This window comes from Engraulis encrasicolus, chromosome 18 (genome assembly GCF_034702125.1).
Source record: "Engraulis encrasicolus isolate BLACKSEA-1 chromosome 18, IST_EnEncr_1.0, whole genome shotgun sequence".
In the NCBI taxonomy this organism is placed as follows: Eukaryota; Metazoa; Chordata; class Actinopteri; order Clupeiformes; family Engraulidae; genus Engraulis; species Engraulis encrasicolus.
The window spans coordinates 8,568,743-8,640,831 of NC_085874.1; the positions used below are offsets into that span (position 1 = coordinate 8,568,743).

The 72,089-nt window shown below is 42.2% G+C and overlaps 2 protein-coding genes and 2 pseudogenes across 2 annotated transcripts; 1 reads left to right on the top strand and 3 right to left on the bottom strand.

The window, feature by feature from the left end:
- Nucleotides 1-6,561: 6,561 nt before the first annotated feature.
- Nucleotides 6,562-16,728, bottom strand: LOC134468406 (G2/M phase-specific E3 ubiquitin-protein ligase-like). The gene is made up of 8 exons (XM_063222326.1): nt 16,682-16,728; nt 12,217-12,355; nt 11,556-11,645; nt 10,789-11,075; nt 10,281-10,504; nt 8,677-8,874; nt 8,373-8,559; nt 6,562-7,248 (listed from the first exon to the last, which is right to left on the bottom strand). The coding sequence occupies exons 2-8, from the start codon at nt 12,252-12,254 to the stop codon at nt 6,938-6,940; spliced, it is 1,335 nt and encodes a 444-aa protein (XP_063078396.1). The 5' UTR covers nt 12,255-12,355; nt 16,682-16,728; the 3' UTR covers nt 6,562-6,937.
- Nucleotides 16,729-21,747: 5,019 nt separating this feature from the next.
- Nucleotides 21,748-28,750, top strand: LOC134468767 (adenosine 5'-monophosphoramidase HINT3-like). The gene is made up of 5 exons (XM_063222641.1): nt 21,748-22,001; nt 26,126-26,243; nt 26,926-26,995; nt 27,420-27,549; nt 28,616-28,750. The coding sequence occupies exons 1-5, from the start codon at nt 21,834-21,836 to the stop codon at nt 28,748-28,750; spliced, it is 621 nt and encodes a 206-aa protein (XP_063078711.1). The 5' UTR covers nt 21,748-21,833.
- A 4,034-nt stretch (nt 28,751-32,784) lies between these two features.
- On the bottom strand, nt 32,785-37,001 carry LOC134468768 (GTPase IMAP family member 8-like; annotated as a pseudogene).
- Nucleotides 37,002-55,894: 18,893 nt separating this feature from the next.
- Nucleotides 55,895-61,814, bottom strand: LOC134468769 (GTPase IMAP family member 8-like; annotated as a pseudogene).
- Between the last annotated feature and the right edge of the window lie 10,275 nt (nt 61,815-72,089).

Here is a 72,089-nt window from a genome sequence, read left to right on the forward strand (position 1 = left end):
CAAATAACCTGTCTGTTGCAGACATGAACTGAGCACAGCAAAATACCACAATATAGGCCTAATAACTTTGAGGGCCGTTTGTAGGATCATGTAGTGCAAACATGAACATTTTGCAGCAGAGTACAAACAGTAGCCCCTATCAGCACATGCCTAGTGCATGCTGTAGGCATACAGCGGTAGAGTAGAGAGAGAGAGAGAGAGAGAGAGAGAGAGAGAGAGAGAGAGTGGAGTAGTTTATTTGGCACATACAAGGCTATAGCCTAGATTACAGCCTGTAGTGAAATGAAATGACTGGTAAAACTCCACGTGCAGAAAAGATAAAAAAAACTAATATACACATTAAATAAATACAGAATAGAAAATGTCCATACATGTCAAATTGTCCCTAGAGGTGTCGCTTTAAACTGGAAGCAGACAGCTGCGGAGTGACCGGTAAACTCCTCGATGGATGAGGGTCTAGATGAGACGGAGAATACATCGCAGGGAGCAAAACTGCAGGCTCTCACCCTACAATGTTCTTTGTGATGGTTCATTCATCTGGTGTCGGTGGACCACTTGTAGTCCTTCCACTGTATGCCTAGGCCAAGTGGAACAGGGCGGGCTGATATTCCTTCTCTGCCCGACCGGTTGGTATGCGCATTCTGATCTCCATGGAGTTCTGTTCCACTACTGTTGCTTATCCGATCCGACAACATCGATTTCGATGAACAAATAAAAAACAAAAATGAAGACGGCAATAAATGGCACTTAAAAGTGCTTTCTAGAAATATGCCATCATATCTGGTCAACCTCGGGTCTTAATGTGGACTAAAAAAGTTTAAAAGATGAAAAAAATGGCACGGTTTTGACGGAGTTACCAGAAAGGCAGCCAAACAATGCAGGGCCATGGCAACTGTATGGTCATATGTAATTTCGCTAGAGAGAAAAAAAGAAAAAAATTAAAAAAAAAAAAAGTTATTTCCAAATGTAAGCCTACCCAGCCCCCTCTACCAACTGCATGAAAAAAAGAAGCCCAGAACATCATACAAAAAGCTGTTGATTGCTGTAGACTATCTGTCTTGTTTACTCACTAGTAAGGCTTTCACTCTGGCAATTAGCGTCCTTCACGCAGTTACACAGACAGAGCAATGTCATATCGTGTCTGGCGGGCTGAGCATCTTAAACTTGCTGCCAGCCAGAGGCTAATAGTTGAGGTGGCTACGTAAACACGGCAACCCATATGGATCAGAGACATTGTATTATTGGGTTCTGTTGTTGAGGTTGGGCTAAATTGCTTTCACAAGCCTGTTTTAGGATGTTTCACCTAAGACCGCTTTCGTGTGCACTTGTGCAGAGAGACCAAACTTTGCTGTGAAGTTCAGGAGGTGAAATGCATGCTTTGATTGGCCGAGTTAGAGGAAGTTTAAACACACAACATTCTGAAACAGCACAGGTTTCACAAATACTTAAATATCTACACGTCTTGCTGAATTCGATGGATAACCGCAACCGCCTCCGTTTAACTTAGGTTAGCTTTGCAATAAAAGCTTGTAGAGACAAGGTTTTCATTCACTAAGAGGGTAAAGTCTCCACGTTCAAATAAGCCATACCATGTTCCAGTCGCCCTATCACATAATATGCTGTTCCTCTACAAAAAGACAATGTCCATTTGAACCTTTTCATTTCCCTTGCCTGAGGCATTATAATAGCACACTACATTTCAAGGAAGATATACCTTACATGGAGTACTAGTCGGTCAAGTCAAGTTAATTCACACCAGACCGTCATCTATTTTGTCTTAAGAACCTTGTTTTGTGCACTGGTGGTCATACTGGAAGGGGAAGAGGCCCACTCCAAACTGTACAATAATGTTGGGAGCATAGAATTGTCTAATAAGCTACACTGGTTGCAAAAAGTGGAGCTGCAGCATGTTGAACCGTATGGATTAGGAATGGGATGGTGCTGGAAGTGCACTGTGTAATAGTTTTAGTTGTTTATTTCCAGAATTCATGCTGCCCGTTACAAACGTTGCCTTTTCCGTGAATACTTTCCACCATCATCAAATTCTAAGTATTGACTATGACAGGGAAAAGTGTGCTTTTCATATATGAAAAGGGGGATCTTCTCCAAGACATTTTAGCTGGTAGAATTACTGTACTTAACTTATATACTTTACTTATGTAAATATTCATAAAAACCTCATATTTGGCAATAGGCAGCACAGTTTCAATGAGCTGCATAGTTGCAGTAAGCTTACCTACTCTGGCCATAATCTTACACAGTGCACCTTTTTGAGATCATATGTGGGTCAAGGCAGGTGAGCAAACACTTTTGATAATATGGTGCAAGTGCTTGCTAAGTGTCATACATTGTGAAACGTTATCAATAATAATTATCTTCTCTTTCTCTCCCAACCAGGATCGGTCTGGTGGCTGAATGAGTATTGTTGGGGAATCTTGAGAGGAACGGGTACATAGTCCTGACCCACGTCAACTCGCACTCTTCTCTCCTCTGTTGTCATTCTGGCCTCCTGGATACCCTGTTTTTTACTCACCCTCTTCCCTGTTGTCACCAAAAAACGACTGTGTGCAAACCTGCAGGGCCCAATTTCCCAGTTATTGGAAGATGGCTTTACAACAGACAGTCATGTCCAACGTTTATGTTGGGATGTATTGTTTTTTTTAAATTTTTTTTTTTTATTATTATTATAATTTCCTCAACACGTTTGCTGTTGCATGTTCAATGTAGGCCTATAATATGTGTGGGGAATCATTACCAAGAGGGTGGTAGTGTTTTTCTTTTTTTTTTTTTTTTTAAATGTCATTAAGATCCTAGAGAATTCCAGACGAGTGTATTAATACTGTAACAAGCATTTGGACCATTCAAAATCTCTTGTACACTTTAGTCTTTATGCTGACAGATATTTGATTCAACAGATTGATGTGCTAATATTGACTGGTATTTAAGCACAACTCCTAATTAGCTTTGTGTCAGTAGTAGTGAAGAGTTATTACCAGACCATACAACAAGAGCTGGCTCTGCATACACAACACCGGTCAGAGCAGCATAGGGCCCATGATAGCCTGGAGATACAATCTGCTTTGGAAAGTGAAATTCTGCTCTACAAAGATTAAAGAGCTCACAAAGAAGCCATTTATTTGTTGTTAGTTTTTATCCCCCCTCTCTGGTTGCAATGCAAATTCCCATAGGGAACCAAATAAGATGCTAACTCAGCAACGAATTTGTGGCCGATTCAGCAGCAACTGAGAACTGGTCGACTCGGCGGTCAATGGTGGTACTGCAGCAGAGGTGTCCAAAGTAAAAGTATCTTTGTGGTGTAATTACAACACTAGCACATGGCATTACATAGCTGTTACACCATTTACTCCATTGTGCATGCAGAAAAGCTCATTCTAGATGGACCTAGGAGACATGTGAAACTGTCCTCTGACTACAGAATGGAAAATATTTCAGCCTTTTTAAAAATCTTGGAGCCATGCACTCTCCAGGTTATATAGAAAATGAATATTTCAGCTTATTTTAGTGGTCAGTCTAAAAGACAACATATATGATGGTAGGGGTTGCAGAGGTGCCTTGGTTATGGTCTTCTTGCTCATGTAGAGCATTAAAATGTTGAATGATATATACAGACTTTAAAACAGCATACAAAGCTATCAAGGCATTATATTTTGGAGCACCGCCTTTAGATATTGCCCCATAACGGTGGCAAATTTCAATCTCTTCTATGTTCCAACAGTGTGATTCCATCATAAAGGTTAAAAGGTCACAAAATTGTTTTCTTGCAGTCAGGATATACCACATATTAAGCATAACAAAAAGGGAAACAAGTTGAAGAACACACCTATCAGTTGAGCTGCTGAAAATATATAAAAAAATGTTTTTTATACAATTATGCCATCAGTCAAAATATTTAACTGTTCAGTCTCATCCTTGCGTTGTGTTTAGTCTTATCCAATATAAAAAACATTTTATTGGCCCTGTCCCAACTTTTTTGGGATTTGTTGCAAGGGTGAAATTTTAAATGACCACATAATTACCTCAAAACAATAATTCTGTTTGACTTTAACAACTGATATGTTATCTGTATATGATGTTCTACCTTATTAACATATTGAATGTTTTGAAAATGCCACAATTTTGATTTTATTCACAAAATACAAAGTGTCCCAACTTTTTTGGAATCCGCTTTGTAGTAACCGGACATTTGTAAGTCATATTGAACATGACTCAATATGTCTACAAAAGTTGACACAATTTTCTATGATTTCGGTTGGAAGACTTAACATCAAATGGGCCATATCACAAATGTTGCATATGTTGTATAACCTCTTGATGCATTGCATCACAACACTGATATTAGGACAAGTAGTCAGGATTCACGTATCATAACACAATGGAATCGCTGAGAAACTGTATCATTGATGCTGGTTGGTAAGGAAAATGCTTTACCTGCGCTGCTAGGCAAATAGGTACAGCAAATATATCATATCCCATACACTGCAAACTCCAAGCTTTTATATGGTGTATAATGAGCTATGAACCAATTGCAGAATGGCCCTAGAAGCCTTGCCAGTTTACTACTACATGGACCTGACAGAGTAGTGTGGGGCCATGTACAATGTGGTGTAAAAAAGAAAAGTGGAGTGGGAGTCAATCATATTGCGGTTACCACTCAAATTCATCTTCAAGGTTGAAACGTCTTGAGGTATTTTGGACATATACCATAATTAAGTTTCAGTCATAACAACACCTTGGCAACCGTTGCCAATAGGTACACCAAATACATAGTCATATTTGTATACTATACAATCCAAGCTTTCATATGATATACAGGGCCGCTGACAGCCTTGGCTGGGCCCGGGACAAAGACATCTGAAAGGGCCCCAAATTCAATACATACAATGTAATGAGGATCCAATTCTGGTTCCCCTCTCTCCCTGGGCCCGGGACAAGACATCCCTTTGTCAATCCCAACCCCCTGTCGGCTGCCTTGATGTCTCAAAAAAGGCCTTACCTCCTGACTAATACGAGACATTAGATGGAAAACTGGCATAACAGAGATTCCTCATCCAAAATGTTATGACCATTACAGCCTCCTCCAGTGCTCTCCCATCAAGAGGATCCAGCAACACTGTTTCTAGCATTAAACTTATTAAGGTAGTGACACTAATATCATGCATAACCAGTTCCTCTCCAACTGGGCACTTCCTGTCACCAACCACCTATAAGCAAAATTATTAGGTTATAACTCCAATACTCCCAACTCAGAATTTTCCACCTAAAAATGACTTTACAATAGTACATCTTCATGATGGCCAGGTGCCAACCCGTGTCCCGTCTTCAGGCACGTCCCCTCCAAACTCCAAACAACAGTGTTCTACAACAGACCCTCTAAGCCAAACTCTCACACCCCCGCATCTGTTGGAAAAGCATGAGTCAGAACAGTCAATATGAAATGAATCAGCATTGTACATTCAGCAAAACACCCATTTAATTTCTTCTGGTACCTTCTGGTTTGGCCTCGTGGCCAGCTCATCTTTGCTGACCTGAACTGAAAGAGAGCCCGTAAGACAAAACATAATTCAGGCTGTACTAAGAAATTGACCCAGAGCTAACATAAAAATGAATACAAAATTTATTAAAAAACATTCATACATCATTTGTCTCTGATTCTAAACTTGAGTAATCAGCTAATTAGTTATTAGGTGAGGTCACGATCACTTGCCCCCACAGCACCACCAACATGAAATCGACAAGTCATTTTTACTGAAGTCTCATTTGTTGTTGAAATGGGAGAAGTTACTGAAGTTGGGGATATCCATTATTCGTATAAGTGTTGAATGTTCAATGTCTTTTTTTTTTTTTTTTTTTTGGTATATATCTGTCGCTTATTGTACCTCATGTGAAGACACCTTTTAAAGTCATCTCTTCACTGTAATGATGTAAACCCACTGGTTACCAATAAAAAATATAATTACAAAAGGTTTAATAACACAAATATCATTTGCTTTACCATGCTGTGGCCAAGCCCATCTATCGTGCTTGGGTCTTGAGTTGATAATCCCCCATGATTTATTTTTTAAAATATATTTTTTGGGGGGTTTCAACTTTATTTAGACAGAACAGTGAAGAGTGGGACAGGAAACAAGTGGGAGAGAGAGACAGGGGAGAATTGGGAAATGACCTCGGGTCGGGAATCGAACCCGGGTCGCCGGCATAGTAAGCCAGTGCCCCACCGTTAGGCCACAGCAGGGCCTCATTATTTTTTTTTTTTAAAAGGCACATTTAGATAACATGTCATCACTTGATTTTTCAAAACTAAACGATGCATATGTAATACCAGTCATATTTTATGATATGTTTGCAATATCGTGTGACGGGGTATTTCTGTTCTTGGATGAGGATTACCAAGAACTGCACAGCGAGAATACATGCCATCTTGCACAATGTAATAGTCACTTTCACCAGTCAGCCTAAGTGGATATGAAAACAATTAAACACTGTCAAGTAGAAACCTACCACCTTCTCATATGAACTTTTAAACAAAGGATGAGTCTCAAAGATGTTTACATTGCTTTATTTGGTGTTGACTCGAGCAACATACACCAAAAGGCAATTTCTCTTTCATGTGTAACAGACAGTCATTCTCAGACATTAGCCATGAAGACATGACAAAACAAAACATACATGCATCTAGGGCATCTTTGTCCATCTACAACAGTAGGCCTACCAGAAGGAACATTATCAGATCAGAACACCCTTCTGCATCTTGAGAAAATAATTCTTACTTCTACTTCTACTGTCCACTTAAGATGACATTTGAACATAACAATGAACCTGACAGGAGTAGGTATTGTAACTTAACTATGATGTTGAAGAATTCTGGAAACACACAACTAAAATACTACTACGTTCTCGGAACATAATTGGTGTGTGTTTAAATGGTGCTGAATACAGCACCATTCATCAGTGCTGTGAGGAAATGGTAATTAAACTCATCATTAGCAGCAATCATTTTGGTGTTAACGAAAAGTAGCAGCTCATTCGCACAAGTGTGTGCAACAGGCAGATTTTTTCCACCATCATGAACGAAAACTAATTTTGGGGAGGGACGAAACCCAATGGCTGGGACTCTGCTGCTTCCTGTGGCATAGGCCAGGATATGACCAGGGCTCAGCGCCCCCAGGAAGTCCTCTTCTTCCACTGTTATTTTTCTGCCTTCATCAAAAGTTTCTCTCAGGTTTTTGTCTGAAAGCAAAGGGACAATGATGTTGACCCATGAAAATGAATTATTATTTGTGTTAAAAAACAATCGATTGATTTCAGGAATCTAATTGTTCTTTCCCCAAATACAGTATACAATAATCCATTCACTCAGCCAAACAGATTTTTTGGTGGCGTGGGCGGCACACATTATATCGGTTCAGCTTTATGACATGTAAAGGAATCAAGCTACGTTCACATACAACTCTACTATGTAACTCCACTGCGTCGATGTGTTCATGTGTTGAAGTCATGCGAGGTCTGGACATGTGAGGAGAGTACAAGCGATGTGATATGGACAGATTCAGAGTTTAAAAATATGTTAACTTCAAGCAATACGAGTAAACAATTGGAATCCAGAGTTTGGATTATTGACCGCTACCTTCGCGCTTTTGCAGTGACAGTTTAACCTGTTGGAACGTGAACAAACGTTTCACGACTGAGTGCCTAACAAGCAAGTGAGCTGGAAGCAATCTATGTGAACATAGCTTATAAGTTCCCAGGGCTTATAATATGCATTAATGACTTCTCCCCTTTAGTTCAGCAAAATTGTGAATGGTATTTCAATGAACTAAAAATACACAGAGACAAAGCATATCTTTAAACTTTCAACATAAAAGTAAGGTTCATAATATGGCAAAACTGTTTTACATATATTCTGTTTTAGGCAAATTAAGGTGGTGCAGAAATTAGTGCATCTCAATGAAAGTCTGAGAGAAAGGATTCATTTTATTAATTGAATTAGAGCCGCAAGCGCAGAGGGTCTGAGTACCTACGGCTCGAGGCAGGGCATCAATGGGAAGATTTGAAGAGACAAATTGGGCATCACTTTTGTGTGGTGTAATCACTTTTGCTCCACCATAATATCACAAAAATAATATCTGACGTTATTTTATTAAATTTATTTTATTAACCATACAGTAGTTTTAAAAACTTCAGATGTTGCATTAAATTTCGTCGATTCACATTTTGAAAATGAATTAGAGAAATATTGTTCCTCTAATCCCAGGCTCCACCTCTTAAACTTTGGATTAATAAAGTCTCTCTCTCTCTCTCGCTCTCGCTCTCTCTCTACATGCCTTAATTGAAATGCGCAAATATGTACTTACTTTCAACACAGTTGAGAAACTCCCGAAATTTGACAACTAGCAGCTCCTCCAAACGCCGTCTGTTGCTTCCGGGCACCGAGTAGCTGGGTTTCATAATACCCGAAACGGCAGCAGCTGTCAAATCATTCTCCTGTCCTTTCTGAAGTAGGACACACATGCTGGGGTTCTCTCTGACGAGTTTTAAAACCTGGGGTGAAATTCAATACCAAAGAGAAGACATGGTCAGTACTACGGTCTAAAGTGGCTTTGTGAGAGTAATTTCATTGCACAACTATAAAACGAAGAGCTTTGATGCAAATCTTACGCCATAGTGGGACAATCCATCAGTAAGCTGATCGATGCAGCTCTGCCTTCGTAACACGGTATGGTACAACACTGCGTTGCGCACAAACGCATCTCTGTTGTCCATTGTGACTTGAGCTGGAAGGCCTTCCATTTGGAATCGCCAGTCACAGGAACTGATGGCTTCCTCCAGCTCATCATGTGAAGTTGCATGTAGCACCTAAATATTACAAATCAAATCTTGAACATCCTATTTTCTGCAAATTGCATTTAAAAGGGATACAATGTAGGATAACGTAGTTTACGCGGTCTTCGTGGCATGCCTGTTTCAAAATCTACACAGTCATGTGATTTCACGTTCAAGAAGCAACTGAAATCACATCTATTCACAGAGGCATATGGACTTTCACTTCACTGCCCCTTCCCCTGCCCCTTCAACCCCCCCCCACCCCCCAATGTAAAGCGACCTTGGGCTCCTTGAAAGGCACTATATAAAACCAAGTTATTATTCTTATTCTTATTCTTATTATTAGTATTATTATTTTTATTATTATAACATTCTGTTCAAATGGGCACAATGTAGGATTAGGTTGTTTGCAAGGTGATCGTGGCATGCCCATCTCAAAATCTACATAGCAGGGCCGGCCCGAGACATAGGCGAACTATGCTCGCTTGGCGTTGGTATCTTGGTCCTGCCTTTTAATTGGGGTGGCCCAGGAGTGTCAAAAACAGTGATGAACCAAGGATCTGGGTGTCTGTAGGGGGGGTGGCAATGGGGTGGCCAGCATCTGATCAATGGGGGCCGCGCCCCCCCTTGCCCACCCCCTGGCTACACCCCTGCCTACCCCTCACTCGTGCAAGTAAATTAATACTTATAATAGCCCTTATAAAGCAACTGATGCTGAGTAGGAGGTAGTATTGGGGGCCCAAGGATGACATTTTGCTTAGGGCCCCATAAAGGCTTGGGCCGGCCCTGCTACACAGTCGTGCTGCTGCTGTTCAACTAAGCTCGCTGTGAGAATGTTTGCCAGCAGTCAATTCAGATGTAATTGTAAATTGTAAAATTGTAATTGTAGTAATGTTTTCCCACGAAGCAAAAAAAAAAAAAAAAAAACACATTCGGGGTTAATTGACAGCAGACCGCAAAAGTGGTCGAGAGAGTCCTCCTTCACTCACTAATGACTCAAATAAGTATAGGCTGATTGGGGACAGTAATGAATTCCACTTCTAATCCTACATAGTGCCTCTTTAAGCTTGCTGAGAGAACGTTATTCATCCCAGAGTGCCAGCAGGTGATACAAATGTGAATGTCTGGTGGTACGTTAAATTGAGTTTTTCGTTTGAGAATTTTGTCCCATTGTGATCGTTCAGGTCGGTCTGTCAAAAGGCTCAAATAAGCATTGGCTGACTGTTTTGCCCAGTCATAATGAATATTTACAATTAGAAATAGAATATACAATTAGAAATAGAAAACATTTGTGAATGGGCAAAATAATCTCTGTAAGTAAACTACTAAAAAATACCATACTCTTCTTTCCAGATATTTATTTGGTGACATTAAACTAAAATCTTAGTCCAACAAGCAAAAGTGTACAATAACATTTAGATAAGAAAATTGCACATTACCTTATTCAGGTTCTCCCTTATAACAAAGTCACTGATGTCATCTGGTGTCACTCTAAGTTGAAGGATGTCCCCATGCACAATGTAGTCCACTACACTTGGAGAAAGGAATGCAGGTGGTTCTCCTCCTTGTACTATTATTGTGGACATCATCCTACCAATGATTTTATACACTCCATTTTGCAAGTGGAGAATGTTCAGTCTTGGCATGCATCCATTTGGTGTACCTGAAACATTAAATAGACAAATAGTGCATTCTGTACTACTAATACAAAACTTGTCACAGCCCTCCATCATTCTACCCTTTTCATATTATGCCCAAAATGCAGGCAGCACCTGATGGACATATAACCCCCCTGGCATCCCTTCAGGGCCCCCCAGTGGTCCCCGGCCCCCACTTTGAAAACCACTGGTTTAGTTTATGTACCGGTAATTCACAGGTATACACTGTATACCACCTGAAAAACTACCCCCCAGGTAGCCAAAAAGTATACATTAAAAGTAAACAAACCTTCAAAGGCTCCACTGTCTTGCAAGATGGCCTTCACCAGTAGCCGAAAGAATTCCCGCCTGGGACCTCCAAGATCAGCAGCATCTTCAGCATGCTCATCGCTGGCAAAGGTCACACTCAGCATGTCACAGCCTTCAGCGAAAGAGGGCCTCTTAAAAGCCTGTAAGGCTGTGGTCCACACACTTGCCCGACTGATGTTTATATGTCTTTTTCCTGGTGTGATCACCCTGTCGCTGTGGGCTGCAAGGCGGCCTTGAATTTCTTCAGCAGTGAGCATTTCTGAAGACCTTTATTTAAAAAGACCATTTACAATTAAAAAAAAAAAAAGTCTGATTGTTGCATCTACTCCATTACCTTTACTCCATTACTATTTTCAAAATGTTTACATTGGTGTTAAGAGATAGCCTAGTAAACTAGCCCCACCCGCCAGCGGCCAAAATTATTTTTTGCCTGCAAGTGGGTCTAACATCGCTCCACAAGCCTGCCACCGTGCCCTGAATGGGGCAAAACCGAATCAAAACGGGCGGCGGTTTGCAGGATTTGTTTGAATCAAAGCGGGCGGGGTTTTGGGGAGTGGCGAGTTAATTGAACATCCAAATCTCACATTTGATCATGGTTTTGGCCCATTCAGGGCATGGTGGCAGGCTTATGGAGCGATGCTAGACCCACTCACAGGCAAAAATTATTTTGGCCGCTGGCAGGTGGGGCTAGNTTACTAGGCTAGTTAAGAGATGTATCATTATAACTAATTATTAGCCAACTCATACCTTAATATATCAACATCAGGACCATCGTCTTCCTGCAGGCTACGCTGAATTGCTTCTTGCAGCGCATCGTCTTCCTCCATGTAAAAAGGGCTGAGCAAATAGAAGCAAAGACAACAGAAGGCATACACAGGCAGACAAACTTACAAACTTAGAGGTTCATCACAGGCGATTTCTTTAAAGGTCTCTTTCTGCTAAAAACACTTTTACAATGCTAAAAGCCTTAGTCCTTCACAGGACAAGGTGCAGTAAGCCTATAAAAAACTTTAATCTCAGCCTCCGAAGAACATAAAATTACTAAATAAATTGCATTAAAAGCCCAAACCCTAATCTTGCACGAGGACATGGTCATTCAGCTCTAACATTTTCTATATCATGGTATACCCCTTTAAAGGTGCACTGTGTCACTGGTGTGGGCCACCATTTTGGATTTTCTGAAATAAGCATTTTTGAAGCAAAACTTAGTATACTTTGGTCATACTAGTAAATATTTGTTTATTACTTAGTAAAAATTCATAAAAAGATCAAATGTGACAATGGGCAGCACAGTTTAAATGAGCAGCATAGTTGCCATACCTACTCTGGCCACAATCTCACACAGAACACCTTTAAAGAGACCACTCTCTTCACTGCTGTACTTTTAGAACCCAAAACAATATCTTACACAAATTCTGCCACATTGTACGTGAATAGCTGTGCCATGTCTGGTGTCTGGTCCTGATTGGCACTGTCTTCGATGCTGCTCTCTGTGCTGTCTGTCTCTTCTCGGGACTCACTGTCTGTGAAAGGCACTGCACGTGGCGCTGTTTGAAGAAAAGGTTGTCAAAAGTCATCAGTCTCAGGTGAAACTACTAGAAAATGATTACCCTGCAGTGTTATAATATTCCAGAGCGGAAACCTACATCGGCTCTGCAGAAGAACAGGGGTTTGAGCACTCAGAGACATGGCCATGGTAAGAAAGGATGACACCAGACAACCTTTCAACAAGTTGATTAAATCAAGAAAGACTGGGTCAAGAAATACCTAAGGACACAGTTTTAAAGGGTATTATGGACTGGTGAAAGTGACTCTTGACAGACTGGGTGGACGAGCCTATGGCTAGATCTTTGAGAGGGGAAAATTAGCATCTTTCAAGAAGACAATGGTATTTGTTCAGTATTCTGCTTAACTCAGGAACTCATTAAGTATGCTTGCGGGTTTATTATTATTATTATTATTGTTATTATTATTATTATTAAGTATGCTTGCGGGCAAGCAGAGGCCGTGGCAAGCATACTTATTGTTTTTCAACAGTTTATTCTTAATCTCTACATTTTTCCATTTACCTCGGTCTATGGGATTTGCCATTTATTCATACGCCGGCTTTGAATCGCGTTCGAGATAGAGACGCGTTTGAACGCCAAAACGACCGTCTCGAAAAGCGCTCAGGGTGTTTTTTTGTTGCCCTACCCCCTGTCATTCGTTCACCAGACTCGTTTTTTCCTCTTTTTTCCCTCTGTTTTTCCCCTCATTGAAATGAATGGTAGAATGTTCAAAATGATGATGTCACAAGCTGTGGCAGTTAGAGTGAGGGGTGACCTGCCCTCGAAATGGGGAGGGACGAAGCCATCTTTTTCTGCTTTTAAAAACGAACTGAAATTTTATTTTAATTCATTAGAAGGAAGGTGGCAAGACATATTATTCATCTATTCACTAGTAAACTGTCACCTTTACAATCTTCAGTCATACACACACATAGCCCGTAGAACTTTAGAACTCTGCTGTCACCTGGGCAACCGTGGCCTAATATCAGAGAGTGTTTTCTAAGAGCAAGAGTTGCATGTTCGTATCCCACCCTGTGTTTGTGTGTGCATGCATGAGCTGCAAGCATACTAATAGGGTTTTCTCTGCGGAAATGCAGTCTAGTTGGAGTTTGCACATCGCCGATCTAGCCATGGGCTCATCTACCTGGTCCATTATCAGTCACTTTCACTAATTCATATGACCATCGAAAAATCTGTCTAAAGACATTTCTTGACCCAGTCTTGACTTACGTTTCCTGTCGAGTGATCTTCAGGTTTCAGCCTGTTTTACCTTGGCCATGTCTGAGTGCTGAATACAATGTTCTTCTGGACACTCAATGTAGGTTTCAGTTCTGGAATAACAGCACTGCAGGATAATAGTTTTCTGGTAGTTTCAACTTCATTTCTACTCAATCTGGCAGGTACTTTGTGAGAAAATTTCATGTGACACTGAAGGCTTTGTAACGGTGTGTTAGATGGATGTGACCAATATTTTGAAAATTTCAAGACAGCCACATCCCTCTGGAAGACTTGTTTCCAGTCTTTTTTCAGAGTTTGTTAGATCTCTTTTGTGGCCCATTTCCCCAGAGGACAACAAAGTTGCCTAATAATTATGCACACCTGATATAGGGTATTGGGATCCTTCGATCACACCATCTCTTAAAATACAAATTTGCATCACCTGGAATGCTTAAATCCAATTGGTGTTCATGTTCCTGGAGGTTGGTGGCGGGAAAATGTGCATTTTCAAAAAACATGTTTGCCTAATAATTGTGCACACGGTGTATACTATACGAGACCCCTATGTGTGTAGTACAGGGATTGTAGCAGGGCAATGTAGTGAAATGGATAAAGTAGGGAGAGTTGTTGGGGCAATTTGGGAAGCTACGAGAAGGGTTTCTCCCATTAGCTCCTATTGTTACCCTTGTCCTATTGTTCCCTCAAAAACATGACCGCGGGCAAGTAAAGAATGGGGAACCTGAATGGAGTCAATTCGGCTAAATGCAAAAATGTATTGTTATATACAATGGATCTCAAAAGTCTACACACCCCTCTTCAAATCTCAGGTTTTTGTGATGTAAAAAAATGACAGAAAGACAATAAATTCACAGCTTTTCAACCTTTAATCTAAACTATTAACCTGTACAATGCAATTGAGAAACAATCTTAAAGCTGTAGCCCTATAACGCACGCCGTACCATCTGAGGCAAGCTGTAATAGTCATTGAAAGGCTAATTACCATAGTACTACTCTACGACAACACAGGGCCTTTAGTAATCCACAACGACTCGGTCGTTGCCATTCTGGTAACAACAAACTTATAAAACGATGTTTTTAGGGGTTAAAGGGAAAAATAGGTGTTGTTCTTGGGATCATAGGCAGCAATGCTCTTCTGCCAAACACATTGAGTTGTGTTAATGCCAAACAGATTGATTTTGGTGTCATCTGATTCCAGCACCTCCCAATCATATCCTAATCCAGTTTGATGTTCATTGGCAAACCTCAGGTGAGCCTGAACAGGTTCCTTCTGAAGCCGGGGTACCATACATGCACTGCAGGATTTTAATCCGCTGTGGTATCAAGTGTTTCCAATAGTTTTCTTAGTGATTTAGGTCCCAGCTGCCTTGAGATCATTTCCTAGCTCCTCCCATACAGTTTTAAGGTGCTTTATCTCCTTTTTTTCTGGTTATTAAATTCCCACAAGGTCAAATCTAGTATGGAACCAGAGACAGGCCTAAGATTGATGATCATTTTGTATGTCCTAAAATTGGGAAGAAATACACCAACAGTTTGCTCTTTAATATCCAGGAGCCCATTTCAGCCTTGTTGAGTTCTAAAATCTTTTCCCTGACATCCTTTGACAGCTTTTTGGTCTGTCCCATGTTGGCGAGTTTAGTTTGATTAATTGACTGATTCTATGGACTGATTCTGCAGATTCGATGTGTCTTTTGTGTAGGTTACTATTAACAGGTGTGTTCAATTCAGATAACAAGTTGATTGGAAGTGCCATTTGATCTGCGGGATCAGAACTCTTAATGGTTGGCAGGGGATCAAATACTTATTTCCCTCAATTAAATATAAATCAATTATTATATATTCTTTAGAGTTAATTTCTGCATTTTCTTTTTGATATTCTGTCTCTCCATATTAGAATACATATTATCATTAACATTAAATACTGATCATGTCTTTATTAGTGGGCAAACCAACAAAATCAGCAAGAGAACAAATACTTATTCTCCTCACTGTACATTCCCAATTTGTCAGATGGAATGCTTATACACCGAGAAGTGGAAAAATAGTGTTACGTCAACGTGTGTCATACAGATAGACTATTAAACAAAAAAGACTGATGCTGTAATAGAAGCCAAAGGTGCTGCAACAAAGTATTAGTTTAAGGGTGTGCATATTTGTTTTTCAATTGCATTGTGCAGGATAATAGTTTAGATTTAAGTGGGAAAAGTTGTGAAATTATTTGTCTTTGCTTTTTTTTACAAAACAAAAACCTGGCATTTGAACAAGGATGTGTAGACTTTTGAGAGGCACTGTACACACACACACAGAGACACAGACACACACAGACACACACTTCTACTTCCAGTCATCAGGCTCATAAATACAAATTCCCTGTTAAAAACTGTGGTTGGTATTATATAAGAGCAGGTATTGTCAAGTTATTTGGGTGTTAAGTTCTCTCTTGAGACCAAGATAAATAAATTTGCTTTAGATGGTGTTAAGCATGTGTGGTGGTAAACAAGTGAGTTTTACAAAAAAAAAAAGTGTATCATCTGGAAAGTCGAGCATGGTAGTGGGACTGAGATGGTTTGGGGATAAATGAATGCCGTCAACATTGAAAATCTGAATTTCACCAAAAGGAATATGCATGCCAATATGTACTGCGACTACTGAAGCACATCATGATACTCTTTACAGGATTTCAGTCAAATATCACACGTATCTCTTTGAGCCAGGTGCAGACTCAAAATTCAAAAGTTCAATGTAAAGAAAGGTTGTAACGCACACCAATGACCTCCATTTTAATCTCTTTTCACTTCGAGATGTTTCGGGCCAACACGGCCCCTTCTCAGACACTCTTTAAGGGATTTTAACCTGGGGTTGACTCACTTTTGTGACATGTTGTAAACACACTAATGGCTGTATTTTGATTGTTTGTGAGTGCACAACAAATCTAAGCGCTTATATATGTTATTAACAGGTTACTAATCTTTGTGTCGAAGTGAAATGTCTTTAATGTTGTCCTATCAAAAGATATGCTAACAAGTCTGCAAAAATGTGAGGGGTGTTCTCACTTCTGTTACATACTGTACATTCAATGGACAGCCTTACCTCTTCTTCGGCAAGGGGTCTCAGCCTCGCTTTCTGACTCGCTAGGTTGCTCCAAGGGAAAAGGTAATTTAGTGAGAAATCATAACTTGGTACCCGATCGGACAAGGTAGAACTACAGCACGGCCTTCACCTGAATTTGGCATTTGATATTAAAAGAAGTACAGACTAAGAAAGTCTGATTTAGGTGGGCAGTATGCCATGCATTCATCCTCTACAGTATACAATATTAACATAAAGAAGCAGAAAAAGGGAACACTACATTACAAAAGAGTTAAAGTTATGGATAACATCACAGGTCAAGATAGTGTTTACCTGTTCAGGGGTAGGTATCAATGCCATTATATAAAGGCATGTTGCTGAACTGATGGACGCAACCTCTTTCCCTCCCCACATGAAAGAGCTGGACACATTTGGCTTCATTAGCCGTTTGCACCCTTTCACTGTGTTGAGATATTGATACTGGAACGATTGGCCCATGGGCAGAGCAAAGGTTCTACGGAATATTGCAGTCACCTCCTCCCTCAGCTCAGCCTCTGATGACTCGGAGGTAAATGATATTTTGTCCATCAGGCCCTTTTGGGCCAAACTGACTCGGGACTCTCCTCTTGGTATGCGGAAGACTGATGCAAGGGAGAACGGCAAGCACACTACGTCCTTCGTGTAGTTTTTGCATGGTGGTCTTCGACGCACAAAGCGGGAGGGAGGCCTTTGAACTGATGGATAAGGAGCCTGAAATAATTGAAAACATGTGCATTACACAAGAGCATCAGTAATATGGTTAGTGTTGTGTATCGTGTATAACGATACTGAAAAACCGGGTTCAGGATTCCGTGTGTAATAAATGTAGACTTTACTTGATTAAGATCAGAGGAGCATCACATACAGACAGCATCACTGTAGCAGTACTATAACCAACTGACATGTAACTGATTTGGAATATAGAATGTAACTTCCATTATGTGCGTGCGCACGCTAGATCTTATGGCACTCACATGAATCATATTATAGAAACAATACACACATTTTCTACAGTTAGTATACACACTGTACATGTAAACCAACTAATAAATGAATCAGCAAACCAGCTGGATCATCAACCTTTTTCACTTCAATGGCAATTTAAAAGAAAAAGTAATTAACCAAATGTACAGCGGTGATGTAGAACATGTCCCACCATGATCGGACAAATATTAAATTTTTTAAAATGTAAACAGCATGCAGTGTGATTTTGAAGGGGTATTTTCAATGCTAATGAGGCTGTAATTTTCGCAGATATCACTTCTTTCCATGGTCCGACAACTTATTGTCATGTTTATTCATTGCCACTTCAAACAATTTAACACAACACTATTCAAATTGTGTTCAAATAAGATACCCAACCTACATGATTCAATGACTATTCTCCTGCGCTTTCCCCAAATCAATATGACGGGCTTTATTTTGGTGAAAAAGTGAGAAATGTCTGAATGTCTGACTTGTTGGATAGGAGACACGAGACATACATTCAAAAACAAGGGGGAAAAAAGGAAAATATGTATAGATTTGTTTAGTACCGATGCAGTGGTCACTGGGCGTGTTGCTGGAGATGAAGGCAAAACACTGCTCGGGCCCTGGGAAATTTTAAAACATAAACAAAACGTGAAAGATGTTAGCTTGTCACATGTTACTTTTTTTCAATGAAATATCCCACCATGGAGAGAATGGGGACGTTCGTGTAGTATCTTAGTTTGGAGACCAGATATTTGGTGGCAGTTTCTAAAATTCGAAAGATAGCAGAAAACTAAAGTAGGCAGTAAAACGCCTGTGCAGTGGCGAATTAGGCTACTCCATGTGTGATCCGCTCGAAATTAAACATAGGCCTACCCATCATTGAAAAGCATGAGCACATTCTTCAAAGTCCCAAAGCCTGGATGCTGTCGCCACAATCTCTTTAGGATTGGGGACTGGACTCTGAGCAGGCCATTGCAGTAGCCTTTGGTAGGCCTATCCTTCATGCATCTGCCTCGTTTCCAAACTGACACCCTGACACATTTAGCATTAACCTTTTGTTTTTAACTGTCTAACAGCGCTTAACATTATCATTAAATCAATGGAACCTAAAGCGACCGTTTCAATCTTCTCCTTTACTAGGAAAGAGAAAGTAAGGTCAAGGACAAATTATTCTATGTAAATGGAAATAAACACTCATGCAATTGGAACGTGGAAAATGAAAATTAAATATATTTAGTAGGCTAAATATATTTAATTAGCACTCCAAACGACGAGACATGATACAAGCTGTGTGCATAGAATACAGTGTAGCCAACTACGCGCATTCACTAATGATGAATGATTCTATGTCCAGTGTTTAGTAAATGTTAACACTCCAAACGACGAGACACGATACAATCTGCGTAGAATACGCATTCGCTATTGATGAATGATTCTATGTCCAGTGTTTAGTAGGTCTAAATATATTTACTTAACACTTCAAACGACGAGACACGATAACAAGCTGTGTGCATAGAATAAGCCTACTGCATTCGCCAGATAATTTGGGTCCATTTCTCAAATATGGTGCGCTATTATGATTGACGAATGATTCTATGTCCAGTGTTTAGTAAATATATTTAGTACTATTTAATACTACTAGAATAGGAAAAATAGGAGGGGCGAGATCCAAAATGGGAGGGGCGGGATCTCAGAAATCCAGACCTGCCCACTTCTGCAAACTGCAGTTGGATGCTACTCCGTTGCTCCGGACCGCTTCCAGGCGGAACGAAAATAAACCAGTTTTTGTTCCTAGACGGCATTATTTGTGAAGCGAGGGGTGCATCGTCAGTATGCAGCGGTGAAAAACGCAAAATGTCAGTAATAAACGCTTATTAGTGTCACTGTATGCACTTATAAAAACAGCCGTAACTTTATAAACACACTAAACTCACATTTCGAAGCGGTTTCCAATAATTGGGAAACGCATCACGGCCGGTTTAATCTCGCTGGTTCTATGGGACAAAGATGGCTGACAAAAAGCGTCACGGGCGGACGGACGGACCAACAGACAGATGCGTGGGACGCATCTAAAAAACCCAATCGTCCCCCTTTCCCCAGACAAAGTTCTGTTCACGTGTAGTTCTATGTTTTAGTAGAACATAACTTCTACAACACGTGCAGTGAAATGAAGCCGCAAATAGTGTTCCACCAGATAAGCAATTAACAGATGCTAAACACGACACGTGCACAACCTGCAATGCCAAGTCTACGATACAAACCAACCCACCATCGTTATCTATAAACAAACATATACACGCCACACAACTAAATTCACATTGTTGAGGGAGAGATGAGCGATGAAAACTAGAACTGTACAGTTCCAACCTTTTGTTGAAGTTAGTGGTCTTAAAAGAATTATCCTGTGTGACTGACTAGTTTTGGAAAGACGTGGTGCTACTGCTAGCAGTTAGCCCAAGGAGTTAGCCACTTACCGAGCAGGCTTGCCCTGATGGTAGGCCTACAGCAACCTGTTGTTGTTGTGTGCCTTGAAGCGCCGTTAAAATGGCCCTGCCGAGCGTCTCAGCCAAAGAGGCGTCTGCCATATTGGCAATGCATGCAGCGTCTTGTCGTATTTTTTTTTCAAATTGTCTTCAGGCTTGACCGTCCACAGACCTGTATTAACCCGTCAACGTCGGCGCGGGCAAGTTAAGGGGATCCAACGTCATTGGGGGGATCTGTTGAAGAGGTTGTAGACAGCGCGCCCCCTAGTGGGCACTGGTGTCGCACCACCCAACACAGGACAAAGACAAACTTTTTAAAGTCATTATATTACGGGTTTAAACCCCCAAAACGGCACTAATAACAAAATTCCTATATAATGTTATTATTATAAAACAGCCAGTGGACACACGATGACCACCATGTGTGCACACGAGTCAATAGTTGAGTGGCAAGTCATCTAGAGATGCTGGATTGGTGAGAGAGATACAGAACTCTTGTGCCCCCTTGTGGCTAGTTGGTGTGGTCGGCTGGAAATTTGCATGTTAGTTAAATATTTATTTTAAGCCGAAACATTTCGATCCAACATTTATATTTAACATTTAGATATAACATTTAGATTTGACATATAGATTTGACATTTAGATTAAGATTAATATTTAGATTTAACGTTTACATTTAGCATTTAGATTTAACATTAAGATTTCTATTTAACATTTAGATTTAAGTTTAGATTGAATTTTCAGATTTAGATATAACATGTACATTTGGATATCACATTTAGATATAGAATTTAGATTTAGATTTAACATTTAGATTTGACATTTAGATTAAGATTTAACATTTAGATGTAACATTTAGATTTAACATGACGATTTCTATTTAACATTTAGATTTAACATTTATACTTAACATTTATAGATTTAGATATAACATTTAGATTTAACATTTAAATTTAATAGTTAGATATAACGTTTAGATTTAGATGTAACATTTAGATTTATCATTTAGATTTAACATTTAGATGTAACATTTAGATGTAACATTTAGATTTATCATTTAGATTTAACATTTAGATTTGGCATTTAGATTTATATTTAACATTTATATTTAAGATTAGATTTAAATTTAGATATAACAGTTAGATTTAAAATTTATATTTAATATTTATATTTAACATTAAGATTTATGATTTAGGTTTTGACATTTAGACGTAATGTTTAGATCTATCATTTAGATTTATTTTTTAACATTTAGATATATTATTTGGGTTTAGCATTTAGATATAACATTAAGATTTATTTTTGATATTTAGATTTATTTTTTAACATTTATTTGTATCATTTAACATTTAGAAATAACTATTTAAAATATATCTAAGATGACAAATATTGGTGTAAATGTACAGAAAGGGGAGTCTAAAAAAATTCATACGGTTTTTGAAACACAGTTTCAAGCTAAATGTGAGAAAATGATGATGACATTTTCGGCACAGTCAGCTTTACAAACAGCGCCCCATACGTAGCCTAACACGGGTGCAGTTAAAAAAAAATAAGTTGGGTTAAAGTGCGCCGTGAGCCCGGACGTGTGTGTCAAACGCCGCAATAAGTTGTCCCACACAACTGAAGTGTGTTGGAGTACATAGCTCCGATGTGAGGGTGTGTGGAAAAGTCAACTTGCTATGACGGCTGTCAGTGGCAGGAGGAGTCTGCGAATTTTCTGGGCACGGGCTCACCGGTGGCTATTCCAGTCGCCGCTACGGACACGCGCGAGAATGGAAGAAGATGACGACTGTATCTTCTGCTGTATCGCGAGCGGCTCTGATCCCACCACGGAGATCCTTTGGAAGGTAATAATCTGTAGCCTACTATAGGTCATATAGTGTGCCTCGATGTCCCAGGTCATGACATAAAGTGTGTGTGTTGTAATCGAGGGGACGACGCACGTGACGCGCTTCAACTTTTAACATGAATGTTAACGTTCAAAACTGCGTTCACGTTAGGTTACTCGTATAGTGAACTCATTCTACTGTGAGTGGTTAGCGGTAGTAGCACAGGTCCAGGGGGTAAAGCGGCGGGGGTGGTAGGCTAGGATCAGTCTCTCTGCCAGGAAACAAACTCATCCTGGATGGGAGTGGTACTTACAGTAGGCTGTACAGCATACCCAGCCTGGAAGTGAGTGATACTTAGATATAGTAAATCTAGCCGTGCGTTATTGACATGTTTAGATTTGAAATGATTGGTGTTTTACTTATAATTGAGCACTGCAGAAGTCACTGCAGTTACAGCGCCCAGTTAGTCATCACAGTATAGAAGTGGGTCTCTGTGTCTTGGTAACATGAGCTGATCATACAGTATGTCCTACTTGGAAAGCCCCTGTCATGGGAACACCACAGCCCACAGTTCACCACAACATTGCATTACGTGTCACCTGTGCAAGGGAGGCAGCCCAACATGCACCACAGAGCAGTGTGGTGGAAGGTTTCAGAGAGAATACATCTGAGAATGTGAGAATCTTACTGTGAGAATGTGGCTGTGAGAATCTTACTGTCTCTGACAGTACCCTGCCCTCACACCAGGGATGTCAAACTCAGGCCCGGGAGCCAAATCTGGCCCGCAGAGGCGTTTTATTCGGCCTGCGAGATCATTTAAAATCTGTATTACAGCTGGCCTGCATGCACCATTAATGTATAGCGTAACAAGACTTAGACATGAAATATGGTGCGTCACAGGATGTGTAGACACATTTGAACTACCATACATGATGGGAAAAAAGTGTGAGAAATGTAACTATGAGTATGAAGCTCATGTTCACACAATTTTAGTCAGTTCGGCCCGCAACTTCGTTCCAGATTTTTATTTTGGCCCTCTGTCAATTTCAGTTTGACACCCCTGCCTTACACAGTGTGATTTATGTGATGATATATGGCGGGCGGGGGAGTCTGTTGGAGCTGATTGTACATAGGGCCCAGAATTTGCTGCTACGCCCCTGCCTCACATGCCCAGGGTACCTCAGGGTGCCACATGCCCAGGGTACCTCAGGGTGCCACATGCCCAGGGTACCTCAGGGTGCCACATGCCCAGGGTACCTCAGGGTGCCACACAGTGTTAATTTCGTCAACCACGACGATGACGAAAATATTTCGTCAACGCCCCTTTTTCCCTTGACGATGACGAGACGATGACGCACTAAAAATTGCCTCAAGCAAAATAAAAAAATATTTTCGTCAAGGAGACTAAGACGAGACGAAATTTACAAGCCATGGACGAATGGACATTAAAAATATATAATTATTTAAAATTAATTTGTAATTTGTAATTGTAATATAGGCCTAAGTGTCTTGAACTTCATAGGTGATTGCCGCTCACGCTGTGTTGCCTCGCTTGTATCTGCTGGCAGCCAATCATGGCGCAGCGAGTCAGTAGTTCTGTAGCCTAGTAGTTCAGTGAGTCCATTTAAGTTGAGTTTAGGTCCTAAAACATTCCCAGAGAAAGAGAAAAAACAGCCGACGTTGAGAGAAGTGTTCATTTTGAAACATGTTCAACAACCCTCTTATCCATGACGAAGACATGTGTTTCTGCAGTAGGTAATGACAGTCGCGCCAATCCTCCTCCGATACTGTCATTCTAAACCTTCTCGAGCTTCCACTATTCTCCTTTTCACTTAGGCTGTCTTAGCCCGGCGTTCGTTGTCTGTTCTTTTTTTGTAATGTTTGCTATATTTGTTGTTTAACCATATGAGTAGGCAGCAAGCAAATCATGAAGGTCGGATTTGTGAATGTATTTAAAGGGACAGTTTGGTCAATTTCAACATGCAGCTGTAATGCTCACACTACCCTGGACTTGTCAGTGCCTGAGATTTTTTTTTTCTTCTTCTTCAGCCGTTTCCGAGATCCTGGTCATTGTAATGGGGGCAGCTCTTTGTTTACATTTCAAAAAAACATTTTTATTTATTCCCAAAAACATCCAAAAGGTTATAAAACATCAGCAGACAACTAGCAAACAGCAGTACCTTTTGGGAAAATATTTGGAGTTGGCCTATGTTTCATTTTTTAAAAATGTAAACAAACGCTGCCCCCATTAGATTTGCTCATATCTCGGAAAGGGCTGAGCCGAAAAATGTGGCATCACCAGGTACTGACAAGTCAAGGGTAGCATGAGCAATACAACTGCATGTTGAAATTGACCAAACTGTCCCTTTAAATCAGTCACCGCGGGAGCGCGCGCCAGCAGGGGGAAAGTTGGCCTGTCTAAAGTAACAGAGGCACGGCTACTGTAGTCTAGTTTTGAAAAGAATCAATGGATGGGCAATCGCTAAGGAGTTTTAAACTGTTGAGATTTGAAACTTGTTCTCGTCGAGAGCAACACTAAAAGACCCAAGGAAGTCGACAGCATTTCCGTGCGTCTTCAGCGTCTTCCTAAGTTCCAAAAACTCTTTCCAGGTCATGCTTATCGAGCCTCGACACCCCCGACAAACAAAACAGCATTAGTGTTTAAATATTTGTATGTGCGTGCCCTTTCTATCGTTCAGTCTGCATACCCCTGCCTAACTATTTTTCCTGGGACTTTTGCAGGGCATTCGAAGTGGGCTCGCGCAATCTATTTAAGCATATTCCACACATGCCGCACGAGTCATTATCGTTCTCTGCTCGCATTGCCAATTGAAAACAAAAACCGCTAACTTGCATAGTCTAACATCAGCAGTATTTTATCTGACTCGTGGTCATCGGGAAGCCACTATCAGGGAGACTTCTTGAACTTCATGCAGACTTGGGATGTCTGGTCTTCCCACTGCCGGCAATCTGCAGGCTTTAAGTCCCGCGGTCAGGTGAAGAAGAGCATGTAGCTTCCTCCGTGATCAAACTCAAAATGAAATATAATATGCAGCAGCGTCTAATGCACGAGAGAGAGAGAGAGAGAGAGAGAGAGAGAGAGAGAGAGAGCAGCCTGCACCTGGATGTGTGTGTGTGTGATGCTCTTTTGCTCTATGATGTTGAAATTACTGATTTGGGTTTTGGTGGAAAATGACCAAGTAACAAGGTGAATATTTGCTGCAATAGGCAATATTAGTAATACTTTGTGAAATAACAATAGCCATTGTAGGTTATTTATTTTACACAATATTGACTAAAATGACTAAAAATTGAAATGTTGACTAAAATTTGAAATGTTGACTAAAATGACTAAAGTGACTAAATTTTGACTATGACTAAAATTGATTTTCGTCATTTTGACTAAGACTAAGACTAAATTGGGAAGGCAATGACTAAAATATGACTAAGACTAAAATTGATTTTCGTCATTGTGACTAAGACTAAATCAAAAAAAGCTGACGAAATTAACACTGGTGCCACATGCCCAGGGCATCTCAGTCATGAGGAGGATGAGGGCTGAGTGAGTGCTGGCAATAGAGCAGTGTGGTGGGACTGTACCAGAAAGAATACAGAAGAATCAGTCATGGAGGAGCTGGTTATTCACTCCTGCCAGTTCTGGAATCAAACTGATAACCCCTGAGGTTACAGGATCAATGTGCTTACCACTTCCCCGTGATGACTTCCCAAAACCATTTGAGAGGAAACTTAAACCTAATGTAAGGGCCTGTGAGTGAAATAGTAGGGTTATGTGCATACTTACTCTAAAGTTCACAAAGGGTTCATGTTATATGTTGTTTTGGATAAAAGCGTTATTTAAATTTAATGCACCCTGTTCTCTGATTGGTGAGGATGAGGAGTGTTTGTGATGTAATGTCTTCTGTGATTGGTAGGATGAGGAGTGTGTAATATAATCTCTTCTCTAACTGGCTACGATGAGACGTGTGTACAATATACAATGTAATATCTTCTGTGGTTGGCCAGGAATGTGTAATGTAATCTCTTTTCTGATTTGGCTAGGATGAAGAGTGTGTAATGTAATCTCTTTTCTGATTTGGCTAGGATGAAGAGTGTGTAATGTAATCTCTTTTCTGATTGGCTAGGATGAAGAGTGTGTGTGTTTCCGGGATATCAGCCCAGTAGCCCCATATCATTACCTGGTGGTGCCACACATACACATCACGAACTGCAAAGTACTCAAGGCAGAACACACTGCACTGGGTGAGACAGACACACACACACACACACACACACACACACACACACACACACACACACACACACACACACACACACACACACACACACACACACACACACACACACACACACACACACGACACCACTACATGGCACACTCTGTTACGGTCTCTGTGTTTCTCAAACCCTCTCTCTCTCTCTCTCTCTGGTGATGGTGGCCAGCACAGGGTTAACTCGGCTCTCTCTCTCTCTCTCTCTCTCTCTCTCTCTCTCTCTCTCTCTCTCTCTCTCTCTCTCTCTCTCTCTCTCTGTTGAGAATGCCCCCCGTCTCTGCCCCTTTCCCCCCTTTCTCCTTGTCAGTGGTGAGGATGTCTAATCTGCCGAACAAAGTGCAAAGTGCAGTAACTAACTACATATTGTCAATATTGACTTTTGACTGTAAATGGTCTTCACAACACCTGCTTTATCTTCAGACAAAGCCGTCCAATGTGTTCAGTTTTAGAGATGTCAAATTAGCAGTAACTACAATACCCAGCCTAATACCAATACTTTGAAGGCCCTTTGAAAGTTTACTCAGTTTCAATGTTGCCATAGTTACTGCACTTTGCCTTTGTAGGGCAGTGATGTGATGTTAACCACCCTGCCCACACCCCCTCTATTCACCTCTGTCCCTCTCTCTCTTGCACGGCTCTCTCCTTGTCAGTGGTGAAGATGGCTAATGCAGGGTTAGCGGCGCTGCAAGCGAACGGTTTCTCTGACTTCAATAATGTAAGGTGAGTCCACTAATATACACCATGTACTATTACATCACAACATTGTTATAAATAAACATGTTATATCATCACATTATTGTATTATTCATTTTCATTATTTTATTGTTATTAATATGAATATTATTATCAGTCAATGATCAGTTCCCACTGTCATATAAATGTATTCATTTTTGTTTTCCCCCCACTCATCTCTCCTTTGCCCCTTCTCTCATCTCCTCCCCTTTCCTCTCCTTCCCTCTCTCCTCCACTCCCCCTTCCTCTGCTCTTCTCATCTTCTCCTCATTCCCTCTCCTCTCCTCCTTTCACCTATTGTCCGATCCTTTCCTCCCCCCTTTTCCTCTCCTCTCCACTCCACTCCTCTCCTCCCCTGTACTCTATTACTCATCTATTCTCCCCTCCTCTCCTCTGCTTTCCTCCTCTGTAGTTTGGGCTTCCATATTCCTCCTCGTACTTCTGTCCATCATCTCCACCTCCACGTCCTGGCTCCCCAAACTAAGCTGTACGAGGATGCAGAGTACAGGTGCCTTACCAACAACAGCCCTTTCTTTTTACCAGTGAGTACCACACACACACACACACAGTTTGGGCAAGCTGCTATAAAAGTGAGCATCTCAGAGGGCTGGCTTAACCCACGTCTTTTAAACCCTCTGCATGATCAAAGCAAGTGCTCAATGTTTTTCAGGTAGGTTTCTGCCCATCAAACTAGTTTGTCATCACCTCAAATCAGGCCCAATATTTGTCCTGATGGAAACGCTTAATTTTCAGTGGCTGCAACACTCTCATGTGATTTGAAAAGATTTCCATAGAGAAACAGGTTGGCCTGGTGGTGAAATGTTGCCTGGAAGCTAGTCATATAATGTTATCAGAGTAGACAGTAGGGACAGTCCGCTGTTGCTTTGACCTGTACAGTACCTTTTCACCCACCAGACTTTGTGTGTGTGTGTGTGTGTGTGTGTGTGTGTGTGTGTGTGTGTGTGTGTAGCGAAGGGGAGTAGAGTTGCCCAGCTGGGACTCGAACCCAGACCTTCTGGGGTAGTAAACTGGGGCTCTGACCGCTACACCAAAGAGCCAGACTCGTTGGCGTGACAGTCAGAACACACCCACAACCCTAGTGATGGTCACTCCATCACAGTGTGTGTGTGTGTGTGAGTGAGTGAGTGAGTGAGTGAGTGAGTGAGTGAGTGAGTGAGTGAGTGAGTGAGTGAGTGAGTGAGTGAGTGACAGAGAGAGAGAGAGAGCTCTGAGTACAGTAGATAAGGTTACTACTACTTCGTTCTTGTCACTCTTGCCAACCAGGGGTGCATTTCTTGATTGCAACACAAAGTCCCATCGAGAACTAAGTAAGCTGCTAACTGGTTAGCAATGATACTTTCGAGAAACAGCGACCAGAGCTTTAGCAAGTATTTTGCCAGTGTCCTAGTCTGGGACTTATGTAGTACTTAGACTCATACTGAAAGAGAGATTGTGTGTGTGTGTGTGTGTGTGTGTGTGTGTGTGTGTGTGTGTGTGTGTGTGTGTGTGTGTGTGTGTGTGTGTGTGTGTGTGTGTGTGTGTGTGTGTGTGTGTGTGTGTGTTTAAGTGTGTGTTCTCCTGACAGCGTTTCTGTGCCTCCTTGTCCAGGTTGAGGTGTTGCTGAGAAACCCAAAAATGAATCCCAAAAATGTCCTGTGGTCTCCAGGCACCGCAGCGGTCACAAGACAACCACAGCCAACAGTGACCACCAGTCAAACACAGCCAACATCACACAACAGCTGATGGAACCAGACTTCTTAAGAAATAGTGTTCTGAAGAACTCGTTAGTGTTCTCACTGAATATTAAGTGTTCTGAAGGACTATTATGCATACTTCAGAGCATTATTTAGTAGTGGTGTCAAAAATAATAGATTTGGCGATGCAATGCAATGTGGGGCATGGACGATTCAATTCAATGCGGCAAGTTCCAGAATCAATGCGGCACATTTTTTAAGTTTCAATTCCGAGGATATTTCAGGAGCAAATGAATGTTAAATTAAATTAAAGCACTTCAAAGCATTGAAAACTGATAGACTAATACAGAAAACAGCCAGTAAAATGTTGCTCAGTATCTAACTCATCATGACTGATTAAACATTTGCTTTGCTTCCAGTAGAAATTTAATGCATTGCAATGTATCGTAGAATTGAATCAAATCGAACCGAATCAAATCGAACTGTTACCTCCCAAATCGTAATCGCAGTGCCAATGCACACCACTACTATTTCGTATTCTGAAGAACTTTCAGAAATAACCAGAGTGTGTTCTCCAAAGGAAGACGGATGGATGGACTTTCAATGGACGTTTCATTAGCCATGAAGACATTTCGTTCAGGCTACCTATTCTGCTTATTTTGCTAAGCTTTGTATTATTTGTAGTATTATTCATTATTATAAAATGTAAAATGTTTGCTAACAAAGCGTCCATTGACCAAAATCGACTGTCAATATCTCCAAGGCAGAAGGAAGGAAAGCAACATGCCCATCAAGTTCAGTTTAATGTTGATGTTTCAAGACTGCTACACCTTTCATCAGACATTCTGAGACATCACAATTGCACAGAAATACATGTAGGTGGAAGCTACCTTTGGTCTGCTAATATATTTGTGTTTACATGTCTTTGGCCAGCATCAGACTAGTCTGATGAAGAGCGATTTAGCTCGAAAGCGTTCACTTGGGGTTTCTATTTCAAACATATTTACATTAATTGTCAAAATACACATTCCCATATATCACAATAGCACTGTAAACATATCCAGAAACTGATAGGAATAATTTCTGTGTATGATGGTCTGTTCCTGTGATGCCATTCTGTGTTGAATTCATGGTCTCCACATTTTGTTTGTCAGTGACTTGGCATTTCAGAGGTGCATCTTCTCACTTTAAATGTCACACTTTTGATAAGTTTACATTAGACCGTTTCTGTATCATTTCCATTGTAGATGCACTGTCCGAGCACATTAAAATACTGGTAAACAAGTCCACAGGTGGAACAATTTGATGACACCAGGGCCCACATATGCACTCCAGCGCGGATCTGATGCAGTGCTGTATAAACACCTGGCATTTATGTTGTGACTTTGTTCTATTCTTTTCTTTGTTCTTTGAAATAAATTATTTTAAACTAACAATGGTGGCCATTGTTGATGTCAGTCAGTTATGGCATAATTATAGAGAATTGGCCTTTTAGGTTCTGGATTCAAATCCTAGCTTTACCAGTAGGAAGAATGTGTCTACCCTCTCTTTCATCCACAACTGAATTACCCCTAAGAAAAGCAGAATCCAATACCCTAAGCCTAAATAATTGTTAATCACTTTGGCTAAAACAGTCAGTAAATTGTTAGCGTCATTTTATTGCAATATGCAGTGTTACGACCCAGCTCGTTGAAGGGTCCAACATAAATGGAGACAACTACAGAAATGAAGGTCAACAAATATTTATTTTAAGTGTACCAAAACAAACAATGAAACGTCCACGGGGTGACATTTTGGAGTGGAGGTACATTGATGCAAAATGTCTGTCAGTATGTAAGAATGTGTTCAAAATAACAACGGACGGAGGCAAAGGAGCAAGGGGAAAGAAAAGAAGGAGTTGTGAGTGAGCAAGAGTGGAAGCATAGTGCCTAATGTGGGAAGGGAGGGGATAGCTTATTTAGTCCCCACCTGTGGCTAAGTGGACATAATCACACAATTAAGCTAACCAGGTGAGGCACTGCCTGTGCAAATACAGTATGAAATGAAGGGGGCACAGGGGGACACAGCAGCAGCCCACATCTAAAGAAATGGGTTGTTTCGGTTTCATCAATTACATGCACAATATACTATGATCAAAGATTATTATTTGAAGGTGCACTGTGTCATATTTTTAGTAGTTTATATCCAGAATTAATCCTGCCCATTCATGAATGTTCCCTTTTTCATAAATACTGACCACCACCACCACCATCAAATTAGGTATTCATTATGACTGGGAAAATTGCACTTTTCATCAGGGCTGGACTGGAACAAAAAATCAGGCCGGGCATTTCCTTCCAAGACTGGTCCAGTGGGCAATTGAGAGAGTAAACTGTACACTGGGCAAATGTCCTGTATACCTTATGGCTAATCAGCCTGATCTCCAACAAATCGGTGCTCCTGGACACGGATGTTAAGGACACAAAATCTGTGTCCAAGAGCACAGATTTTGCCTAAATTCCGTGCTCCTGGACACGGAATTGTTTTCCGTGATGGGCACACGGAAGTGCTTTCCATACTCACAGCACTGTGTTAACTCTATCATTAGAAAATACATACCAAATGCTAATCCTAAGGAAAATAATGCTATAGCAATTTAAGTTGTGCCCTGACCAAAACATTCCCTAACCTTAACCTGTCATTAAAGACATATTTTTGAGAAATACCTTTTCCAGTTGGTTGATAGGCTATCAAATTCATATAATGAATGAAAGAATACGAGCTGTGCCCAGCCCAAAACCATCAGTAAGAAATGTTTTTTTTTTTAGAAAAAATATTTGACTGAGGTCAAAGACTGTGGAAACATTTAGCTGTGGGAGTACAAAGAGAGCACTTCTGTGTGTTGTTGAAGTTTACCGTCTTGGTCTACACTTCTTGCATGTTCAAAATCCGAGTCAAAGGAATCAAAAACTCCAAAAGCCAAATTAATCTATTTATTTTCTAAAATTATCAAATAACAAAATGACCACCACTGGTAATATCCAGAATACCAGCAATGGCCCATACACAGTAAACACTACAGCTTTCCAGAACTGCAGAGTCTACTACATAAAAATGACAGACAACGAAAGCATTACGGAACGTTCCGGAGATCCCAACCTTCTCTCGCCCTGACCGATAACACGTATTGAGTTCGGGTGGAACAAAATTAGGAACTGCTGAATATCCCTATCTCTTGGTATTTATGGTTTGTGGGTGTATGGGTGTGGTTATGTGTAAGCAATTACGTGATTTGTTAGTTAACCCAGAATATGCCTAATCTGTGTCGATTGTAAGCTGCTGTCTTCATTTCCAGGTGGGCCTTGATTTCATCACTCTAGGTCTTCATGACCTCATCTGTGGACTTCCTGAGTTCTGTAACTTTAATCAAGCAATACACATACAACAGCACATTCTTTTGACATATTTGAGGGTCCTTGGTTCTGAAAAGATTGAAATCCAATGTTAGTCGTTTGCCCATTGTCACCTACTCCTGGCCTCCTAAAAAGGATTAAGTCAAATAGTTTCGCTTCTGAGTGACATCACTGTATCCTGTGTCCTAGAAAGAATGATACTTCAAGGAGTTTGGTATGGACTTCAGACTTATTCAGAAAATAAGCAATCAGTTAATCAAACATCACATGACAGGCTTTCAGCTTGTCTCACAACAATGTTTGATGACCTCTGTAGGCTCTCCTAAAAAGAATGGGCAATTACTCAACATCCTCATCTCATGATTGTCACATGGGGTCATTGGGCCTACTCAATGGTTTGAGTGCCCATCAACAGAAAACAAGACACATGTGTCTTGTTTTAATTATACCCAAATATTGTAGAATTTCCTTGCAAACACAAATGAATTAAGCCAATGCATTAATTTTTAGCACCTCAGAATCTAGCCTATTTTCCAACAGTGTCCATCAAGGAAAACAATTCCGTGTCCAGGAGCACGGAATTTTGGCAAAAGGCGTGCTCCTGGACACGGATTTCGTGTCCTTAACATCAGTGTCCAGGAGCACAGAATTTTTGGAGATTGTGTTGCGGCGGCTAATCCAGCTATGGTGGTCACGAACAACCTGTACAGAAGAGACACAGAGAATTGAGTTACAGTATACTTGCAAGGAGGGTGACCAGGAGACTGCAACAGTTACAATGTCCTAGCTCACTCTGAAAACAGTCTCCTCTCCTCGCCCCTTTATTGAAGGAAAACCCTGGTTACAATAATGGTCTCAACTGCAAAGGGAAGGGGGTGATTAGCTAAGCCAGTTGAAACCAGTTCTTTAGACAGTAGCATATTTCTTAGCCGTCATATCTTGTTATTGAGTTGAAACAAACGGAATGTGTCCTTGTCTACCTCTCCTCCTTAATCGGGGAGCGTTTACTACTGTTTGCAGGAAGAACATCCTGCTCTCTCTCTGGCCTGCGGGCACAGAGAGACAAAGACACATTCACAATATACGTACACATATGCCCTGACTTAAAGCCTGGGCCAAGAGTTAGTCAAAGTGGATAACTTATGTACAATTACTCCAACATGTGCTCAGTGGTCATTGAAGCAGTTTCAGAAATCCATGATGGAGAATGTGGAGAACTAATGGGCACATGCCTTACATCTTACATGGTCAATAATGTATGAAAGTTTCTGTCTGCAAAACTTGGATTTTCGTGAAGGATTAGTGCTAGCTCCACGGATGGACTTGAACTTGGGACTACCCGGAAGACAGGGATGTCAACAATATGTACTATGTGGGTATGTGGATGCTTGCACTATCACATTGTTTTTAACAACGTTTCACTTTTTTGAGTCATACACACTGCAGCATACTGTTGTATGGTGTCTGTTGATGTTGCATATTTTTGGGATGACTTTGGGAGCATGTTAAGATGTTTAAAACACAATGTTAATCACTGCCTCCATAGGTAAGCTAAAGCAAACCCTCCGTGCAAGCAACACTGTCAGGGTTGGATAAAAATGTCCTGCGTCTTCGCTATTGCTAAGTCATGGGTAGCTTGGGCAATAAAGATGAATGTTGTAGATGACGGAAATGGTCATTTAATAGGTCGGGTTTGAGGGCTTTAAAAATCAATACACATAATATGTAAGTATTTTTCTTTAACCGAGTCGACCTTTAATCTTAAGTCGATCGATAAGGTCAATCAACTAACAATGAACGAATTAATCAATAATTTGCATGCCTAACTTCACCACTAGTCCCCTTTGACTTTGTCAATTTTGTACAGAACCGCTCCAGTAATTCCTGTACCTACCACTACTCCACTAACTAGTCCTGCTGCTCCTCCCACTGCCAACATCACAGGTCCTGCCAGTGCTCCTCCAACAGCGCCACCAATAAGCAAGCCTAGTATTCCACATATTGCTGCTGCTGCAGCCAAAGCAGCCGAGTGTTTCTTAATAAATGCCAAAAAGCCACCATTAGACCTCCTTACAGCATCACCTAACAAAGGGTCATTGTCTGCTTCCCTCCTATCCTCCTCTTGTTCTTTACAGATCAAGTCTGTGCCCTGGCTGCTTGCTGCTCTGCTAGTGTGTGCATTAACTTGGTCTTGCAGTGACATCAATTTCCTCTTTAATCGTTCTACTTCTTCCTGAGCTTCCATTCTTGCTCTTATTTCTTCTTGCATTTTATTCCTAATCCCTGCTTCTGCCTCTCTTTTAGCTCTCTCAATCTCCTCTTGCCTCTGCTGTTGCTCTTGACATTCTCTCTTCTTCTGCTCGTCCGCCCTCCGCTGTTTCTCCTCTTCTCTGCATCTATCGGCATCCTCCAGCATCTCGTTACTATAGTAACCTCCTCCATTCTCATTAACCAGCTTATCAATCTTCTCCAGCAGCTCAGTGACCTGACGCCTGTTGGTCTTGTCTTTGTTGTTGAACACATGGTACCTCCCTCCACACTGGTTAACAAGACCACTGAGGTTCTTATTGTCCTCTATGTACTCTTTCACATCCTCCCCCTCAAGTTGATCCCCACCAGTGAACAGAATTATTGTGTACTTTAAAGCACCCTCTCCAAAACGTGCTCTGATCATTTCAGTAACCTGGTTTTCCTGTTGCGTGAATCTCCCAGTCAGTGATAAAGCAATCAGAAGAGCATGAGGGCCTGGACTGCACTCATATATAGACCTTCCAAATTCCAAAGCTACGTCTTCCTGTGAGAGGTCAGTGTCAAACAGCCCTGGAGTATCCACTACAGACACATTCCTTCCTGCAACACCTGCCTGCTGGACCTCTGTCTTTGCTGTTACAGATCTGGGACTTCGTTTTGAACTTCCCTGTCGTCCTCACGTCAGTCTGTAAAAGCTTGATGGCCTAAAGTAGGTGAGATGGTCAGTGATCGAGCAGTGAACTCGAGCAATCAACAGTAGGCTATAACCTACCGGTACACATTATTTGTACAAAATATTGCATATAGATAACATTACGTACGGACGGTAGGTGCCAAATACCTGCATGACCTGATTTCAAAATGGAGAAAACGGAGATGGAGACTTTCACTTTGGTGTCTAAAACATGGTATGGCCTACAGAGCCATCTAGTGTTGGTCAATATAAGTGCAGAATGAAGAGTTACATTTTGTGCTCCCAGGCAAAAACAATGTACTCATGGGGAGAAATAATGAATAAAAAACATGAGGAATTTCAATCAGTTTTATTTTACACTATAATACAATGCAACATGTATTTATATTGCGTAGTATCATAACTATGAAGTTGACTCAAAGAAAATACACATATACATACAGTTGGCCTATGCTACATTCACTCACATTCACACTCTGGATGCTGTTATGCTGTGCCAGTTGTCCAAGGTTCACGTGAGAACACACACACACACACACACACACACACACACACACAAACACACACACACACACACACACACACACACACACACACACACACACACACACACACACACACACACACACACACACACACACACACACACACACACACACACACATACACAATTAGTAAGTGTATTAGAACGAGCAACATTCTAATATATTAGAGCATTACAATCAAAATATTTTTTTCTTCTTTCTAAATAAAAACAAGCCAACAATGTACATTTGCACATTTCACATTCATAAACATTAGCACTGAACAGTTCAAGCAATATATCACATCTCATTTTGGCCAATGGTCATTGCAGAAGTGTGTGTGTGTGTGTGTGTGAATAAATAAATTATACAACGTAATAAATACAACGTAATGAATTCTGTCCCCCCTCACTGTGTTCAAATATTTATTTACTTATTGCTGTTATTACACTTTGTCTTTGTCCGGTGTTTTCATGGTTTCATCATGTTTATTACAGCTCCAATGCCTGCTACTACAGCCCCTACAGCTAATCCAGCTGTTCCAGTCCCTACAGCTGCTCCTGCAGCTACTCCAGCCCCTACAGCTACTCCAGCCCCTAAAACTGCAGCAATAACCCGTTCCTTCCTGATCCTAATTTCCTCTGCCTTCTTTGCCATTTCTCTCTTAATCTTTTCCCCTGCCTCTCTTTTAGCCTTATCAATCTCCTCTTGCCTCTGCCGTTCCTTTAGACGTTCTTTCTCCTCCTGCTCCCTCTTCCTCTTCTGTTCCTCCTCTGCTCTGCGTCTCATTTCATCCTGCAACATCGTGTTACTATAGTAACCTCCTCCATTCTGATCAACCATCACATCAATCATATCCAGCAGCTCAGTGACCTGACGCCTGTTTGTCTTGTCTTCGTTGTTGAACACATGATACCTCCCTCCGCATCCGCTTACCAGACCACTGAGGTCGTTATTGTCCTCTATGATCTGTTTCACATCCTTCCCCTTCAACTGATCTCCATAGGTGAACAGAATTATTGTGTACTTTAAAGCATCTTCTCCATAACATGCTTTGATCAAGTCAGTAACACTTTTTTCCTCTGGTGTCAATCTTACAGCCAGTGATAAAACAATCAGAAGAGCATGAGGCCCTGGACAGCAGTCATAAATAGACCCTTCTAATTCCTTAAATACGTCTTCCTGTCTACGTTCAGTGTCAAGCAGCCCTCGAGTATCAATTACAGACACAAGCCTTCCTGCAACAGCTGCCTGCTGGACCTTCAACTGTGTTGTTACAGCGTTGAAACTTAGTTCTGAATGAAACACATCTTCCCCCAGTATGGTGTTTCCTGAAGCGCTCTTCCCTGCTCCAGTCTTTCCCAGTAGCAGAAGTCTCTTCTTGGGCAGCGTGCTGTCGTCTCCCTGATGACTTTCCATTGTCTGGGAGGGTGGTCCTGGATCAGGTCCTACTAGGGGGACAGCAACACTTTTAATAATGTATTGCATTGCAATAAGCTGGGGTTCAGTTGACAGGAAAAGAGTCAATGTTACCTTTCAGCTAAAACTGAATAACAAATGTGTCAATGTTGTTATACATTTTGTGCACATTCAACGGCTACACACTACAAACACAAACTTGCTTGTTAATGATAAAGAGAAAATATCAAGGTGTTAACTCAATAATGTATTTTAAATGTAACTCACCGTGAAAGTCAGGACGGATTTCAAGGCTGTGTCTCCCAAAAGTAGGTGTTTTGTCCGCAATTGGCTCCATCTCTGGGCAGACAATGAGTTTTTTAGTTACTGCGCTATAATCATAAGTGTGCAGTGCACAGATAGGGACAAAGTGTTGCTAAAGCACCTACCCCATTGGCCTACTGGACAATAAATGCTCTTTTGAGGAAATTTTCCCCTGGATGTTTCTTTGTTTATTATATTGTACTGTGGTCCTTGACGTGATCACAATAATTAAATAGTAGGATAATATAATATAATTTCATACATAGTCTACACCGCATTTCACATTATTACGCAAATTACATTTTTCTGTTTCCCCAAATAATCAATAGAAATGACAGTCGTCATAATTTTCAAGTAATCAGCCATTAGAGTACAATAAAAAAAAATTGAACGAACCTTCCAATGATAACGGTATTTTTTAAAATAATAAAAAAACTTAAAATGCCCAAAAGTGCTCTGTTCCAAATTATTACGCAAAACAGTTTTGTAGTGTTGTTATCCAAATTTCTTTCTTTTTTCCCCATTTACATCAAAACAGTTGGCATTTGTTACCTTCTAAATTACATTTCAATGTTCAAAACTTGGTTATAAGCTGTAACTGGAATGCTGCATTTAACATTGAAGTCAATGGCAGGGCATTGCATGGGAGTTATGGAAGCCCAGATATCCTTGATGCTTTGCTCTTAGCTGTTTCTGTTTGCTTGGTCTGGTGACTCACACTTCACTCTTCAATATACCCGTAGATTTCCATGCCACATTTAGGTGCTTTGGTGGTATCGACATTCTAACTCACATAACATCTAACTCGCATAACATCCCATTCATTTTCAATGGGGTTTTATATCTGGTGAGTTAGAATGTCAATTTCACATTTTTATTTTGCTTTTAGTGAAATCATATGCAAATATTTGTCTTAAAAAAACTTACCTTCAAAGTAAGAATGGCAGGCTAATCTAGATCTTCTCTTCAAAATCAGAAGCACAGATGTGTTTGCTTATTCCTTTCAGTTTTACACTGTCTGTGCACAACAGGCCTACTGCACAAAGACATTGCTTTTTCTCAGTCTTATCTTATTCATTCGTTTATTTAATTAGGACAATGCACATTAAATCAATACATCAGCTAAAAAGTATCAATATAAATATGCTGGAGTTAGCATAGTTGCTAAATTTCATTCATTGTCCCAAGGCAGGTACGCATAATACAGCTTCAGGCCACTTTATTAGAATAGCATGAAAAAGTTGATTTATTTCCATAATTCCATCAATAATGTTAAACTGTCATGGATTATAGATTCATGGCCCAGTTTTTTAACTATTCCAATCATTAAATTGTTTATTTTTACACATGTTGGTCTTCCTGCTAAAAAAAAACATGAATTGGGGAATTCGCATCATTAGAATATTGTAATAAAATCACAATTTTCTTCATCAAAATTTGTTTCACATCAGTGCACATCAAATCAGTTGAACTTTGGTACTTTCTACACAACATGCAATGTTCAATACTTGGTTAGGACTCTCTCTGTCTTAATATTATTAATAATAACGGCCATGATGCGTTTAACATGATGCGTTTGAACAACAGTCAATGGCAGAAACAGTGCATGGGAGTAATGGAAGGCCAGATATCCTTGATGCTTTGCCGTCAGCTGTTTTTGTATAGCTGACCTGGTGTCCCACACTGCACTCTTCAATATACAGTGAGTCCAATATGTATTTGATCCCTTGCTGATTTTGCTGGTTTGCCCACTAATAAAGACATGATCAGTCTATAAATTTATGATAATATGTATTCAAACATGGAGAGACAAAATATCAAAAAGAAATTCCAGAAAATAACTTAAAATAATATATTTTAATTTATTTGCATTTAATTTAGGCAAATAAGTATTTGACCCCTCTAGCTAAAGAAGATAAAGTGCTTTGTGGTTGTTGTAGTTGTCCAGCACTGAGGTCAGATGCTTCTTTTAGTTGATGACAATGTTTGTGCATATAGTAGAAAAGATTTTTGCCCATGTTTCTTTGCAGATTATCTCTAAAACATTGATAGTTTGTGGCTGTAGCTTGGCAAATGGGAGGTTCAGTTCCCTCCATAGAATTACTATAGGGTTAATATTTGGAGACTGTCTAGGCCACTTCACGACTTTAATATGCTTCTTATTGAGCCACTCCTTCGTTGCTTTGGCTGTATGTTATGTATTATTGACATGTTGGGAGATCCAAAAATGGCCCACCTTCAGTGTAGTGGTGGAGGGAAGGACGTTTGCACTCAGGATTGCACATTACATGTCTCCCTCCATCCATTCGTTGATGATGTGAAGTTGTCCTGTGCCTTGGCCAGACAAATACCCTCAAACCATAATGATACCACTTTCATGCATGATGGTGAGGAGGGTGTTCCTGGGATCATAGACAGCAGTTCTCTTTCTCAAAACACATTGCATTGTGTTAATGCCAAACAGCTTGATTTTGGTTTCATCTGACTACAGCACCTCCTTATCATATCCTAAACCAGTCTGATGTCCATTGGCAAACCTCAGGTGGGACTGCACAGGTTCCTTCTGAAGCAGGGGTCCCATGTGTGCACTACAGGATTTTAAACCTCTGTGGCATTAAGTGCTACCAGTAGTTTTCTCAGTGATTTTGGTCCCAGTAGCTTTGATATCATTGCCTAGTTCATCCCGTACAGGTCTAAGGTGCTTTCTTTCTGTTCTCATGATTATCAAATCCCTACAAAAGGTCAAATCTTGTATAGAACCCCAGACAGGCTGATGGATAGTCATTTTGTACTCCTCACAATTTTGGAAGAAATGCATCAACAGCTGGGTCATTAATAGCCAGTCTCTTTCTTGTGGCTTTGCAGCCCATTTACTCTTTGTTCAGGTCTAAAATCTTGCTCTTTGGTCTTTCCCATGCTGGTGAGGTTGAAGTGTGACTGATTCACTCATACTATGGACTGATTCTGCTGATTCAATGCGTCTTTTATGCATGTTAGTATGTACAGGTGTCTTTAATTCAGATGACAAGTTGATCGGAAGTGCCGATCTGGTCCGTGGGCCCGGAACTGTTATCAGTTGGCAGGGGATCAAATACTTATTTTGCTTGATGAAATGGAAATAAATTAATATATATTCTCTTAAATTAATTTCTGGATTTTCTTTTTGATATTCTGTCTATTAGAATACATAGTATCATAACATTTATTGACTGATCATGTCTTTGTTAGTAGGCAAACCAACAAAATCAGCAAGGGATCAAATACTTATTGGACTCACTGTACCCTGTAGATTTCCATGCCACGCTTTGTCGCTAACTCACCGGTTTAATTCTAAATCACCAGAAATGACACCCCATTGAAAATGAATAGGGTTTTATATTATGGGGTTTTAATTAAACTGGTGAGTTAACACCAAAATGTAGCATGGGTATCTACGGGTATATTGAAGAGTGAAGTGTGGGACACCAGGTCAACAAACAAGAACAGCTGACGGCAAAGCATCAAGGATATCTGGCCTTCCATTACTCCCATGCACTGTTTCTGCCATTGACTTCAATGTTAAACGCATCATGGCCGTTATTAAGACAGAGAGAGTCCTAACCAAGTATTGAACAATGTAGAAAGTACCACATTTCAACTGATTTGATGTGCACTGATGTGAAACGAATTTTGATGAAGAAAATTGTGATTTTATTACAATATTCTAATAATGCGAATTTCCCAATTCATGGGTTTTTTGAGCTGGAAGGCCAAATTATGTAAAAAGAAAAACTTGATCGGAATAGTTAAACAACTGGGCCATGCATCTACAATCCATGACACTTTAACATTATTGATGGAATTATGGAAATAAATCAACTTTTTCATGCTATTCTAATAAAGTGGCCTGGAGCTGTAATAGCCTACAAACAACAATAAAATAAACAGTGCAGCATGAAAAAGTACATAAAAATACAAAAAGTAAAAGTAAAACAATGTTCATGCTTTTAATTAATGGGGCATGCCTGGTTTGTTTTCAGCCACTGTTTAAGGGTCATTTCACTTCACAGTCCCTTTTACCTGGGCTCTTGTGTTTACTTGTGAAGCTTTGTTCTTTATGAAGTCTAATGGTGGAGGAGAAAGTCCTTTCAAAACCTTGAAAATGAGACGGACATCTAGAAACAACTGGTTGCTATCAACATCCATTATTTGGTATTTCTTGACAATGTTACAACAGTGGTGACATACAGTATGGGCTTTTTTTAAAATCAAGAACTCCAAGTGCTCTCTTGAGGAGAGACTTAATTGGTTTTTATGTTCTCGGATGTGTGTGACCATGTAGTGAGTAAGAAATATGAGCATATGAATGTTTGCAGCCTCCATGGGTAGGAAGGGTCTGATGTGTTTAAAATTAGACAAACTTTTAACTTTGTGCATTAAAACATTGCATACAATTAAGAAAGGAGTCAAAGGTTACCCCAAGATATATAAACTGATCAAGTTTTTCTCCATCTACCACAAAAGAGTTCCACTGCTGATTGTCGTGAAAAATAAATAGGCCTACATAGTCTTTTTTTATTATTCAGATGTAGGCAACAGTTTTGGAGCCAATGGGACACCAACATAATGGCTGCTGAGAGTCTTGTAGCAGCTTCTTGCATAGCGTTTGCAAGACACAGCATCATCAGCACATAGTATTTTTATGTTTCTACAGACATCAGGTAGCAATCTCAGTCATAGCAATAAAGACAAAGCTGTAAAGCACTATCTTATCTCATTTTATCTGATGAACCTGTGCTCTTTCCCCTGCACACACAACCTGGCACAAGAATATGAACCTTAAAGGCATGTGCGTGCGTGCTTAGTTCTGATGATATGAATTTAGGCTATGTTATGATCGCTTCCAGACTAATATAATTAAGTTAAAGTCTGTGGCCCACCGTGATGTCTCTGAGACATTTGCAGATCCATCTGTCCTAAAGCTTAGGACCACATTTGATAGAGTTTTTGACTGATAAGTAAAGCTTTAGTGGTCTTCTAATAGCATTGACTTTTCTGGTGTAAAGTCATTTTTTCTTTGTCAGGCCTTTCACCCCATCTCTTCAATGTGATGTCACAGAGAATAAGAAATATGTTTTATAGCTGACTGTTTGATAGAAAACTGTGTAAGAAGATTTAAGAGTTTTTTAACTGAGACCTTTCATTGGGGTGTACTCATTTCTGCACCACCCTAATTTTCCAAAAGTGAAAAATATGTAATATACGCAAGTCGCATTATAAAACTTACTTTTACGCTGTGCATTCAATATTGCATTAACCCCTTGACCTTAAGGGCTATATTTGAGTGTTTTTGAAGTTTTGCACAACGTCTTCCACAGGAAGATGTTGTGATGTACTACCAATGACTTACAGGGGTTTGAACATCTTTTTTTCTGACAGGCGGTTTTAGAAACTCTTGGAAATTACTACATTTCAGCAGTTTAGCTGATACATTTTGCCTTGGAAACAAATGTGATACTTACTCAGAGGTCTACAGAAGCTGTTTGTAAAAGGGGATCATTTTACAGGTCACTGATTCTTGAGAAAGTGGCTAAAACAGGTTGTAATGTTGACAGAAAAAAACAAAGTGAATTACAAAATGATATGGTATATCCTCGTAGATTAAGGTCCTGGCTTTTCAGAAATGCACAAGGCCAATCTCCCCATTATGTATTTTTTTCAGAAATCAGGCTTTTCTCCGATCATACCTTGTTTTTTGTCAACACCGTCAGACACAATTAAAAGTTATTAAAATTGTATTGATTTGGTTGCATATGTATCTGGAGTTTTTAAGTGATTATGTGTATTTTTTGATTCACACATATGCCTTTAAATGTTGAAAATTCACTTTTGTTCTATTTTAATACTGTTTCATGTGTTCTAATTTTAAAATACGTACCGTCATACGATGCTTACTTAACACCTAAATACAACAAACAATTTTTTGTAATTTCACAAATATTCGTGTAGGCTTAAATTGGCTATTCCACATGTAAAATGTTGTAAGCACATTCCTTTAAAATGTCCAAAACTCCTTCTTACGGTGGTGACTTAAGAACTGACGGTGGTGACAGTAATCTGAGAGTGGTGAAAGTGGCCTAATTAGTACCTGCATTTAGCAAAATAAATAGCCCTCTCAAGTCAATGGCATCTTGCATAAACACTTTATTTTTGTGTGTGCACAGTATGAGCATGTGTTTTTACTTCATTAGTTAGATTATCTAGGAAGTAAGCCACTGGTTGTTGAAAATGTGGTAAAAATAGCTTTTAAGTTGTTCAAATCCAAAATAAAGAGGTGTATTATCATAGATGTAGGTCTTGGCTGTGCAGGGAATGCATTGGCCAAGCTCCCCATGTTTAACATTTTTCATAAAATGGGCTCTTTCTTGTTTTGTCAACAGCGGCAGACAGAATTAGAAGTAAAAACACATGTTTACTGTATTAAAGTGAATTACTTTAACAATTCAACATAACTGTAGATACTTATTGTATGCATATTCTTAAAACGTGTCAAAAACATGTGAAACATGTGTTTTTTGGTGAACTCCATCAGATGTCACCACCGTCAGGTTTTCTGACAAAAAAAACTCCAAATGCACCTCAGTGGTGGCTAGAGTATCATTTTGGATCACAATTATTACTAACATGCCTAATAATGTTTCATTAACCAGCACAATTTAGTAAAATATGGAACAACATGATGAGCAGAACAAAATCTGACGGTGGTGACATCTGACGGTGTGAGACAAAAAAGCACTCTTTTAAATATTATGCATTGTTTGTTCACATTAGCCATTTCATTTTCGCTCTGTTTCTTGGGTGCTTCATACCTTTTCTGAAAAAAATTATATTTATTAACATTAATGTAATACAATACTATTAAAACCCCCGACGGTGTTGACAGTTTATGGTTGGGACAGTACCAGTGTCCAAACAAATGAACAAATTGAGGACAAAATAGTAAACTTACAGGAGCTTCAGTGATGGTGAAGTATGCAGTAGAGCTAAAGGTTTGAAAAGGGGTTCTCAGTAATGAAAATTACCTTGTGCATACCTGATTTTATTGTCTTTTAGAAAAAATCTGACGGTGGTGACCAATATGCTGGACACATTTTGAGCAATTAGTAAATAATAGTAAATATTGTTTTACATCCACTATGTGCACATCTGTAGAACCACTTTAATATGGTCTTCCACATCATGGTGATATTGTTCAATTCTGTTAGTGATTTTTGTATTTTAAGTCAATTGAAATTATGATGCCAGTCCTTGGGACAGGCGTTTTTACAGGGTGTGGACAGGTTTATAGCCATGAAAAGTAATAAAATTACACTTAAATATTTCAAACAACTGTGTATTCGTGTGACAGACCCCTTGGCCATTACCTGGGATTATTTTGTTTGTGAAAATTTAGGTGATTTTCAACAGAATTAATATTTTACTGCAGGGACATGTTTTTGCCAAACTTTCAAGAATCAGTGAGGTATATATGACCTTTCTTAAGACAATTATGTGTGGATATGCACATGCGTTTTGCCATATGTTTTATTGTAGACCTTTTGATTAGTCAAAATGCACCCCACAAATAACGTCTCACTGTTCAAGAACGGTTTGAGCTAGAAGCCTCATGATGGTCTCAAATGAAAGCTTACCCCTTGAGGTGTTCTGCAGTCATCTGACTTAAGCCGGGCATACACTGTACGATATTTTCACTCGTGGGTCTTGTGCTTCTGCTCACACTGCACGATGGAATTTCACTGTTTAAAAGTTCACAACTCACGACTCACGTCCTCACACTACACGAGCCGACAGTCGGATGCGAGCGAAATGCTTCCACCTTACGACCCGACAGGCATGTTTCCCCGGTCTGCAGAGGAGGGAACATGCGCACCTGAGGTGGAGATGAGGTCGCGCTCAACAGCGAATCGCACGGCCCTATTCATTTGTGCATGTGAAGTGTCAAATCGGGTCGTACCACTGCTTTAACTGTGCGATTTACGCACGAGCCACGACCAGAATTTCAAACCGTTTTGATTTTCTTGCGACCCTGCGATTGCACGATCGTGAGGCGAAATCGCTTGTCGTTACCCCATGTACACTGCACGATGCGAGACTCACGATTGACCTGGGATTGAGCAAGAAATCGGCACGACTCTCAAAAAGTCGTGCGAGTGCCAAATCGGGGCAAAAGTCGCACAGTGTAAGCCCAGCTTTAAGCTGGGCTTACACTGTGCGACTTTTGCCCCGATTTTGCCCCAATTTGGCACTCGCACGACTTTTTGGGAGTCGGGCCGATTTCTTGCTCAACCGCAGGTCAACCGTGATCTCGCATTGTGTAGTGTAGGCCTACATGGGGTAACGACAAGCGATTTCACCTCACGATGGTGCAATCGTAGGGTCGCAAGAAAATCAAAACAGTTTGAAATTCTGGTCGTGGCTCGTGCGTAAATCGCACAGTTAAAGCAGTGCTACGACCCAATACCCCCTGGGGGTGCGCTGGAGATTGCAGGGGGTGCGCAGAATTTTGTCTGCTTTGAGGTCGTGACGTCACGTTACCGAAGTTGTGAAAAAAGTAGGCCTAATAATAACAGAATCTTAATAACACATCCACACTGCTTCAGCAAAATTTGAACATTAAAAATATATATTGAAAACAAGTTGTGTCTTGTTTTTTTCATGTAGGCCTAGGACCTAATTTAATTAAAGTAGACCAGTGATTTGATGCGGCATTTGTAGGCATGCGTGAATTTTGTTGTCATGACGATTATTAAATTGTTGACACCCATCGTAAGTGACCGTGCACGTTTGTTGTTTGATGGCGAGATAAAAGAAAAATGTCTGAATCTGTGAAGCGCAAAATCTCCGCAGATGACGAGTCTGGCAAGAAGAAAATCCGTCAATATCATGACGGATATCTGGATTATGGCTTCATAGAAGGCCAGGACGGTTCTCGGCCAGAATGTGTGTTTTAGACCATGCGTGCGAGTGGAAGAAACACGAAATTGCAAATAACATTGACCGTGCAAGGTACAGTTTGCTTTGAATGACAATGGAGTATGACAGTGTGCTATTTTACAGTGTTTTCGTCCATGTGTGTCTCCTTCTTTTACTTATTTTGAAACACTGTCCTCCTGTCGAAAGCACCTCCACTTCTGCTGAGGAAATGTGTCTATCTCCGCACCTCCCGCCAGCGCTTCGACTGGCGCGTGTGTCCGCGTGTGTTCATGTGTGTCCAAACAGGGTGGCGCCTTCGAATTCACATGGCATTTGAATATATTTTAATACCATATATGGTTACTTGGATGCATGTCGGGATGCAAATTACCCCGAGTGCGCGCGTGCACAGTGAACTGGAGGTGTGGGATTTGTTCAGAATTCTGGCGTCAGGGTGTCTGAGTCTGTGTCTGTGTCTGTGTCTGTACCAGTGACGTTTGTGGACATGCACAGGAGTGCTGCGCACGCTGCTATTGTCACCTGTGATTGGCGCAGACTATCGTGCACGAGCTGGACACGAGCTCATTTCCATAGACTTCGCGCCAAAACACCCTTATTAGGGGGTCGGACTTATGCCCACCAGCGCAGAAGTGACCAGACGAGGAATCTATGTAGGAGCACTGTTTGGCTAATTCAGGATTCAACTTGCTCTATCTCCGTTTCTTCTCTCTCTCTGTCTTTACTCTCACGGACGTCTCAGAATCCTAACGTCCACACTCTGTGACTCAATGTGTGCCGTGCGTCCTTGAGAATGTAAGTTGCTGTTATTGTGTTGTTACTGTGTTGTGTGTGTACTCGCGATTGTTTGTTACATTGCAACATTGCGTCGGCAGCGCGAGTATGTGTTAACCGTTTCTGTGTTCCGTTGTCTCTCTGTTTATGTTATGTTTGTAATAGCACTTACTGTTTCTCAATGTCCGCGGGTTTGTCAGAGTGCAGATTTGTGCAGTAATCTGTTACTGTGGCAGAGTAGTGGCTACATAGGTCCGTGCTCAGTTAAAGGGTTGCGTCGCCGATTGTTCTCTGTGCGTGTAGGCACGCAAGAGTGCAAGACCAGCTCTCTTAAAGGAGCCGCGCTCCTTTTCTGTTGCAAACCACATTCGCTGTGTTTTCATTGGGTTGAATTGTGTACTTTGCAGTAGGCATTTACACATTCATGTGTGGTTAAGGAAACCTGCTTTAGGCAGTTTCCCCTATTTTTCCCTTTCCTTTTCACTTGTATATATTTGTATATATTGTTTTTCCATTTATTCATGAATGTTGTGCATTCGTGTTTATTGTGTTAATTATGATTATTATGTATATTCATGTTTATGATGTATATGCTATTTACTTATGTCTTTTTGTATTTTCTATTTTTATTCATTTTAGTAAACCACGGTTCACGGTTTCATCAAGGCCTTCAACTTGTGTGTGTGTCCTTTCTTTGGGGATTATCCATTTTTGTTCTAACCGGACAACCTGTGCAGTTTGCTATTTTTCCCTGGACCAGCCCACTATACAGTCCTTTTTTATATGTCATATTAGCACCATTTTTCACAAGGCCCTCCTCGCCGGATATAGCATTTTTGCACAGTAAAGATGGATAACCCTGATGGCAACCTCCGTCCTCGCCGAGAGCAGCACCAACCTCGCCGCCTGGACGACTACTTGGTGGACCTGCCTCAGCGACGGCTGCCTCAGGATGACCCACACACACACACTGCTGACCAGTCTGACACGGAGGACAGCAGGCCCCGGGAGGTGACACACACGCCCCCTGCTGGACATACGTCTCCTCCTAAAGACAACACAGCTATTCTTCTTGCTGCTTTCCAAGACATGCGGCAGGAAACAAGGGAGGACACCAGGCAGATGAGGGAGGATACCAGGCAGCTACAGAGGGAAGTGCAGTTCCTGATGCAGCAGTATCTCGCCACTCCACCACGTTCGCCTGCTAGAGACATTCAGGTGCCTACAGTCACACCTGGAGCTCACTCACCTAGTGGAAACCGCAGTGCCGAAGGAGGTACACTCTTCATGGAGCTTCCTTTCCACCAGGCCACCTCGTCACCCCTGCGGCTGGACAGCACACACAGCCCTGCTCACCCGGCGAGCGCCACACGCCGTGCGCCGCAGCCAGAGCCACAGCTGCAAGACCAGCCACCTCTGCCCCGGCCACGCGTCGCCACCACCACAGCGGCTGCAGTGACATCCACCCCACACCAGAGGGCAGCTCTTCTACACCCATCGCCGCTCATTGCAGAGCTGTCAGAGCGCGTGCGGAGCATGAACCTGCCACGGGGTCACCAGTCCTCACCGCCCAACGTGGCCACTCCAGATTACTCCATGGCGTACAGCCCGCGGCACCCCCCAGCTGCACCACGGCAACAGCCATCCTCCCACGCGTCTGCAGAGGCTCCGGAGCAGTACGCGCTGCCACCACTGCCACGGCGGCTGCAGTCCCTGCCTCACCGAGAGACAACGTACCGCGGGCCCAAGATGAAGATCCCGCTCTTCACCGAGGACGACCCACGGCAGTTCAGCAGGATGCAGCTCGCTCTCGACAACGTCCTGCCTGATGACGCGACTGAGCGTTTTAAGTATCAGGTGCTGCTGGACCACCTGAAGCTGGATGAAGCTGCTCTGATGGCGGACGCCTACTGCCACAGCAGCTCCCAATAGAGCAGTGATACTCACTATTTTTTCCTCAAGAGCCACATTAGGAGAAAAAAATCAGGAGGAGAGCCGCATGGAGCGCAACCCCCCCCCCCCCCCATACTTTTCAGGGCCTTTTTTGGGGGGGGGGGGGGGAGGGAGGATTACATCATAGTGTTGGCCTCATTATACATGGCTGTAGTATTATTTCTGCAAATGATTATTATTATTAGTAGTATTAATTATTAAATTATTAGTAGGCCTATTATTATATTATTGAATTATTAATTAATTACCCTATGTCAGCAATTGCTGTTAGGCCTCCTAGCTCACTTTTAAACACAAAAGACACTTCTGCTGAAGGGCATTTTTACATCAAAGAGCAATAGGGCAGTTCAGTTCAACCTGGCGCTGACAGATGGCCAATACATGCAACCAGAGTCAAAACCAACACAAAAACAGAGGGACGAGTCCAGTTTTTGTTGTTTCTCTCTCTCTGGCGCTGTCAGCCAGCATATTTTTGATGGCTGATGGATAGACCTCCGGATCGTCATTCACAATGTAACGACGGAATTAACAGATTGGCTCAAGAGTTATTGAGCTTGTGAAGGATGGTTGCCTGATGGTCTTGTTAACTTACTATTTATAAAAATGCGACGTCGCCGACAGCACTGAGTTCTATCAGCTGTCAATCAATGCCGTGCGGAGAGAGAGAGAAAGCGAGATAGAGAGAAAGTTTAAGTTTCCAACTTGCAGCATTCCAACGCGACTCCACGTGCTTTATTCGCGCTCTGCTTGCCTTCATTCCCCTTTTGACAGCGCCAGGTTAAACTGAAAATGAACAGCGATTTGGGAGGTGGTCACCAAGCAATCTGCGCGAGAGAGTTGCACCAGGCGCGAAAATGAACAGCGATTTGCGATGTGGTCACCAACAATGCAATCTGCGCGAGAGAGTTACACCAGGCGCGTGCACGCATCATTCACAATGTCTATGATGGAATTACTCGTTTGATATGGACAAGATAATTTATTGGTATCCGCCATTGAGTGTCGTGGCGTTGTTGTGAAGGATGTTTGCCGAATTAGGTTAAGTTTCGGCGCTCTTTTCTCTGCTGATAGACGACCCCCAGCCATTTACAATGTAAAGCCGTTTTTAAAATAATGCAAAACTAAGCCACCAATGAAAATGTGAACAAACGTCCATAAAAATGACAGCCAATGCATTTTCAAATAAGAGCTGTGATTGATTTTCGCGGCTCACTTCGGAGGGGAAATGTGGCGTGCTGCGCGCGCCCTAGTCAAATTTGTCAGTAAATAAAGAAGGACGCATGGGGTGCCGGATCAGCCAGGTGGAAAAAAAAGAGATCTTGATGTAGACGTGCCCATAGCCTTGCCTACTTGGCGTGATGCAGATGACTGTGATGCGTGTTCATTGTATATGTATGTAGGCATGGCAGATTTTAAATGCAGGTCTGTTGATTGTGTTGGGCTATAAAAAAAATTTTCTATAACCTTGCGAGCCGCCAAGTCAGACGTCGCGAGCCGCCTGAGGCTCGCGAGCCGCGCAATGAGTAACAGGGCCCTACACTGACACTATGGCTGCCCTCACCAAGCTCTTCGGCCAGCCCCGCAAGCTTGCGCTAAGGCAGATCAACATGCTGCTGGCGGAGCCCCCGGTGAAGAGCGGTGACCAGAGAGGCTTCAGATACTTCGCCCTGAGGGTCCAGGCGTTGGTGGGGATGCTGGACAAGATGGGCACACAGGAGCAGCTGGAGCTACGTACGGGGTCACACGTGTCACGGCTGCTACCCAAGCTGCCACATGAGCTGCGTACTGCTTTCCGGCGGTACATTGACCCTGCCCGTGTGCCTGTCCCCACGCTGCGGGACTTCGCCGACTGGCTGGAGCACGAGGTCGGCGTGCAGATGGATGAGACCAGCGAGCCGACGAAAGCAGCAGCAGCGAGTCAGCCCGATCGACAGCGAGGCGCCAGGGGGAAGCAGACCGCAGCCACCCGGTCCACCACGGTCCTGCTGGTGGACCCCCCAGCCAAGCCAGCTAAGCAGCCGCCAAAGCAATCTCCACCCACACCTCAGCCGGCAGACCGACCCAAGAAGTTTTGCCCATACTGCAGCAGCCAGGAGCATTACTTCAACCAATGCACCGCATTTAAGAATATGTCCCTTGAACTGTCTGTAGAGTGGGTGAAGGCTGGGAAGAGATGCTGGAGGTGTGGACGTGACCACTTGGCGGCCCAGTGCAACCTCAAGACCCGGTGTCCTAAGTGCAACCGCCTGCACCTAGAGATACTGCATGAGGTAAATGCACAGAACAAGCCAGAGACTGCTACGCCGCCTTCAGCCAGCCAGCCTGCCAACTACTACCTCGACCCAGCGAGGAGAGGCAGCTGTGTGCTGCTGAAGATGGTAAAGGTGCACCTGCATTACGGGGGCAAGAAGATGGAGACCTACGCCATCCTCGACGACGGCTCCGAACGCACCATGCTCCTCCACCAAGCGGCGCAGCAGCTCGGCCTACGGGGACAGAAGGAGGAGCTAGCCCTGCGCACCATCCGCCAGGACATCAGGACGGTGCCTGGCATGTCAGTGAGCTTCTCTGTGTCGTCCGCCAGCCACCCACAGAGGCAGTACAAGATACAGCGGGCATTCACATCACCCGAGCTTGGACTGTCCCCCCACTCACACCCAGTTGAGGCTCTGAGAAAGACCTACCGCCACCTCAGAGGTCTGCCTCTCAGTTCCTTCACCCAAGTCCAGCCACTCCTCCTCATTGGCTCGGACTATCCAGACCTCCTTGTCCCCATCGAGCCGGTGCACGTAGGCCCTCCAGGCGGTCCTATGGCACTGAAGACACGGCTCGGATGGACATTGCAAGGCCCAGCTAAAGCCGTCAAGCACCGGTCCTCCACTACGACCTGCGCGTTCACCAGCACACCAGCACCATCAGCGGAGCTGCTACAGAACGTCTCCAAGCTGTGGCAGATGGATGTGCTGCCGTACAGGAACGAGAAGGTCGTCACCCGGTCCAAGCAGGACGCAGCAGCTGTCAGGATGCTGGAGGAGAAGACCGTCAGAGTGGCAGTCGACGGCGTTCAGCGGTACGCCACCCCCCTGCTGTGGAAGACAGGCGGTCCACAGCTCAACGCACCCCTGGAGGCAGTCCTGGGCCATCTCCGTGGGACAGAGAAGCGGCTGTCACAGGACCCTCCCAAGGCAGAGTCATTCAGCCATGAAGTGAAGAAGCTGGTGGACGCAGGCTACGTCAACAGACTCACTTCAGCTGAAGTCCAGTCCAGTGACCATGCCTGGTACATCCCTCACCACATGGTCACCCACAACAACAAAGACCGCATCGTCTTTAACTGCTCATACTCCTACCAGGGCGGCAACCTGAATGAGCAGCTACATCCTGGACCCACACTCGGCTCCTCTCTGCTGGGGGTGCTACTCCGCTTCAGGCAGCATCCGGTCGCCGTGAGCAGTGACATTAAAGGGATGTTCCACCAGGTTCGTCTCCTGCCTGAGGACAAGCCCTACCTACGCTTCATCTGGCGAGACCTGGACCGTAGCAGAGCCCCGACTGTCTACGAATGGCAAGTGCTGCCGTTCGGGACCACGTGCAGTCCCTGCTGCGCCACGTTCGCCCTCCAGAAGCACGTCCTGGATCACAGCAGCCAAGAGGAGGACACCCGACACTCCGTGGAACACTGCTTCTATGTGGACAACTTGCTACAGAGTTTCCCCTCCACATCAGAAGCCAAGCAGCTGATCAGCAAGCTGCAACCTCTACTCCTCTCCGGTGGTTTCGAGCTACGCCAGTGGGCCACCAACCTGCCAGAGCTCATCCGCCACATGCCAGCTGAGATGCGGTCAGAGAGCAGTGAACTCTGGCTTTCCCACGACGCAGCTGACCCTCAGGAGAGGGCCCTGGGGCTGTTATGGCACTGCCTGTCTGACAGCCTCAGCTACCGCCTCCGCTCCACTGAGACTGCTGAGCCCACCATGCGGACCATCTACCGTGTCCTCGCCCGCCAGTACGACCCTCTGGGACTGCTCATCCCCTTCACCACCAGGGCCAAGATCCTCGTCCAGCGCCTGTGGGACAAGAAGAGGGACTGGGACGACCCACAGCTTCCAGAGGACATACTGCGAGCCTGGCACACATGGGAGACTGAGCTCCAACACCTCACCTCCATCTCCATTCCCCGTTGCTACTCCACACTGGGGACACAGGTCGCTGCACAGACCATCCACGTGTTCTCGGATGCATCGGAGAAAGCCTACGGGTCAGTGGCCTATTTGCGGACTGTGTATGAGGCCGGTGACATCCAAGTTGCCTTCCTGGCAGCCAGGTCCCGAGTGGCCCCAGTCAGACAGCAGTCCATCCCCAGACTGGAACTCTGTGCTGCACACACAGGGGCTCAGTTGGGCTCTGTCCTGAAGAAGGAGCTCTCCCTGGCCACCACCGGTGTCACCTACTGGACTGACTCATCCACGGTCCTCGATTGGCTCCAGTCCCAGTCCTGCCGCTACAAGGTGTTCGTCGGCACCAGGATCGCGGACATACAAGAGCTGACAGAGGACAGCACCTGGAGGTATGTCAACTCATCAGACAACCCAGCTGATGACATCACCAGAGGGCTGATCCTGTCTCAGCTCATCCCAGAGCATCGCTGGAGTAGCGGACCACCCTTCCTGTGGCAGGACGAGACATCATGGCCTATTCGCCCAGAGCCTCCACCTCAGACGGCCGACGACTCAGCTGAGCTGCGGAAGGCTCAGTTCTGCGGCCACATCACCGTGACCTCCGACCCCCCGCTGCCCGATGCAGGTAACTACAGCCTGTACCCGGAGCTGCTGGAGGCCACGGTCAGAGCCTGTCACGGGGCGGCCAAGCAGACAGGCTTCAGCGCAGAGGACTACAGGGAAGCAGAGATGGCGCTCTTCAGAGAGGTGCAGAGAGACTCCTTCCCAGATGACCTCGCCCTGCTTTCAGCAGGGAAGCCAGTCCCCAGTGACAGCAGACTCCTCATGCTGTCTCCGGAGTACGACGTGCAGGCCCAACTGATCCGGGTAGGAGGTCGTCTGCGCAGGTGTGACGCCATCGAGGAGGAAACACTGCACCCCATCCTGCTTGACCCTAAGCACCCAGTCACGTGGCTCATCATCCGCGACTACGACTTCCGTCTGACGCACCCCGGACCACAGCGAGTGTTCGCTGAGCTGCGCAGATGGTTCTGGATCATGCGTGGGAGAGGAGCTGTCAAGAAACATCAGCACAACCCTCAGAATTCAGAAGTGGCGAGGCACCCCAGTGATCCCGAGAATGGCTGACCTACCACCATCCAGTCTGCGACTGCACAAGCCAGCCTTCTACTCCACTGGCATGGACTGTTTCGGGCCGTACCTCATCAAGATCGGCCGACGCACCGAGAAACGATGGGGTATCGTGTTCAAGTGCCTGACAATCCACGCCGTGCACCTCGACCTTCTGACCAGCATGGACACTGACGCTTTCCTGATGGCCCTGCGGCGCTTCATCGCACGCCGAGGCAAGCCCCACGAGCTGCTTTCCGACCAGGGTACCAACTTCAGAGGTGGCCACTCTGAACTGCAGGAGACATTCCACGCCCTCAGCCCTGAACTGCACTCCCACCTAGCCAGTCAGCAGATTGACATCAAGTTCAATCCCCCACACGCTCCTCACTTTGGTGGCTCCTGGGAACGAGAGATCCGTTCCATCAAGTCTGCTCTTCACACCACACTCGGTGCACAGTCAGTCACTGAGGAGGTGCTGAGGACAGTCCTGATCGAGGTGGAAGGCATGATCAACTCCAAGCCACTGGGATACACCTCATCAGACATCGCAGACCCGGATCCCATCACTCCCAACATGCTGCTGATGGGGCGGCGTGACCCATCTATGCCACAGGTGGTCTACGCTGACTCCGAGATCCTGAGTCGGCGCAGGTGGAGGCACTGCCAAGTCCTCGCGGACCAGTTCTGGGCCAAGTTCATCAGGGACTACTTGCCCACACTTCAGACACGTTCCAAGTGGCAGCGGGACAGAGAGGACCTCGCCGTCGACAGCATCGTGATGATCGTCGATCCCCAGCTCCCACGTGCTCTGTGGCCCGTGGGCAAGGTCACTACTGTCATCCCTGGAGCAGATGGCAGAGTGAGGACAGCACAGGTGCAGGTCAAGGACCGGACCTACACCCGCCCAGTCTCACGCCTGGTGAGACTTCCAGCACTCCCGGAGGACTCTTCTGTCTGACGCCTCACATTCATGGACACAACTTTGTGCCAAAGTTGGGGGCGGCTGTTCAGAATTCTGGCGTCAGGGTGTCTGAGTCTGTGTCTGTGTCTGTGTCTGTACCAGTGACGTTTGTGGACATGCACAGGAGTGCTACGCACGCTGCTATTGTCACCTGTGATTGGCGCAGACTATCGTGCACGAGCTGGACACGAGCTCATTTCCATAGACTTCGCGCCAAAACACCCTTATTAGGGGGTCGGACCTATGCCCCCCAGCGCAGAGTGACCAGACGAGGAATCTATGTAGGAGCACTGTTTGGCTAATTCAGGATTCAACTTTCTCTATCTCCGTTTCTTCTCTCTCTCTGTCTTTACTCTCACGGACGTCTCAGAATCCTAACGTCCACACTCTGTGACTCAATGTGTGCCGTGCGTCCTTGAGAATGTAAGTTGCTGTTATTGTGTTGTTACTGTGTTGTGTGTGTACTCGCGATTGTTTGTTACATTGCAACATTGCGTCGGCAGCGCGAGTATGTGTTTACCGTTTCTGTGTTCCGTTGTCTCTCTGTTTATGTTATGTTTGTAATAGCACTTACTGTTTCTCAATGTCCGCGGGTTTGTCAGAGTGCAGATTTGTGCAGTAATCTGTTACTGTGGCAGAGTAGTGGCTACATAGGTCCGTGCTCAGTTAAAGGGTTGCGTCGCCGATTGTTCTCTGTGCGTGTAGGCACGCAAGAGTGCAAGACCAGCTCTCTTAAAGGAGCCGCGCTCCTTTTCTGTTGCAAACCACATTCGTTGTGTTTTTCATTGCTTTCATATTGTGTACTTTGCAGTAGGCATTTACACATTCATGTGTGGTTAAGGAAACCTGCTTTAGGCAGTTTCCCCTATTTTTCCCTTTCCTTTTCACTTGTATATATTTGTATATATTGTTTTTCCATTTATTCATGAATGTTGTGCATTCGTGTTTATTGTGTTAATTATGATTATTATGTATATTCATGTTTATGATGTATATGCTATTTACTTATGTCTTTTTGTATTTTCTATTTTTATTCATTTTAGTAAACCACGGTTTCACGGTTCACGGTTTCATCAAGGCCTTCAACTTGTGTGTGTGTCCTTTCTTTGGGGATTATCCATTTTTGTTCTAACCGGACAACCTGTGCAGTTTGCTATTTTTCCCTGGACCAGCCCACTATACAGTCCTTTTTTATATGTCATATTAGCACCATTTTTCACAGGATTTATCATGCAGACGTGTGCGTAGGAACAGCCAACGCACGTTTCATAAATCCCGATTTTTCTGTACTTGCGAACATTCTAAATTTCACTCGTAAGACACACTTTAGAAGACATTCTACGAACGGATGATAAATGAGGCCCCAGGATTTTCCCCCTGCACTTTAGGTCTATATTGAAGATGGCCACCTTTACAACATATCGCACCATCACTAGGTCCCCTGAAAATATAACTTAATGGAATTGCATATGTAATTTCTAATATTTCTTTACAGAACATGTCATATTTCATGTGAAACTGCATAACATTAAAATCAAATCGGGGGCCGGAAAAGAGCCTCAAGGGCCATAAACGGCCCACGAGAAATAGGTTCCCCACCCCTGGCTTAAAACTAAGGCCTGAAGGTTCTTTATAATGAAGAAACACAAGAAAGCACGTTTTCTGTTTGTTTACATATCCTCCTGACTACCAGGGGGAAAAAAGTTTAAAAATCTTTGTTTTTTTTCACTCCCCCAATTGTTTGAAGGCAAAAAATGAGATTGACAACATTTTTTTTCGAATTTTTATTTTTTATTTTAAAGATTTAATGTGTCCATTACAGTGGACATTGGAAGGCCGTACATTGAAAATGTACCTTAATTGCTATCAATCAATCTGGATGAAAAAGCATAACAATCAGTTTAATAATTAGTAAATTTGAGCATTTATGAGTTTACAATGAGTGTTTTATTGGTTTGAGGTGGAAACTGGATGTGTCTGTGACCATCATCATTCATGCAGGTCATCTCAAGTCAAAGAAATTTTTGTTTTGAGCAACTGGACTTGCAGTTGAAGCTTGAATGACATGTCGTCCCTCAACTGAGAACTTTCACCAGAGTTGACTAATTTTATAGTTTTGATGTGTGAAATATGGGTTATTATCTCTGGAACAAACATGTGTTCATGTCTGTAGGATGAATTTAGTCTTAATTTAATTTTTGGTTGAAATATTGTCCTGCAAAGTTCAGACACACATCAGAGTCATGCTCCACATGGGGCGACAAATGCATCAATAGGAAACGTTCTGCTTGTTCTGATTCTACTTTTCCTGCTTGAAATGAATCCCAAGAGGTCTCTGAATCTTCAGCATCTTCCTAAAACATCACATCTAGGATTATTTATCAATAATGTGCTGTAGAGTGTCTCTCCTTCTGATTCTGATACTGAGTTTCTGACTAGAAAAATACTAACAAAATGGAAGATGTCACTACCAATGTCCATTTTAGAGGACATTTCTTTAACGCCTAAATATGGGAATTAAATAATGTTACATTAATTTAGAAATGGTTTAATTGTGCTCTGAAGAGATTGAAATAACATATAGAGATGATGTTTTAAGACAATAATTTCCCACTTTAAAGTATTATGCATTTACTTTCCCTTTAGCCAAAAGCGGCCTATTTTTAATGGACACCATTTTCCTTGCAAAGAAATAGAAAGTTCCCAAAACCCCAACCCTACACACATGGTATCATTGGAAAGCTCTGAATGTCCTCTTCAAAGACCATTGGGAGTTAGGACAGTAGTGTGTATGGGGTGGGAGATATTGTGGTTTACAAATGTCCTCTAGAGAGGACAAAAATGAACTGCTGGTAGTCAGGAGGCTACATGATCAGTATTTGGCTAATGCATTGTCTCCCAATATTTACACTACGGTTCCGTATGCTCATCTGCTCCTTGCAATTGTGTAGGGAGCAGTATATCACCATAATTGTTTTTTTTTTCATAAAAGTATCACCCCATTGACCGAGTATTATAACAACTTTGAGGTCATTCCTGTCAGGTCTAAAATGTATATCATTACTCCACTTTGTCTTTATCAGATTTCCTTTTTATCCTTTGCTTCTCTCTTTTTTTCAAGCGCCTTGATTGTCCCTATTCCACCAAGCACTCCAACCCCTGCTCCAACCCCTGCTCCAACCTTTGCTCCAGTCCCAACCGCAGTCCCTATTCCGTAAGCAGCGCATGCTCCAATGCCTGCTCCAAGTATCCCACCTACTACAGCTGCAATGAGCAACGCTTTCCAGTTGTTCTTTATAAATGCCTTAAACCCACCTTCTTTTCCTTTTGTGGCCTTCACATCTATGCCTGTGGCACCCTCCTGGCTTGGTCCATCTTTGGTACTTGTTTGTATATCTCTGCTACTCTGTCCGCCTTCATCCTCTCCATGATCACTTCTGTTCTCTTGTTCTGCACTGGGTTTACCAGCCTGACTCCTCAAGCCTGACAATTCCTTCCTGAACACTTCTAGTTGCTCTTCCATTTCCTTTCTCCGGCTCCTTTCCTCATCAATGGTCGCCATCATTTGTTTCTGTGCCTCTTTTACAGCCTTCGCAATGTCCCCTTTTCTCTTTTGTTCCTCTAAACATTCCCTCTCCTTTTTCTCCCAGTTGGCCTGCTCTGCCTGCTTCAATCTACACTTCGTTGCATCCTCCAGCATCTCATTAGTGTAGCAGCCTCCTCCATTCTCTTCAACCATCTTATCAATCTTCTCCAGCAGCTCAGTGACCTGACGCCTATTTCTCTGGTCTTTGTTGTGAAGCACATGGTACCTCCCTCCACACTGGTCTATCAGATCTCTGAGATGCTTTGCTCCGCTTTATGTGGTTTTCTACAGACTTTCCCTCTAGTTGATCTCCATAAGTGAACAGAATTATTGTATACTGCAACGCATCTTCTCCATAAAATCCTCTGATCACATCAGTAACCTGTTTTTCCTGTTGTGAGAATCTTGAACTTAATGGTAAAACAATCAGGAGAGCATGTGGGCCTGGACCGCACTCATAAATAGACCTTCCAAATTCCAAAGCTACGTCTTCCTGTGTGAGATTAGTGTCAAACAGCCCTGGAGTATCAATCACAGACACTAACCTGCCTTCAACAACTGCCTGTTGGACCTCTGACTTTTTTGTTACAGACTTAGAACTAAGTTCTGAATGAAACCGCTCCTCCCCAAGTATGGTGTTTCCTGATGCACTCCTCCCAGCTCCAGTCTTCCCCAGTAGCACCAATCTCCTCTCAGGCAGTGTGCTGGTCTGGACTGGGAGTGGTGGTGGTCCTGGATGAGGTGGTGATGGTGGTTCTCTTGCAAGCTCTGGGGGGACAATAGGTTATGTTTTTAATCATGATGTAATTGTAGACCTACTCAGGCCAAAATAATTCATTAATTGGATATGGAGCCCAAACACCTGTAGTGAAAACCTTCCTTTGTACTCTGTTTATGTTTACAGACCATTCCAGACATGAAGGTCTGAGACAAACATGGCATCATATTACTTGTATTCAGTTTCTTTTACATTAGACCCAAACTTGGTTCTTGGTTGGTTTATAAACATTCATAAAGCTTAGCAGGAGGTCGACGGAGCTTGCCTGGAGCTCTTTCACATATTACAAGGCTCTTCACCTGGGGTCGTAGGTAGAGTGCGCAGCCGCCCCGAGTGGCCGCGATAATGAAATTGATTAGTGTGTGTATTATGAAGATTTTTTGCATGGTGCGTGTTTATATTTCTCCCGTCAAAACAGCTTGGAGCTTCCGATATGGCGTCATGGAAATATCGACATATATTAGCTAGGCCTATTTGGCTTTAAAAAAATGGGTCGATAATGGCGCCAGCATAAAAAAATACAATTCCTTGACAACTCATTCCTTGGCCAAGGATTGGAATCACTTTAAAGAACATAATAAAAAAATGGGCTGTAGAAAAACCATGGTGATTTTTAAAGTGCATGGGTGGGGAATATACAGTCCCAGGAAAAAGTTTGTACACCCTTTGAAGTTTCTTACATTTCTGTCAAAATTGATCATAAAACATGGTCTGATCTTCCCGGAAATCTCAAGAAGGAACAATCAGAGTCTGCTTTAATTAATTCCACCCAAACATTTACATGTTATCATATTTTTATTGGTCATAAGGCCATAACAATCACAGGAGAGCAGGGCATAAGTAAGTACACCCTTGCATTAAGTAGGTTTTAACCATCAGTTAGTTGCAATATCATCAACCAGACTTGTCCTGTAGTTGCAGATCAGATTAACAAAACAATCTGTTTGTATCTTGTCTCCCTCTTCTTTAGAGAACTGCCTCTCGTCAGCAAGGTTTGTGGGATGTCTGGAGTGCATAGCTTTCTTGACTTCATGCCATATAATGTCAATTGGGGGCTTTGACTGGGCTATTTCAGAATGTGTATTTCATTATTATGAAGCCATTCTAAAGTCGATTTGCTTCTAAAGTATGGGTTGTTGTCACTGACGAGAGGCAGTTTTCTAAAGAAGAGGGAGACCAGATACATCCAGATTGTTTTGTTAATCTGATCTGCAACTACAGGAAACATCTGGTTGAGGTTATTGCGATTAATTTAGGGTTAAAACCTATTGAATGCAAGGGTGTACTTACTTATGCCTTGCTGTCCTGTGAATGTTTACATCTTATGGCCAATGAAAATATGAAAACTTGTAAATGTTTGGGTTGAATTAGTTAATGCAGACTCTGGTTGTTCCTTCTTGTGATTTCCGGGAAGATCAGACCATGTTTTATGACCAATTTTGACAGAAAGGTAAGAAATTTTTGTCAGAACTTTTTCCTGGGACTGTATACTGCATAGATGTTTGCACATGACCGTCAATAGTTACAGAGAGAGTAACATGTCACAGTTGGACGGGGTAAAAAAAAAGTAAAGCCACGCCTCGGTGGAACACAAAACCCATAGAACCGGGTTTATGGGAAGAGGCCTATAGTGTTCTAAACCAGGCCTATGACTCTTACCTTTTTGTGCTTTTGTGATTATCCTGATCAGCTCCCTCATCTGATGAGGATTTAATTCTTGGTTGTTAAAGACATGATATCTGCCTTCACATCTCTCTATAACTCCCTTCATATCTTCATTCTCATTGATGAAGTCTTCAATGCAGATTTCATGACGTTCTAAGGCATCTCCCCAGGTGAAGAGAATCCAGGTGTTCTTCATGCGTCTCTCTCCTAAGAACTGTTCAACCAGTTGGACTGTGTTCTTCTCCTCCATGGTAAATCTGTCCAACTTGATCACCAGTAGGTACACGGTGGGGGCTGACTCCTCTAATGGAAGTTTTCTCCACTGACTTAGGATATCTTCATTGCTTATCTCAGTGCTAGAAAGGCCCGGTGTGTCATATACTGTGAAATGGTTGCCACAAATGGTGATGTTTCCTTTGGCAATGGATTGAGTAGTGGGCTGTGAGCTTAGCTCTGAGGAAAACGTCTTCTTACGCAGGATTGTATTCCCTGAGGCACTTTTCCCTGACCCTGTCTTTCCTAACAGGACAATGTTAAACTTGGCATGCTCCATTTTTATGTTCTCTTGAATTAATCTGCAACAACGAAAAACATAAAATCAGTTGTTTAGGGTAAGTTAAGGACAATTTTCCCTTGTCTTTGGTGAACAGTTGCATGGTGGCTAAAAACAGCTGCATTTCACAGAGAATCCAGTGAGGGAGTCACTCAACTGACATCCAACCATTTCTATGTCAAAGTCTAATAGCAAATTCATAGCCTATATACTAATTGCCACCATATGATGATGTGATACATGGCCATATTTATCAGATTATTTTATCCAAAGTGACTACCGTAGGTGGGCTACATGCCAACCTGCAGAATGTGGGGTAAGTTATAAAAAAAGATTGAAAAAGATGACATTTTAAGGAGCAAAGCTTTTGACCATTTGAGGTCCTTAGTATCATCAATACCATGTGCAGCAAAGTCACACTTATTCTTCATTGGAGTTGGAATATTTTGTAAGTTTGGAATAAAATAAAAACACTAACTTCTATTTTCACGAATAATCCATGCATTAGATGGGGAACAGTGACCAAAACATGAGCATTATTGAGGGATTTTGAGGGATATACAGTATGTGATCATTTCAGACATGGGAAAGGGAAAGGGTCGGTAACATAAATAAAAATCAGATTAACCTGACCAAGAAGCCATTTACATGTGGATTTTTTTTTTTTTTAATGTGTACGTTTTGGCCTGAAATCTCTTTTCTCTGGGCTTTAAAATATCTCTTTTGCAGGGCTAAAACGTACCTGTCACAATGGACATTTTATTTTTATTCACATGTCGGTTTATATATAAACCCACATTGGAAGATGTTTGCATACGTGTATCCAGCAGCTAAGAATGCTTCATGTATACAGATGGTGCAGAAGTTTAAGTCTTACAACGTTTTCACACCTGGTCCCTTTCAGCCCCCTAATTGAACTCAGAGTAATGACTCAGCATTTTTGCTGCATATGTGAATGCTTCAAAGCGTACCCAGACCCCTCGGAAGCGAACCGTGCTGAGACCTTGGTTGATGTGGTCTCAGTTCGGTTCGCTTATGAGTTCTGATAAGTTACACTTGTGACAAGCCGTAATCACTGAAGGAGGGCTCTAGTGGACTGAATGTGATAAAAAAAGAAGATTGACACACCATAAAAGCCTAAGGACCAGAGTGATCAGCAAATTCTTTATTTTATACACTCACAATATGAACAAAAACATAACTGAGTCATTTTGCTGTTGGTTCGCTTTTTGGGCCACTTAAAGAGGCAAGGCAAGGCAAGGCAAGTTTATTTATATAGCGCATTTCATACACAGGTGCAACTCAATGTGCTTCACAAAGTTAACAAATGTAAATGAAAGGAAACAGGGAAGAAAGAAGGAAATGAATTAGAGTCAAAAAACATTTAAAACATTAAGATAAAACATAAGGTAAAAATAATAATAAAATAAAATAAAACAAATTAAATAAACATAAAAAATATAAATAATAATAATAAGTAATTTAAGCTAGGGGAAAGCATCTGAGAACAGCTTTGTCTTGAGTCTAGATTTAAAGCTATCAATAGTGGGTGCATTTTTTATGTCATCTGGAAGCTGGTTCCAAAGCTTTGAAGCATAGAAGCTAAAGGCTGCCTCTCCACACTTTGTTTTGACTTTTGGAATCACCAGCAAATTCTTCTCTCCGTTGACCTTAGTGACCTAGTTGGTGCATACAGCTGAAACATATCCAGTAGATATGTGGGTCCCATTCCATTTAGTGATTTAAACACAAGTAGCATAGCCTTAAAATAAATTCTGTAGCTTACTGGGAGCCAATGCAGCGATCTTAAAATTGGAGTAATGTGGTCGAACTTCCTTGTCTTTGTAAGAACCCTTGCAGCTGCGTTTTGTACAAGTTGAAGCTGTTTAATGGTCTTATTGGGGAGGCCAGTAAAAAGACTGTTACAGTAATCAACTTTACTAGAAATGAAGGCATGTATTAGCTTCTCCAGATCATGTTTAGACATCAGGCCCCTAAATTTAGAGACGTTTTTATGTGATAAAATGCAGACTTAGTAATAGCTTTCATGTGACTGTTGAAGTTTAGGTCACTGTCAATGAGGACCCCAAGATTTTTAACTGTTTCCCTTGCTTTCAGTCCCTTCGTTTCAAGGATAGTAGCAATCTTTTGTCTCTCCTCTCTTTTCCCAAATATAATTACTTCAGTTTTATCTGTGTTCAGCTGGAGGAAATTGTGAGACATCCATTTGTTAATTTGGTCCATGCAATGATAGAGTGATCCAAGGGGGGTATAGTCATTTGGGGACATAGATAAGTAGAGCTGGGTATCATCCGCATAGCTATGGTAATTTGATAATGTGTCCCAGTGGCAACATATACAGATTGAACAGTAGTGGTCCCAGAATGGAGCCCTGGGGGACCCCACAATTCAGAGACATCGGTGATGAGGTATGTCTTCCAATGGCGACAAAAAACTTCTTTGTTGTAAGTACGATTTTAACCAGTTGATCACTATGCCTGTAAAACCAACCCAGTGTTCCCAGTAGCACCAAGACGGATGATTTGCCAGCATCAGAATTCAATCTTATGTCATTCATAACTTTAATAAGAGCTGTTTCAGTGCTATGGTAGGCACGGAAACCTGATTGAAACTTATCAAAATAAGGCTGAGGGCTGAGTTTGGTTCACTTTAAGGGGACCAGGTGTGAAAACCCTATTACAGACCTCATTTGAAATGGACCCCGAAGATATGGGGAAATGTCCTGTAGTTAAAGAAGCCAATAAACGTCATTCTTTTTCTTTTTAAAGTGATAGAGTCTTGCACCCTCTGTATCTGTGTGCATGTGTGTATGTATCTCTGTCACACACACAAAAAACGAACCCTTCTTTGCATCTACACTTTTTTTTCTGTATATTTCCTGTGCACTTTGTATCTGCTAGTGATGTCGATTGTAAGTCGCTTGGTTATAAAGTGTCTGCTAAATGCAATAATGTAATGTAATGTGCTCAAGGAACGGTACTGCATTGACCTACCAGAGTCAGACCAATGCGCCCCTGAAGCCCAAACCTCAGTTTACTCATCTGGAGGGATTAAAGTAAAGTTGAATAATACAAAGGTCTAGGTCTAGCCTATGGGTTTTGAACAGCATCTGATAGTGCCCATTTTTAAGGAAGGCTTCAGATGTTGCCACATAAGGGCAAATTCACTGTAGGTTTCAACAATTTGGCTCCATCATAAGGGCAACCAGGTGATAAAATGGCTGGATTTCGGTCAAGACCTGTTGTAAGCATACAAAAAGGAAAACATGATAAAGTATAGGCATACACCTGGGCCTAGCCTGGTTGTCACAGATGGTGCGTTTGTTTAATGCCCAGAACCAGAAAGAAAACCGTTTTCATAGGCTACAATTATTAGGCTATTTTAAAATGATCTCATCTGTTAACGTCATAACTGTTAAGTGCCCTCCAATGTGGTGTCTTATGTTGCCTTCATTTTCTCAGGAATCACGAGATCCCAACATTTAACTAAAAAGTATAGGCCTACACATTATTAAATGCAATTTGCATCATGGCCATGGCTGCTGCATGTGCTTCTGCTGAAATGACAAACTTCAAGATGTACCTTAAGATCATTTTTTGACGGTGGATGCACTGTATGATGTGGTTGGCATTATACAGCCTGATCATCATTGACTTCGATGACTTGGTTTGACCAAGAGCACAACAATTAACATTTCCCAAATGGCATGGTTGACCCGCCTCCCTAAGTGACTGGTACGTGACGTCCGACAAAGTGGATGAAGTTCCCTCTTTTTCGGGAGATCAGAAATGATATTTGCATTGCTCTTGGCATGAAACAAGGTGTTGCGCCACTAGGAGGGCGTGGCCTGGTTAGGCATTATAATAATAGAAGTTAAATATCAAAGACACACATCAGCAAACAAGTCCCTGAGTAGTCTATTTAATTTAACTGAATGTAGCCCTGTTTGTGGCAATATAGACACAGCCTGAATAGGCTCCTAGCACAGTGGTTGGCTCTGATATTGTTCCAAGGATAGCGGCACCATTGGGCGTTCAGTCAGAAACCAGTAGGGGAAGCAGGGTTGGTTGTCATACTTTTTACTTGAATTTAATTTCGACTAAATTGGTATATGGTAAGGACACAATTTCTGTCCATAATTATTGTCTGATGTGAAGTGAAGTGAAGTGTGGAGAGGCAGCCTTTAGCTTCTATGCTTCAAAGCTTTGGAACTAGCTTCCAGATGACGAAAAAAATGCACCCACTATTGATAGCTTTAAATCTAGACTCAAGACAAAGCTGTTCTCAGATGCTTTCTTAAATTATTGAATGAAAAGACGGTAAAATAAGAGAAGACAAAACCCTGACAATTCTAGACTCTATCAGGTAAACGGAAAAAAGGAGGCCAGACTCCTCTGTCGTCGAACAGTTAAAATCTTTTTCAAGGTTTTATGTTTATTTATGTTTTATTTTATTATTAATTTTACCTTATGTTTTATCTTAATGTTTTCAATGTTTTTTGACTCTAATTCATTTCCTTCTTTCTTCCCTGTTTTCCTTTCATTTACATTTGTTAACTTTGTGAAGCACATTGAGTTGCACCTGTGTATGAAATGCGCTATATAAACAAACTTGCCTTGCCTTGCCTTGCCTTGATGTGTCAGATCCATTTGGATAGTCTTAGATCCAGAAAATTCCTTTCTCTTAAAAAGATATGGGCTATGTCTCAAATGACACACTTTTTGTCAGTGCACTGAAGTCTTAAGTGCATAGTGTTGTGGAAAAATTTGAGCACTATGCACTGTGCTATTGTTTACAATGCACTGTGTCTGGTGCTTGTTCTTCCATGTCCTTCACCCCAAAGGATAACAATCACACATACAATACTTTGGTTGGCCTGGAAAGGTTGGTGTCCCATCAACATTACTTACAGAATTAGGAGACTGTTGACCAAACTCTTCTACTGAGCTGAATGCCACATTTCCTCCGTGTCATTGTCAACGTGGCCGCCGTTTAGTGCGTGCAGTGTCCATCATTCAAGCACTGCATTTTTCCGCCATTGTTAGAGGATCATCCTGGCACTTTCAGTGCACTGCCTCAACTGAAAACAGTGCCTAAAGTGCACAAGTGCGGCATTTGAGACACGGCCCATGGATTGTCAAAGGCACCTTGCAGCAATGTGACAACCAACCCCATAGCGGGGTAGGTTGTCACATCCTATGGGGTTGGTTGTCACTGTGTTATTGTAATGGGGAAAATAAAAAAATGGAGACATATTTTGACCGACTGACTTTTCATTATTTTCAATGAAACTGAACTACACTAAACTAATCCCATGTATATAAAATCATCAATTACGTTTTAAAAATCCATTAGGCCTAGTTCATTTCTTTTTCACTTACTTGATCCTCCTTTTAAATTGTAAAATGCAAATGAAAAAAGATGTGAGTATAACATTAACATATCCTCATGAGTAAAAAAAAAAACCCTGAAATGAGTTTAATTGCTTCCCTTTTAGATTGTAAAATGTAAATGTAGGCCTATTTTATTAAAGGTACACTGTGCAGGAAATGGTCCCAAAAAAGGTACTGCAATGCTGCTCATTGAAACTGGGCAGCCTATTGCCAAATTTGATCTTTACATGAAAGTTGACCAAGTAATAAACAAATATTTTCTAGTAAGATCCAAGGACAGTCATTCTTGCAGCTAAAAATGGCTATTTTTGGACATTCAAAATGGCGGACCATGATGCTGCTTTCACCCCCACTATGAGAGTAGGCCTAGGGTGCATCCCAATATGTGACCTTGCCTCCTCCACTTGCTTCTCGTCATGATGACATCACTGACAACAGCATTATATTTCAATATCTTGCAAAAGCTCAATTGTAAAGTCTTTTTCTCATTTGCAATTGGGATGGTGAATGAAAAACAGTCCCTCAAAAGTTGTTGTGGCGAGGCTGACAGCTGGGAAACTTTAACGTTTTCTCCACGGAGGAGGGGCCAGGAGGCGGGACGAGGAGACAAGCACAAGTGGAGGAGGCAAGGACACATATTGGGATGCACCCCTAGTGAACTTACGGTCCTGACTTTATTTCCGCGTTTGAAATAGGCCTACTTTCACTTTTTAAATGTGCCTAGTCTAATTATGAGGTGGGTTCTGAATTCCCTCTTTGCATTGGGATGATGCGCCTGGCTATAATAGGGGAAAAAGGCCTAATTTTAGGTTATATTGAGGCTGTCCCCACATCTTTTCCATCATTTGGCATATTTAAGCAGCATTTTAGACTTTTGCAAAAACGTTACCGGCAGGGGTGGACTGGCAATCTGGCAAACCGGGCAAAATCCCGGTGGGCCGACGCCCCTAGAGGGCCGGTGATGTCGGTTTTTAAAAATAATTGTTATTAATGTTTAAAAAAAAAATTGACCGGCGGCCCACAATTATGTGCTGACGGCCCTCGGCCCTCCTCCAATGACACCAGCCCACACATAAAGGGGCTAGAGGGAGGGGGTGTCCCATTGGTGCATCTGAGTCGGACTTAACTATTCATTGCGGCCCCACCCCTACCATGCATTACGCGCGCAAATTTGAGACACAAGCGATGGAGAGACTAAAACTAAAAGGTGGTGTGGAAAAGCTTGCGGAAAAGGGATAAAAAAAAAAAAAAACTTGCAGCAGAGGCAAGATAATGTGTTCACGCATGTAGTGTTGTAGCAGCAGGAGAGGGACAACATCTGCATGTTGGAAGTAAGGAGCACGCTAGGAGACAGCAGGTGAAGCGGCAGTAGTAGCCTCTACGAGCCCTGACAGGTATGAGTCAAGTCTTTCAAACTTTAGGATACTCCATGCCTCTCCCCAACTCTCACTTCAGCATTAAACATTAATATTAAATAGGCCATTAATTCCCACCACTATACCTGTAAGTGTGCTTGAGTGCTTTGAACCGGTCGCACGACTCACGGACATTTGAGAAGACAAACATTCCATACACCAAACCACTGACGTGAATAATATTAACAATATAGTAGCCACGGCAGTGTGCCAAATGTATAGCATTAAATGGAACACCAGTGGTGTTGTTCTGAAGCATTCCGTGTACCAAATGCGTTTCGAAGACTGTCAAACTCATGCCTACTCTCACTAAATATTCAGCGATCGTTTGCGTAATCACATTCACCACGCAGTGAAAATGTCCATGTCGTGTAACGGTTGTCGCGTCTCGCGTGTGGAAAAGGTTTGCCAAACGTTTTTTTTTTTTTTAATTCTTGGAGCACAATCAAACCATATTCTGTAGGTAAAGACCTAGCATCTCTCTCTCTATCTCTCTCAGCTGTTATTTTATCCAGGACAATTAGAAATGATAAATGATTGAAGAATTTCTTTTGAATAAGCTTTTGATACAGTTTTATCTGTAGACTATTTTATGTAGCCTACCACTTTCAGCGCTGCTCATTTTGATACTTCAGTATGTTAACATATTTGACACACTAAAGCATTGTGGTGATAGGCAGTTCATGGTTTTCTTTCATCATTCAAGCTATTAAAGTAGCTTCCTTATGCAATGAGAGATGCATTTTGATAACAGGAAATTAACCCCTCTTCTAGGTCAATTTATGAGTTGGCTATACACTCAGGATTGTACAGGTAGCTGTTAATACCTGCTGGGCATTGCTGCCTGTCGCACCTCCTCTGGTGCCCATGGGTCAGCAAGAGAAAATAAGACTTGTGACACAAACATCTTTATTGTATAAATTACTAGACAAACAATACACTGAATACTATATTAATTTGAATATTTTGCAAGTGCTGCATACATTGTGATAAATAATCTATCTCCCTCTTCTCATCTAGTCAAACCAGGCCAGGATGAGGTTGAGTTAGAGAGAGAAGTAGAGTAGGCCTAGATTACTTTTGCTGTGAGTGTGGTCATCTATTGCATTTCTAAACCACTGCCCAACCTAAGATTCATTTTAAATAAATAGTTGATATAGTCAGCACACATTTCCTGGTGTTTTCTGATAGCTGAAAGAGAGATTCATGCATGAATATTGCGCCTTTTCGCTTAGGCCGCTTGGTCAATAAGTAATCGCATGTGCTCTGCTGATTATGAGGGGCGGGTCTGGGCCAAAAATGCCCGGGCCATTTTGTTCTCCCAGTCCAGGCCTGGTTAACGGACTCTGACGATTAGGCCTATAGACTATCAATAACTTCAAAGGAAATCACACGTAGGCCTACTGCTACGTTTGCAGTAGGCTATGCCCTACGATCAGTTTCAAAAGAAAGCCTACAGTTTAATATCTTGCCGACCTGTCCCAACTGGTAATCGAAAACTACTGTTTTTTATTTTTTAAACTAGGCCTACATGTCGCAATAAAGCGCCAACAAAAAGGCACGTTTTAATAACTGTTCATAGATCGTCTCTTTCATTTATGTTCGACACAGGTTAGGCTACAAAGACGGAGACCAGTGTTAATTTTGACAGGAATTTTTAATTTAGTTTTAGTTTTAGTCTCTTGACGAAAATGTAATTTTAGTTTTAGTCACAATTTAGTCATCTAAATCATTTTTGTTTTAGTCTAGTTTTAGTCGACTAAAATTCATACAATTTTAGTCGACGAAATCTAAATTCATTTTAGTCGACTAAAATAGGCTATTACATTATTTCCTCTTGTCTACACTTCTCTATAAAATTGTCAAACTAAAATAGGGCCTACCATTTGGGGAAATCAATGATTAAAATAACATATTGTAGGCTAATAAGAAAATATTGTAAAAAAAAAAAAAAAAACTGCCAGAGCGTCTTATAAGCCAGTGCGTCCAATGTGTAAAAAAAATCATGGCCGCGACACTCATAAATTTCTGTCGATATTTTAGAACGACTTCGGGGGAATATGGGACTGCACGTTATGAAAAAATGGCCTACTTGTGGGTATACCAGTAATCAAGAGCGTCGCGGGGTACAGTAGGTGCATGCAGGCAAGGACGCCTGGAGCCGTACGGCCGCACTGTGGGTACCTTCACCAGTGGAGGAAGTTTTTTTTATTTTATTTTTAAAATAAATATTACGCCTATTGTGTCTTCTATGAATGTTGTGACAATGCAACATAGTATATGAGAAGAAGCAGCATGAAGCAAATTAAAGAGCAGAGACTCCATTGGGCACCATTAATTTACAAAGGCAGATAGCCTGCTTTTTGCTTCTGTGCGTAAAACTCGCGCGCTCCTGAAAAAAAGTTAGTTAGCAAAGACAGCTCTACATTTCCCACTTGGAATAACACATAGCCTATGTCGTGGCGTCGCTGATGGCAGAACAGTCAAATAACCGAAGTTAATGTCTTGAAAGTGACAAGTTTCAATCGTAGCCAAAATCCAGTTGTCATGTGGGCTAGGAAGAAGGCATCGGATGGTAGCAGTACAGGTAGGCTAAGTTGTTTCATTCATCACTGAGCCCGCCGCGGCAAATATTATAGGGTACTTTGCTTCTGGTGTCATATTTCCTAAAGTATTTTGGTTTAGTTCTGTGTATTGTGGCTTTCTACAGAGACGGTTTTATGAGAGGTACGGAACTTTGCTTTGTAGCATACTAGCTTCGGACGGCAGCACTGACAGCTGGTTTAGCTGGTTATGTGTGCTACGCAAATACATTATGTTCAGGAAAGCGCTCTAAAGCAATTCTGCATGTTTTGATGACATGCAGTTTGGGTGTTTTCTAATGCTTATTGCGCACGTCTTCCTGTTTGCTGACATGAACAGCATTCTGCGATTTGTGTGCGAGTGCGTCAGTGGTTCTCTTGTGCTCTGTCGCTATTGCGCATTTGTTATCAGCCTGGACTAGCATTCAGTGCATTACAATGGCACGGCACCTGTTGGAAGACGTCTCTCTCTCTCTCTCTCTCTCTCTCTCTCTCTCTCTCTCTCTCTCTCTCTCTCTCTCTCTCTCTCTCTCTCTCTCCCTTGATGCAAAGTTGTGATGGCACGTGACACGCGCTCTCGTTGACATGGTTGTGTGTCCATGGTTGCATGCATTCGCAGGACGTTATTGCAATAACTCATTTGAAAGCGTGGAAGGGTCGTTCACTTCCTATTTCAGTGTCCTTGACTGAAACAAGTCGCAAAACTCCACACTTCCGAATCCTTTGCGATCGGCACTAAAGTGATTCTTATCAGAAGGCTTTTGCCTACGCATAGACCCTTAAATTAGCCTACAAACATTAGCGAACATTGAAAAAAGATCAAACAACGACCGTCGGGTAGCAGGTTCATGAAAGCGCAGGGAG

Excerpts from the sequence above, each read along its gene's own strand:
- LOC134468767 (XM_063222641.1), top strand. The coding sequence starts at position 21,834 with ATGACGGCTGTCAGTGGCAGGAGGAGTCTGCGAATTTTCTGGGCACGG. Across the intron at positions 26,244-26,925 it reads GGCAGAACACACTGCACTGG|TGGTGAAGATGGCTAATGCA; the intron begins GTGAGACAGACA and ends TCTCCTTGTCAG. Across the intron at positions 26,996-27,419 it reads TCTGACTTCAATAATGTAAG|TTTGGGCTTCCATATTCCTC; the intron begins GTGAGTCCACTA and ends CCTCCTCTGTAG.
- LOC134468406 (XM_063222326.1), bottom strand. The coding sequence starts at position 12,254 with ATGGCACAGCTATTCACGTACAATGTGGCAGAATTTGT. Across the intron at positions 11,646-12,216 it reads TACAATGTGGCAGAATTTGT|CCCTTTTTACATGGAGGAAG; the intron begins GTAAGATATTGT and ends CTATTTGCTCAG. Across the intron at positions 7,249-8,372 it reads GTTTCTCAACTGTGTTGAAA|ACAAAAACCTGAGAGAAACT; the intron begins GTAAGTACATAT and ends CTTTGCTTTCAG.